General features: G+C 41.1%; 2 long non-coding RNA genes across 2 annotated transcripts in view; both read left to right on the forward strand.

The window, feature by feature from the left end:
- Positions 1-5,107, forward strand: part of LOC121643167 — a 19,424-nt gene extending 14,317 nt beyond the window's left edge. Inside the window, exon 3 of the long non-coding RNA XR_006011051.1 lies at positions 5,097-5,107. This is a non-coding gene — a long non-coding RNA (uncharacterized LOC121643167). The remainder of the gene's footprint in view (positions 1-5,096) is intronic.
- A 6,651-nt stretch (positions 5,108-11,758) lies between these two features.
- Positions 11,759-27,143, forward strand: LOC121643610. The gene is made up of 3 exons (XR_006011140.1): positions 11,759-11,769; positions 17,572-17,573; positions 27,056-27,143. It is a non-coding gene; the product is annotated as an uncharacterized LOC121643610 (long non-coding RNA).
- Positions 27,144-72,089: the final 44,946 nt, after the last annotated feature.

Genomic DNA, 72,089 nt, shown 5'->3' on the forward strand with positions numbered 1-72,089 from the left:
CAGTTGCTACAGACTGGTTTATACTGGGATTAAAAGCTTCAGCTGCTACAGACTGGTTTATACTGGGATTAAAGCTTCAGCTGCTACAGACTGGGTTATACTGGGATTAAAAGGGTTGAATTAGATTTGTTCAATAAAAATAAACATATTTAAACAAGAGAAGAAGTACTGGATTAATACAAAATGAAGACGCACCAACACTGAGCATGTGATGATGGTATCAGAGCCACTGAGGAGACATGTCTCCGTGGAAAAGGTCCTGAGTGGCTCCCTCACAGCAGGAGTGGCCACCATGACCTGAGGTATTATGGCCTGCTGTGACCGTCTCTGCCTTCTGCTGTCACTGGATACTGATTGACTCAAAATGTGCAGTCATGCAGGCAACACACTTTTCAGAGGGTTGCTGTTTTTAGATTTCAGTCCAACATATTTTCGTTCTGCCTTCAGCTCCCTGAAGTGTCATGCCCAGGGCCTGAACTATGAATAGGATTCAGGGCTTATCCAGGCAACTTAAGCTCAATTCAACAATGTTTAGCATCTAATCTAAAGCTAACCATGTGTAGGTCAGAGTGAAATGGGGAAGTGACTTTCAACCCTTTACCCTCTTACAAGGCACTTACATGGGCAGGGATTTGCTGCGTCCAGGGTTGTCAAAAAGTTCCTAACTTGTACATTCAAGATTCGTTTTTCCATTCTTTCCATTTAACAATGGTCACTTTTCATTTCAGCGTGAGAGTGTGAAAGGTTTTAAAGAGAAAACTCGACAGGGTAAAACTGTAGTTTTCTTTTTTTCTGCTTATTAAATCAAGAGATGAAGAAGAGCCCGAAATTCCGCCATAATGAATCTGTGATGGAAAGCTTTGCACCAGGGTATGAATGAATGAAATGTACTTTATATATCCCAGAGGGACATGAGAATGTATTAGTAGTTTATCATTTACAGTTACGTTTTTATTCCAGAGGCTGACGTCTGCTGATCTCCTGAACCGTAGTGTGTTCCAGCAGACCTGAAGAAGCTTCTGTCTGAACACAGCTGTTTCCTCATTGTGTTGTGTAGAGCGTAGCTCTCTGTACTCAGCTTCCTCTCCATCACAGATACTCCCCACCGCTGCAGAGTAATCAGAGTATTTCTGCAGATGACATGACTCAGAGTTGTGTTGGAAGTTTGAGGTGAACAGGATCAGACCCTACCTGACAGAACACACAGCACAGCTCCTGGTCCACGTGTAGTGGAGTGGGATATTTTTGGTTGTTATATTCAGCTACGTTTACACTGGTTATTTGTGGAATTATGTAGAGACATGTAAAGCTAGCTTCGGTAGCTTACATCTGCATGTCGGTACGTTAGCGTCATTTTGCTCTGGTTGACTTGATGTATAGTTTCCATGACGATGTATAAATTTTCATGAATTCCTAATATATAGCTGTTAGCAGGCTTTATTTTGCTCTTTTATTGGTGTGTTTATTGTTGTCATGGTACTGGTGAGGTTATTCCTACTTACAGTATTACAGCACCAGTACTCAGCCAGACTGAGGACTAAAACGGACTACAGGCAACACAGTGAACTGTTCTCTATGTAATTACAGTGAATGGAAACCAGTGAAATCTTGGTGTACCTGAGTAACCGGCTTCATTTAGAGTGGAAAAGCACCTTTCTCTTATTCAGCCATAGGAAGATTCAAGCATGTGCCATGTACAGCTGAGGATGCTCCAGGGTAAGAAACAGAGGCAGTAACAGTCTGACAAACATCCAAACTGAACTTAACAAATGTTTTCTCCTGTGATGCAGCTCGGGATGTTCTCTGACCACACCCTGACCAACAGGAATTTTGCTTCCCAGAGGTCTAGAGATCTGCTGATGTCCAGCTTGTGAGTTGATAGTAGTATCTGACATCCTACTCCAAAGTGATAGTTAGCTTCAATATTTGTTATGCCCTCTTTGTTCTTTGTTTTTTTTTGTTTTTTTTTTTGTTTCTTCTCAGATTGGAATGAAACATGGTGGAGTACCTAATGCAACAGAAGAGGATCCATGTTCCTCATGTTGACAGAGAAGCGCTGGGCTATCCAAGTATATCTGGTAATAGATGAGACAACCATTGAACAAACATCTCTTATAAGTGCAGCTGATGGGTGTTTCAGAATATTTTTGTCTTGTATATCAGCTACACAAAACCAGATATGAAATAATTAACTTTAATAATCATTTGTTTGTTTGTTTGGTTTTTTTATATAATTTTTCATTTTAGTAACACACATTCACACATCTTTGCACATTTTTACAAATTAAGATGCTTTGCCCTTTTGTCAATAATAGACTGAAACATGATGTGTTTTATGTTTATTTGCCATTTATAAATGCTGATTTAGGATAAAATGTATTGGGCCATTTTCACCCAATTGCTAGTAGTTTAATAACCCAAATTTTGGGTTTTCTATTTAATCCACTTTCAGGTAGCTTTAACTACACAACTGGGTCATTTTAAACCATTGTTAGGTCAACCCCATAACCTAACCGTGCTGGGTTAGGATAACCCATGGCTGGGTCGGTCCATATTTGACCCAACAGCTGGGTTGCAAAACCCAAACTGGGGGATTTTTAACCCAGCAATTTTAAGTGTGTAGGTGTTAGAACAAAGCAAGATGTTTTCCACAGCAAGTGAACTCTTTTCTGACTCAGGCTGGAGAATACTGCTGAAGAATCAAACAAAGCTGTTCTGAGCAGGTTTTCAGAACAAATCCATCCATCCATCCATCCATCCATCCATCCACCCATCCACCCATCCATCCATCCACCCATCCATCCATTTTCTATACTTAATCCAATTAAGGGTTGCAGGAAAGTTGGAGTCTATTCCAGCAATTAACAAGTGAGAGGCAGATACACCCGGGACAGGTCACCGTCCATCGCAGATATGATGACAAACAACCACTCCTAGGGAGAATTTAGAGTGACAAATTAACCTAACATTCATGTCTTTGGATGATGGAGTACCCATAGAGAACCTATGCATACATGGGAAGAACATGCAAAAACATGCACAGAGAAAGGCCACTGTTCGAACCTCCCTCCAGCCAAGGCGAACCAGCAACCTTCTTACTGTGAGGCCACAGTGCTAACCACCATACCACCGTGCAACCATGCAGTTTTCAGAACCCTGGAGCTGAAACCATCTGGACCGGCAGCCTTGCACCAGTTTCTCCAATTGCTATTTCATCTGCCTGCAGGACACAAAAACACAATGCAATTTAAATTCTTAACAAAGCTTTTCATGAACTAATTAAAGTAAAAAGGAGGGATGTCAAAATCATCCAGAAACTTTCAGGATTTTAGCTCAGTTTGAATAAACAGCTCAGTAAACACTTAAAGCCACAAAGGTCCTTACAAACATGCCTAGTTCAGACCGTGGGTGAAAGGAAGTCCTGAAATCCCAAACTTGTGTTAATGGTTGTCTAAATGAAGCTGATTCTACCACCTAATGATGTCTCTGCGATGATCAGTTAGTGCAGAGCCAGTCGGACCTATAAATGGTAATATCCATTGAACGGAGCATTAACTGTTAAGTGAACTTAATAAGTCTACCCCAGGATTAAGTTAATGTACAACTCTTTAACCAATGAGAGAGTAAGGAAGAGAGCGAGCTCAAGATAGAGTGAGAATCAAATGAATTAACAACAGACGCGAAGGATGGAGAGAGCTTGATGATAACAATCGTTAAGTTTTTATACCATTACATGGTGGAGGGCCAATTTGACCATACACAGGCTCTTATTAAAGCCTCCCGATTAGCTGCTATGGACACAATTAAGGTCTAAAGTTAAAGAGACTATTAGATGGAGAGGGCTGTTTAAGTTAAAGCTGGAAGCACTTAGCTGATAAGAGTTAATGGTGTGTTGGATTTTAGGACAATACTGACTGGGTCTGCTGGGAGAAGCTGAGTTACATGCAAGTGTGAGGATTTTTATGTCTTTTCAGTGTTGATAATTAGAACTGTATGGTTTTAAGATGGAAATGATTAGATATCAGCACATTAAAATGTGTTAGGCTTGAGAGAGATGCTCTGATTTCAGGGGTTGATTAAAGAGGGAGATATGCATTCAGGCTGGAAAACTTTTTTTCTGACGTCACTCTTAGTGGTGTGAACTAGCTATATCAATCCATGCTTCTTCTCTAACAGCCTGATGGAGTCCAAACCTCACCAAAAAGTGTTGCTTATTGCACACACACACACACACATATATATGTATATATATATATATATATATATATATATATATATATATATATATATATATATATATATATATCCCGAGGCGTTCCCAGGCCAGCTGAGAGATGTTGTCCATCCAGCGTGTCCTGGGTCTTCCCCGGGGCCTCCTCCCTGTTGGATGTGCTCGGAACACCTCACCAGGGAGGCGTCCAGGAGGCATTCTGACCAGATGCCCGAGCCACCTCATCTGGCTGCTCTCGATGTGGAGGAGCAGCGACTCTAGTCTGAGCCCCTCCCCGATCACCGAGCTTTTCACCCTATCTCTAAGGGAGAGCCCGGCCACTGTGCGGAGACCATAGGTGAGGGTAGGAACATAGTTCGACCGGTAAATCGAGAGCTTTGCCTTTTGGCTCAGCTCCTTCTTCACCACGACAGACCGATGCAGAGTCCCCATCACTGCATACGTTGCACTGATCCACCTGTCGATCTCCCGCTTCATCCTTCCCTCACTCGTGAACAAAACCCTGAGATAAGTTAACTACTCCACCTGGGGCAGGACCTCATTCCTGACCTGGAGAAAGCACTCCACCCTTTTCCGGCTGAAGACCACGGTCTCGTATTTGGAGGTGCTGATTCCCATACCAGCCGCCTCACACTCAGCTGCGAATCGCTCCAGTGAGAGCTGAGGATCACGGCCCGATGAAGCCAACAGAACCACATCATCCACAAAGAGCAGAGACCCAATCCTGAGACCACTAAACCAGATCCCCTCAACACCTTGGCTGCACCTAGAAATTCTGTCCATAAAAGTTATGAACAGAATCGGTGACAAAGGGCAGCCTTGGCAGAGTTTAACCCTCACTGGAAACGACTTTGACCAAGCTCAGGGACCAGACAGCTCGTACAAGGGAGTCCGGCACTCCATGCTCCTGGAGTACCCCCACAGGAGTTCCCGGAGGACATGGTTGAACGCCTTCTCCAAGTCCACAAGGCACATGTAGACTTGTTGAGCAAACTCCCATGCCCCCTCCAAGACCATGAAGAGCGTGTAGAGCTGGTCCACTGTTCCACAACCGAGACGAAAACCACACTGCTCCTCCTCAATCCGAGGTTCGACTATCCGGTGGCCCCTCCTCTCCAGCACCCCTGAATAAACCTTACCAGGGAGGCTGATGAGTGTAATCCCCCTGTAGTTGGAGCACACCCTCCGGTTCCCCTTTTTGGAGAGACGACCACCACCTTGGCGTGTCAGCCAAGACAGCCCTACAGCATCCAGAGCCTTAAGGAACTCTGGGCAGACCTCATCTACGTCCGGGCCCTGCCACTGAGGAGCTTTTTAACCACCTCAGCAACCTCAGCCCCAGAGATAGGAGAGCCAACACCAGGGTCCCCAGACTCTGCCTCCTTATCAAAAGATGTGTTGATGGAATTGAGGAGGTCTTCGAATTATTCCCTCCACCGCCTTATAATGTCCGGAGTTCAGGTCAGCAGCCACCAGCCACCAGGCCAAAAACACCTGATAGTACTCCTTCAGCTTGATGGCATCCCTTACTGCTGATGTCCACCAACGAATTCTATTTCCATGTTTCCACTTTTTCCTCATTTCCAGTTATTCCTGCTACTATTTACCTGCTATCCTCACTAAACCAACTCCAGCTCAGCTGCTTTGTGGCGCCACCGTGCATCAGAAACGTCTTCTTGGCTTTATTCCAGCCATAGAGGAGCATTATTGTTCTTCTTTTCACACACACATAGAACTTTCTGCTCACTGGTTGATCTTTGGCTGCTCCTGATCGGACATTACCGTCAATCTAAGCTCTCTGATTAGTGGAAAGTCTGACAAGAAGTGGCTTCATCATCATGTCCAGGTATAAATAGAGGTCTCTTAGCAACATAGTAGTGATTGTGATCTTTTTATGATGAAAATGTAATAAATAATGCTATTATCATGGATCATTGTGGATTTACCAGATAGTTTCTGAATAAACACTACATTTATTGGCTGGATTGTAAACCACAGGATATAAATACCTGGGAAGCGTCCGTAGATCACCTAAAGGGTAACTTTCATCACAGTTTACCTCACAGAATTACACACCACCGTTGCTGAGACTCTGATGAGGACATAAGTGATAGCTCTCTATTGGATGTTTTGTTGTTGAAAGCCACAGGCCAAGAAGAAAGAACACAACCTTCTGGATGTCCACCATTCTCATCCTTTGTTTTCTGGGTTGCCTTCTTCTTTGTTCGAATTAAAGGAAGGCGTTGTGTCATCATTATGCTATTACATACCTGACACATCTATCTGGACTGTACCCTGCCTATTAGGTAGGGGTACGGTTGCTGTGGAAACACAACCAAGATCAGGGTTTAATAACCTGTCTCGTCCCGTCTTGAGACGTACCTCTTGGTGGAAACAGGTCCACCAAGAGGTCTTCCCTGGCCTCATACCTCCTTTCATCTTTTCAGTTGTCCATTCCAACCCTCATCACCCGTTTTCATCCCTCCATCTCTCAGTTTCACACTTTGCACAGCCACGTTGTTTCCTTCTTTCACATTCTTCTCTTTCGTCCCTCTTTCGTTTCCCCATCTCCATCCACATTTCTCCTTCTTTTCCTTTCCCATCTTTCTCTATTCACTCCATCTTCCCATTCTCCCCCATTTGCCCTTATCTGGCTACATCAGTCTCCCTCTTTTACCCCCCCCCCCCCCCAAATCTCTCCCTCCTCTCTAATAGTGCAGTGACAGCGGCAGTGTTTCTAATCAGAGGTGAGGAGAGGGAATGAGCAGCCGTCCGATCCTCTCTGCTCTCTCATCAATCGGCTTTAACTGAATGGGAGCAAATCTCAGCCGGGACAAAATTAATATGTAGCAGATCTGCGGTGCGGTCGCCTGCCCTGGAATTGGAAATGGCTTCCGTGCCGCCTGACCCGTATCCCTCCGCTCGTGTGTGCGTGTGTCCAGAGACTGTGGCGGCAGATTATTGGAGAGACAATTGGCTGTACAGCAGTAATCAGAGGAACACTGAGGTGTGTCTATCTTATGACAACCCCTTATACACACTCACACACATGTATGCACCATCCAATTCAATCAGACACTCCATCCGCCCTGCAGAGCAATGTGGCACTGCCCCGTGCATGACAGTATCAATTCAATTACCCAGGAAATGGATCCATATTCAACCCATATAAACTCATACACAGAGCCAGGAGGGGCTGCTGCTGCCGCCGAGACAAAGAAATGCGCATTTACCCTGTAATAACTTTCATTTGGCGCGGCTTTGAAAACCATTCTCAGCAAGGCATTTGTCGCTGTCACATCGCGTTATCCACAAATCAGGTTTACAAAATATCAATTCAATTTCTGCCGTAGTGTGAAACACACACACACACTCAGAGATGGAGAGGGAGCGTGAGGGCTGCTGAGGGGCCCCTTGTGGTTTGGGTAGATTTCCAGTCAGAACTAATCAAAAGCAGAGCAGACCATGCTAATCTCTTCAATTTCATCCTGTAGACTGCTGTCTTTCTTCAGGTTGAAAACACACCTATACACACAAGCAAACATATGTGTGTGCACACACACAAACATAAAAATGCTGTAAAAACAAACATAATACAGACATAAACCCAATAAACACACAGTAAACAACTTTTTAGGCTCTTAGGAAGACCGTAATAAAGCTTTAACTGAGAGGAATCAATGGGGTGTTGGGGGAGGGGTTCAGGTGCTCTAGGTGTAGTTTGAGAGGCAGGGATCAAAATGAACTTTTCCAATCAGCAGCCAATGATCCTGGAAGTTATCAGCCAATCAGAGTTTCCACTAGCCAAATGTTCAGTTTCCATGTTGCTGAAACGGTAGGTTTTAGAGAGTTTTTCACATCGATATTTCAGTGACGTCCCGGGGGAGGGGGGAATTCAGTTATTGGTCATCTTCTCCAGATTGTTCATCTTCACGAGAAGAAAGGTACACCCACCTTCACAGCTCTGGAGAGGATTGATGTAAAATAAATGAAGGGGTTTGTAAAAAGTGCTTGATTAATTCCTGCTCTTGTGGACTCACATAATAAAATAGATTAGCCTGAAAATATATAATTAGCCTGGTTTTTCATGAAAATGTAAAATATTAACTTCCTTTCAAAATTCTGTTTTCCAGCAGGAACAAATAAACTTACTAACCAGTTATTAACTAGCCTAGTTATTCCCAATATCCAACCACCACATTTCTATATTTCCTTCTACACATCACTTCTTTTAATTTTCTCCCCTAATTCTCCTCTTAACTCCAAATTCATTTACCAGCTGGTCGAAGGACACCACACAGCCGATGGATGGACGATACGTCACTGATCAGAATTTAGTCATTTGTTTCATTCATCACAGTGATGAAGGTGGAGGGCCAATTTACCTTACACAGGCTCCTATCACTGTTTCCCAATTAGCGACTAGATATGCACATAATTAAAGCCTAAAGTTAAAGAGATTATTAGATGGAGAGGGCTGTTTACGTGGAAGCTGGGAGCACATAGCTGGTCAGAGTAAGATTCAGCTCTCTTTGAAGAACCAGCTCTTATGGCTCCCAAATGGTTCTTCATTCACTGTCTATGAGTTTTAATTTTAGCCTAATTTAGTATTTGTGAATGGTTTCTGTGTTGGTAAGCAATTTTGAATTCAGTTTTTTTTATATAAATATAAATAGATTTTTGTGGATTTTTTTCTTTTTCTTTTTCTTTTTTTTGTCTATGTCTGTTTCTCGTGTATTTTCAGTGAATTCATCATCAAACCACATCAGCGTCTTTCATATAGACAGAGCGATAACTTCTAACTTAAACATGTCAAGCTCCTCATATTTGTTATCTTCATTTTCCAAAACAAGCTACACGGTCACAACAATGTGGTCATGTTGGGTGAAAAACCTGCAGATCAGCTGATGAACATTATTGCAGTGACTCAAAGTATTTGTTTTACTGCTTAGGGCCTTTTTAGGATAATTTCAGAGAGGCAGAAGCCCCTTTTCGACCGAGCTGGTTCCAGTACTGCTTCGGAGCCAGAGCCTGCCTAAGCACCCGTTTTTTGACTTTCCACCACTCAAGCACCGGCTCCTGGCTTTTTGTTGAGCCAGATCTAAGAACCGTTTTACACAGGTTGTGTCAGCTGTGGCGGCGGAGTTACCTGGCCAACAGAAAAGCACTGAAACACTGAACCCCCATATTCAAATCAGAGAAGCCTTGGATTGTTAAAACAAAGAAAGTTGGTCCAAAGAGGAGACCCACTGTAGTCTGAAATTCAGCATAAACTGGAGAGGGCCAATCGAACAAAGGCTGCTTTCGGACACCTACACAAGGAAATGCTGCAGCAGGCTACGGAAAAACCATTGACCAGCTAGTGAATCGGAGACCATAAAATGGAGCTGGAATGTAGCAGTAACGGGCAACCCCCTTCTAAAAAACAACCTGCATTTTGAATGACTAAATTCTGTCCTCAAAGATCGCCCTGCAAACCAATCAACCAGGGCTTTGAACTCTACCACAGCTACGTCCATCCTCCTCCACCTGGTGGACGAGTCCACAGTAGAAGTTGGGAACACCACTGAATTGGGAAAGTGTAGGGGCTTTCTAGATAGATATGTTATGGATCAAGTTTTAATCTTTTTAAAACTGATCTCTATGCTAACCTGCTAATGCTGCTAACAATAGCCAAACACACATATCATATGACTTGTGTTGTCCTGTAAATAACTAAACTTTTCCATGTAAGTGCAGCTCTTTTGTTATATACTGTGGGGTGAATACAAACTAAGATTCCTTTTTGTTTTCTTTTTTGTTGAGTTAAAGTCCCTGGAAACTAAGGAAACACTAATGCTTGTTGTGTTCACTTCACTTTCCCCTGGCATCCAGTTCTCTTTGTCCTCCTCTTTTGCTCAATATAACAGACGAGGTAGAAATGTGAATATCATTGAAGCAGTTGTCAGTTAAAGCTGTTACGTACCACACTGAAGTGTTGTGGGTACCAAACATATTGTGTGGACACCTTCAGTGTCTATACACTCAGGTGAGAAACCCAGTCTCTCAGGCGGAAAGATGGACAGAGGATCATCAATCTTAGACTGAGGTTAAAGCTCTACCCTGTAAAGAAAAAGCCAGATGTGAACATGATCCAGAACCAGCGTCATCTTCACTGGACAAAATCTAATTTAAAATAATCTGAGGCAAAGTGGAAACCTGGATGAAAATGTGGACTAGTTTCTGGAAAGAATGGACGGCGTGTCCTGCAGACTAAAGAGGAGAGGGAGCATCCAGCTTGTTATCAGTGGACAGGTGAAAAGCTGCATCTCTGATAGGATGGGGCTGCATTAGTGCCTATGGCATGGGCAGCTTCCATATCTGTGAAGCTCCATCAATGCTGAAAAGTACATGGAGGTTTTAGAGCAACATCTGCTCCCATCCTGACAACGTCTCTTTCAGGGAAGACCTTGCAGATTTCAGCAAAACAAAGCTGAACCACATCCTGCATCCTTCACAGCAGGAGAAGAGTCAGGGTGCTGAACTGGCCCATGACTACGCCATTACACCACTTTAACCCCGGGCTACACCATGTTAACCCAGGACTACAACACTTTAACCCAGGACTATAACACTTTAACCCAGGGCTACACCACTTTAACCCCAGGCTACATCAGTTTAACCCAGGACTATACCACTTTAACCCAGGACTATAACACTTTAACCCAGGGCTACACCACTTTAACCCAGGACTACACCACTTTAACCCAGGACTACACCACTTTAACCCAGGACTACACCACTTTAACCCAGGACTATAACACTTTAACCCAGGACTACACCACTTTAACCCAGGACTATACCACTTTAACCCAGGGTCACACCACTTTAAACCAGGACTATACCACTTTAACCCAGGGTCACACCACTTTAAACCAGGGCTATACCACATTAACCCAGGGCTACACCACTTTAACCCATAAGCATCAGCATTGGCTCCCCTCAGGGCTGTGTGCTGATGCTCTATACCCTCTACACATCTGACTGTACCTCTGCACACCACAGTAACGCCATCGTCAATTTCGCTGACAACACTCCAGTTGTGGGGCTCATCTCTGGAGGGATGAGTCCACATACGGGGCTGAGGTGGAGCAGCTGACTGGGTGGTGCAGACAGATTAACCTGCTGATTAACATATTAAAGACCAAGGAGCTAATCATAGACTTTAGGAGGAAAAAAACAGACATGCCACCACTGTTTATCAGCGTAGACTGTGTGGAGCGGGTGGATGACTTCTGGTTTTTGGGAGTTCATATCAAGGAGTACCTGACCTGGACTGTGAACACCTCTGAGCTACTGAAGAAGGCCCAACAGAGACTGCACTTCCTCAGGATGCCAAGGAAGAATAACATAACCCAGAGGCTGTTGGTATCCTTCTACAGGTGCACTATGGATAGCATCTTGGTGATCTGCATGTGTGTGTTGTACACTGGCTGCATGTGTGAGTGGCTGTTACCATCAGGCAGGGGGTACAAATCAATCACTGCAAGGACAAACCGGTTCAGAGACAGTTTTTACCTGACAGCAGTAAGAGCCCTGAACAAATAGTTAATGAGTACTGAATAAGTCCAACTCATGTGTCTTAGTAAGCTACTTCATCTGTCCGTTATATTGCACTAAACACTTGTGCCTTACCTAAAATAAGGGGGAGTTGCAATAATTATATTATGTATTATATATTATACATTATACTCTGGCAGCTATTTTTAATTTTATTTGATCTTGTTTACTATGTTGTAACTACGTTGTATTTTGTCTTATTTATGTTGTTGCAATTATTCTATTTTATTCAGTTTTAGTATTCTGTTTTGCACTGACTGGAGAGCTTTGTAATTTTGTTGCAATGACAAGTTCTATTCTATTCTTTAAACCAAGATGACACCATTTTAACTCATAGCTACACCACTTTAAACCAGAACTACACCACCTTAAACTAGGACTACACCACTTCAACCCAGAACTACAAACTATGCATAAAATGTCTCCTGAGCAATTAAACATATTTATTGTACACTTTTTCAAGTACAGTATATCATTCTTCTACATCTAATTTGTAAAATCTCCTTATCTTGTGCATATACATTCATATCAGAGGAGTGAAGTGGGAAGTTGAGGTGAGTTGAGAGGAGATGCTGGCAGCTGTAATGCGTGGAGTAAATTCCTAATGAAACACTCTCTCCCTCAATATTCAGACACATGGTGCTTCCTTCATCTGGAAACTGTTAGCAACACAAACACCCGGCTCTTCATGAAATTATCCACAGACACACTCTGATGCCGACACACACATAACACATGCTCAGATACAGCGTCAGCTCTCGCAGTAATTACACAGTTGCAGCGAACGCCGGGGCTCAAAACGCTGTTTAACAAATCAATTTGAGAATGCTTACCTTGTAAAGCTGTATCTATTTGTGTGTATTTGTGTGTGGACACTTCACTGAGCTGATCCATTAAGGCGTTAACAAAGAGCTGTGCTCGGCTGCGCTGCTGGAAATGTGTAATTGGAAGGATAGCTAAGGACCGACACACACAAATACACTTTATTGATCGGCAGCATCTCCCTTATAGTGCCTCCAGCTAACACTCACATATGGCCTCAGCAAGGGTTTCTACTGACTTTACTCCCATACTGTTGCCACCAGTGACAATTTACTAAGCAATCAATAGTCTTTCATTTTCTCATATCTTTAAATGGACGAATATCCTGAATATGATTTTTACGACAACAGGGAGGAATGTGATGGAAAAGAAGGGAGGGATGCAGTGGGGTTGGGGGAGGAAATGGAGGGGAAGGTGGAGGGGAAATAAGGTAGACAAGAAGGAAAGAGAAGAAGCTTTCAGGAGGTAAGAAAGGGGAAAGAAAAGGTGAAGGAAAAAGAAGGGCTGGAGATGTTGGACCATCGCCAGCAGGCAGAAGCTGCCGGTTGACCTGAGCACCATTTGCATGTTAAGTGGTGTCAATCCGCATTGATTCCTGGCCAAATGAAATGCACTGGGCTTCAATAGAGCCTGTGCTTTACAAGGGCCTCCCAGCTGCTACATTCAGCCTATTGGATTCAGATTAACAGGCTCAGTACGGGCCAACACTGAGCAACTTATCTTTAATTAAAATCACTTCCTTCTCTGGACTCTCCTGAAATGGGCTGAGTCCTGCTGCTTTAGGGGTGTTGGACTGGATGGGATCTCTTTCAGAACTGGACAAGGCTGAAACAGTACAATGACTTCACTGAACTGACTTTACGTACCCTTGAACTTTAATTTTAGGCAAATGGTAATATTATAGTAGTCTGTTTTCTTTCAATTATGAATAATTAATATTTAATTTACACACTGAGGTTATCCATACCATGTATAGTTTATGTTTGTATCCATCAATAACAAGACCCTCTCGAATCACACGAAATAGCTTAACTTTAATTGACAATATATTTACCAACGTTATTCAAAGTGAATAAGTGAATATTAAGTGGAATTTTGATTACTGACATATCTGACCACCTACCAGTTTTTACAGTAATAAAAAGGGAGATCAAATCAGCAAAATGAAACAAAACCATTGTAGTGATGAGGTGTGCAACTCAAAAAGCTATTCATGCATTTAAAAGAGAATTAATGGAACAAAATTGGGATGATGTTTATGTGGATAGCATAAATATGGCTTATGAAACATTCCTGAACATTTTTACCATTCTTTATGAAAAACATTGTCCTCTTGTTTGTAAAAAGCCTTGGCTAACAAGGGGTATTCAAACAGCGTGCAAGAAAATGAGTAAATTGTACAGAGATTTCCTAAATAAAAGGACAAAAGAGACTGAGCATATTTGTAAAACATATAGGAATAGACTAAAAAGTATTATCAGATCAAGTAAAATAAATTATTTTAATGCTGCTTTTGAAAAAAATAGAAATAATATTAAAAGCACATAGAATGTACTAAATAAATTAATCAAAAAGGTAAATCAAACTGTTGACATTCTAACTCAATTTAAAAAAAAAATCAAAGGAATAATCAACCTAAGGAAACAGCAAATCAATTTAACGATTATTTTACTTATATAGGACCAAAATTGGCAAAAGAAATAGTGAACTCCTGTCAAGCTGATGATGCTTTGGGTAAAATACCAAATTTTGATAAAACTATATTTATTCAAACAACTGATGAAAATGAAATACTTACTATTGTAAGAAAATGCAGGTCAAGAAAGTCTGCTAACTGGAATGGACTGGACATGACAATGTTATAAGAAATTGTCGAAAGTATTGTCAAACCAATCACCTGTATTTTCAACTCAGGACACTTTTACCCAGGACTAAACCACTTTAACCAAAAATAAACCACTATGACCCAGTATTATCCCACTTCAACTCAAGACTTAACCACTTTAGCCCAGAATTAAACCACATTAATCCTCAACTATACCACTTTGACCCTGGACTAAACCTCTTTACACCAGGATTAAACCACTTTAACCCAGGATAATACCATTTTAACCCTCAGCTTTACCATTTTAAGAAAGTACTTTTTTAAAATAAAAATCTGAGCATTTTTCCTCATAATCCATTTTAATACAACTGTATAAAATCACAACGGACTGGCAAAGAAGAAATGAAACAATAGACTTAAATACACAGAAGAACTAACTAGGCACAGGTGAGGTGAAGGAGCTAATCAACCCAGGTGAACTAATGAGCAGAATGAGCAGGAAACAGACAGCAACACAGGACTAACATATTCCTAAAACAAGAAACCATTAACATAACAGAATCCAAGAACATGAAACAAGTACATTAACTGTGATCACAACACACATGAATAACTAACTATTCCTGGCTGCTGCATGCAAACTCATAGTCACTCTCTCTCTCATTTTCTCTTTCTCCTGGCTGTTCCTCTTTAAAAAACCCACCCACCTTTAACCTGGTAGGTCATTAGTCTGACCTCCTGTTGAACACTAATTGGCTGATACTGATTGACACAAAAATCAACCAATAACCTAGGGCAATAGTATCGGAATAGCTCAAAGACTGATAAATCGTAGAAAATCCCATATTACAAACTCATTTTAGAGAATGAAACATACTGTGGGTCATACTACACTAGTTTCTTGCTTCACATAATAAAAAACAACAGTTTTTTTTTTATCTTAAAAGCATCTTAAATACCTCAGTTGTCCCACACCAAAGTTTAGCATAAAAACAAATCAAAACACAAGCACACATAAACATGTTCTCTTGCACACACACGCACACACACACACAAAGATTAAATGGACATAGAACCCCTTCCCCCTCTAAAACAAGCTGTCTCAAAAAATAACCATATAAGCGGACATGTCTTGGCACCAGGTGAGGAAACGATATCCTTCCACAACAAGAGCCAGCCCACCCATGACCACAGAGGCTGTCACCACAGGAAACCACCCAGACCCAGGCAGACCATGCCCACACCACAACCATAAGGTTGCACTGCAAGGCCCCGTTCACCCAGACAGGGACAGTCACCATGGCAACGACCCTGTAGTCAGAGCAGGGGTAACTCTCAACGTGGAGGCCCCCCAAAAAATAAAAAGCAGAAATATAAAATCTACATATACAGGCTGCAGTAAGAGAATAAAATAATTAAATTAGTTAGTAAATAAATAAATACAAAAATTTAATAAGTAAAGATAAAAGTAGATAAATTTAACAAGAATTAAACTTAATTATAAGCTAAACCAGGGGTCTCCAACTCTGGTTCCCGTGAGCTACTGTCCTCAGGTTTTAGATGTCTCCTACTACAACACACCTATGCACAGGCCTGTTAATGACCCAGTAATTTAAGTCAGGTGTGTTGCATCAGGATAGAATCCGAAACCTGTAGGACAGTAGCTCACGAGTACAGGAGCTGGAGATCCCTGAGCTTAACTAAAAAAGTAGGTCTGGGGCCTCTTTTTAAAAACATCAACAGTTTCTGTGGACCTGAGGCCGCAGAAATATATCACTCTAGCACACGACCACACCACACTAACCCACTATTATACTACTCTAACCCACTATTACACCACTCTAACCCACTGTTACACCACTATAAACCCACTATTTTATTACTCTAACACACGACTATACTACTATAACCCACTATTATACCACTCTAACACACGACTATACTACTCTAAACCACTATTATACCACTCTAAGACACTGTTACACCACTATGAACCCACTATGTTACCACTCTAACACACGACTATACTACTATAACCCACTATTATACCGCTCTAACACACGACTATACTACTCTAAACCACTATTATACCACTCTAAGACACTGTTACACCACTATGAACCCACTATGTTACCACTCTAACACACGACTATACTACTATAACCCACTATTATACCACTCTAACACAAGACTATACTACTCTAACCCACTATTACACCACTGTAACCCACTGTTACACCACTATGAACCCACTATGTTACCACTCTAACACACGACTATACTACTATAACCCACTATTATACCACTCTAAGACACGACTATACTACTCTAAACAACTATTATACCACTCTAACCCACTATTATACTACTCTAACCCACTATTACACCTCTGTAACCCACTATTGCACCACTCTAACCCACTATTACACCACTGTAACCCACTATTATACCACTCTAACACATGACTACACCACTCTAACCCACTATTATACCACTCTAACACACCACTATACCACTCTAAACCACTATTACACCACTCCAACCCACTGTTACACCACTGTAACCCTCTATTAAACCACTCTAAATCACTATTATATCACTCTAACCCACTATTATACCACTCTAACCCACTATTACACCACTGCAACCCACATCTATCCATCCATCCTAGTCATCCATTATGTAAAAATATATGGTGTCCCCAGTCAGCTCATGAAGTCTTTTAGAGTTTTTAGCCTTGACATGAACGCCAGAGGCAACATACACCAGTGAAGACACACACCAGAGAAGACACACACCAGAGATGAAACACACCAGGGGTGACACACACCAGAGACGACACACACCACAGTGTGTGTCTTGTGTGTGTGTGTGTGTTTGTTCCTGTTTGTTTCATGTGTGGGGTGCTGTGGAGGGGACTAGTTCCTGGAAAGGAAAATGAGTCTGTCTAATTACTTGCTCTTGTGATTGAGGAAAGATAATTAATGACGAGGGATCCATGGCCGTGATCGTTGTGTTGAGGTGTGTGTGGATGAATGAGTTATATCAGAAATTCCTTGATCCCACCATCACACATACACACACACACACAGAGACGTGGACATACATGAATCTCCCACCTCTGGTCATGCATTGAAAAGACGTAATGAGCAGCATCTGATTACTGCCACTAATTAACAAACTGCACACACACTAATAACACACAGTGTTCTTCTCCTCATCATTCTGTCGTGGAGCTCATGGCTGCATGATCTCTGTCATCAGAAAGGTTAATGGTTCCACTGAAATACGACGCTTCCCTTTAGGGAACATTTCAGCTTTAATTATCAACTTCTACACAAACAGTGTAAATGATGAGAACAGCAGCCATCTATGAACTGGTAAATAGATGGAAAATACCAGGGGTGGACTGGAACAAAAATTCAACCCTGGCATTTTCTGTCCAGACCAGCCCACTGCATTATTAGCGGACACTTCATAGAACTTCCACAAACCTCTCAGCACCTTTCTCATGCATACTACAAAGGAGAGTCATATTCCTTGATAGCAGTTAAATAAAACACGTAACTATGAACTTAAGGACTAAAACTGACAGCTATAGAAATCAGTAAATCATTTTTTATTCATTATAGTGTCAAATCACATCAGAAGTTATGTCATGACTAGGCGTGGGATGAGACTAAGGGGAAGAATCGTCATGCTACCCTTTCAGGTTTTAGTCTGTGACTGTGAAAATCTTTTGGTGTAAGCCCAGCATTAGTTAAAACCAGACTCAAATGATAAAAACAAAATATCCTAACAAAAAATCTAAATAGAAACATCTTACAGACAGTAGCAGCATTAGAGCTGAAACTCATTTATTTTTACGGTGACTCAGTCATTATGAAACCATAAATAGAGAATAGAAAAAGAAAAAAAATCTACAGCTGTGTGAAAAAGTCTAAGACATGAATTAAAGGTCTGAATAGATATGCATTCTCATATACATGTATGTGCACACGTATATATTGCCCTACTTCCTCGTCCGCAGCCAGCCAGCTCCACTCCTCCCCAAATGCATGACCTGCAAGAAAAGCAAACAGAACTTGTACTCAGTATCTGTGTACTGACAATGATATGTAGCCATGTAGCCTTTTTGTGATGTAGTGAGACTTAGTGAACAAATTTATCTGTCATGAAGGAAGACTTAAGTCTCAAAAGAGCCCTAAGGCCTACCTACATAGCTTAGGGCTACTCGATTATGGGAAAAATGATAATCACGATTATTTTGTTTGAAATTGAGATCTCGATTATTTAAGCCAATTTCTGTCCAGACCAGCCCACTACATTATTAGCAGACACATCACAAATCTCACAGAGATTAGAGAAAGACAAAGAGAGATTTTGTCTGTGTGTGTGTGTGTGTGTGTGTGGCAGTGTGACATTTGAAGCGTTGTCTGTGGTAATACAGACTAGTTTCTTTCCACCCAGGTCCCAGTATTATTTGTTTCAGACCAGCAGCTATGTTCTGCCTGGTGTGATCTGGAAAAAATTAGTCTGGACATTTCCTTTTCATGTTGAAATCCGCGTCATATAAGTCTCTATGGTGTGACTTGACCACAGGTCCGTAGCGGTGGCGAAACATTGGACTGTAGCCACGTCCTTCACACCACCCTCACGACACTCATCTTACAGAGAGAGACATGTTGACAAGATGGCAGTGATGCCATTTGTCCAAAGTGTTGATGAGATTCTTAAATTCAGGGTTGAAAAAAACAGGATCGGATTATATCGGACTGCATCAAAACTCTCAGATATAAGCAGTCGATTCCACTCTGAATTCCGTCTCAGCAATTCCTTCCAATAATAATAATAATAATAAGTTTTTTCCTCATGCTTACTGTTGCTGATTATTGTTCTCTGTTTGAGTAATATCACTTGATCAAGCCTTTCACACATTCAAAACTACAAAATGGGTAAAAGTCATTTTATCACACATATAGTATGTTTTTTTAGCATAAACCTATAAATATACACATATTGCATTCGTCTCACCACATGAAATAAGTGACCCAGTGAATGATGAGGAGGAGACAAAGCAGGTCCTCGAAAGGGGACAGAGGGGAACAACTCTCTTATATATCAGGTAGTCAACCTAAAAGAGACATGGAAATATTATTAAGTCATCACCACAAATCAAGTATGTATTCATATAACATTATAAGGCATATGACATACTCCACAAATCAGAGAGGTCTCAGTAGCCAGAAAGTGGTGAAGTGAAGGCAATAAGAGAGCAAGTCCTTGAAAATGGATGGAGGGGGGACGCCTCAGGCTCTCACATGCACAGTGGTCAACCTGAGAGGGTACTAGACACATTATTATGAAAACTTTTTGGATGTGTGTTTCTTTGATGCCTCATTTTCTGACCTACTGTATGCAAGCCCCCCTCTTACCAAGAACCTTGATGACGTGATCAGGTTGTGAAAAAAAATCTGTTATTTGACTGGCACACTTGTGGCGCTCTACAGCCTTTTCCCTCTCAGGTGATCCTGTCTTTGGGCTGCCTGCATTCGTCTGGCTCTCTCCCTGAACTGACCAGATGGACTTGCCCTGAATCTGTCTGGGCTGGACATAGTGAAAGCATTTATCATTGGATAGGTAAATAACTCAAAACCATAGAATAATTTACAAGATAAAAGACTAGTTGATAATGAAATAAACTTTCACGATGGTAACAACACTAATGGCTTTGTCATGTTTTCATTATGACACTTACTAGTGTTTTCCAATTCAAAAATTATCTCATCTCAAAGTATCTCATCTGTGTTTACAATACAGCTTGATTCTGCATCTCTATTATGTTACAAGTATTCAGTTATTTAGGTCACATCACATTCAATGTAAAAACGTTTTCTGCTTTGTTTTGGACAAGTCTCAAAATGTAGCCTAGCCAACCCCAGGCTAAAGTTACTGACATACTGAAACTTCTTTTAAAGCAGTATCCTGTGGAGACCGTCAATGAGTTTTCCCATGGAAGGGGAGAGCTAGTGCGGGCTACCCATAACACAAAAATTAAGGCCATCAGACAAGACGTGCAGCCTCCTCTTGCACAACCTTAACATTACATGAAGCTAGAGGGCACATTTATTCACACACACCACATCTACAACAGAATGCAATCAACATCATCAACACACAAGATGCAGCCCATCCCAGCACAACTGGTGAGAACACAGGGCTCCTATACCCCAGCCCTTTTCAGTGATGATAAAAAAATGCTGTAGTCCTTCCTAATGTTCAAGCATTAAGTTTGAAATGTAAAATGTCAAGTGTTCACAACTGTTTATAAATAGGTTTGCACCAAAAATTCTCATGAGGTCATTCAATTAAATGTAGGGTGTTTTAAAGTTGTGAAAGAGAAACACAGCAGTTTTATTTGCAGTAACGGCCTCTTTATTATTTAAGTTTTGTGGTTTTATTTTTATCTGTATAGATGTCAAGATGTCAGATGTTTAGTAACAAGCACAGTGTTTCTTATTCTTGTACTAATAAATGCGTGCACTATAAATGTGTGCACTATAAAAATATGTAAACATTAACCAAGAACAATTTATATAATGGTGTCACTTAACAATGTTGTGTGTGGCTTTAGTATAACATGTGATTGCCCTACATTAGTATTCTCCCTCTCCCGACAAAATTGTCCCTTTTATGGGTCCAGGTACTGGGTGAGGAATCTCCTGACCCGCTACCCTTCAACTGTCAAGCCGTCACCTCTGACGTCTGGTTCTGAGGGTTCTGAGCTGGTTGTCTTTGTCATGCTGAATGGCTTCAATAACATGGTTGTTATCTATTGTGTCTTTAGATGCTTCACAGTAAATATGCAGCACGAAACATGCATAAATGACAAATGGCAGTTCCTGCAGATTGATGTCCATGGCTCTCCTCAAAGCTCCAAAACGGGCCTTTAGCCTTTCAAATGCACACTCGATTATCATGCGTGCTCTGCACAAAAAAAGTCCAAAATACAGCTTTTGAGCAGTGCTTCCCCTGTTAGCATATTCTTTCATTAGATACGGTAGAAAGGAGTAGGCATGGTCCCCCAAAATATAAACTTGGATGTGTGCTTTGTTGTCAACAATCTGGAAGGAGGGATTTTTCCACTTTTGAAAAACTCTTTGATAGCCGAGTTGCCGAAAACACGGGTGTCATGTACGCTTCCTGGCCATTTTACCACCATGTCCATGAAACAGTATTTGTAGTCACAAGCGGCCTGAAAAGTCAGGGTAAATTTCCCCTTTTGATTCAGATAATCAGTGGAATTGGCCGATGGTTGCTTTATTTTCCACATGTGTGCCATCCACAGCACCTAGACACTGAATGGGGCCATGTATCTGTTCAAATTTCTCCACAAGTGAATTCACCGCACCTTCAGTGGTTGGCAGCTGTATGTATTGGGGTCCCAAGCGCACCATTATGGCTTTACGCACCTGCCGAACAATTTTTGATACAACCTGCCTTGACAATCCAAATGCATTTGAAGTTTTGAGTAATCTACCCTCGTCAGCTAAATAGTACAGTGTGCAGGCAACTTGTTTTTACAAGACTGACATGACAGTAGACTGCCCTTTTATGTGAGGACATAAGGACCGTGACATGCAGAAATTTTCACGCCATTCCTCCGGGAGGACGATTTCTTGCTCAAAGTTCTCCCACTAGCTGGCAGTGTGTCCCAAAACCAGCGTGGGCGCCTTTGACGGAGAACATGACTTGAACGTGAAATGGCTAGGTGGTAGAAAATAACTGTCCATAATCTCGTCCTTCGCCAGGGTTGCCTATGTGGAGCAGTATTTGAGCTTGTAAAAACAAACACAAAGCGCTTGGACAATGGATGACAGCAACACAGTTTTGAGGACGTTGATTCTGTTGTAAACAATGGTCGCACATGTGACGTCAGAATATTTTTGTCGCAGACAGTGACGTTCCCAAACCTAAAACCACACACAGATGTGCAAACTGAGTATTTGCAAATCTTCACTTTGGTTGGAGGTTTTTAAAAGAATTGTTTTTAATGACATAAATCTGCGTTTTCATGTGGATGACAGGCCAAATCATAGAAAAATGTCATCGTTTTGTGAGATTCCCTGCTACGTGTGGACAAGTCACAGTTTTTCAGCGCCACCCAGGCGTTTCTTATGCTTATCTATTTTCAGATCAGCAGCAACCCATCCCGGGACTCTGGCCCATACCATGAGGTCCCACCCACCCTGGTTTGTTTTGTAAATGATAGCACTGTCAGGGCTCTCTGAGCCTGTCAGACCATGATTGATTGACAATGACAAACATAGACCAATATTATGTGTTGATGCTATCAACACACTGCTCACCCTCTGTAGCCAATTGGCTGGCCCAATTGGAGGGAATTTAGAGAAAGAAAATAAAACAAAAAATATAGCGGACTGGACCTGCCCACATTGGGTCAACAGCCCACCGGGAGAGGTTAGTCACTGAAATGTCCTGTCAGACTTTCCACCAATCAGCGAGCTTAGATTGACAGTAACGTCCAATCAGGAGCAGCCAAAGATCAATTAGTGAGCAGAAAGTTTTATGTGTGTGTGAAAAGAAGAAAAGTAATGCTCCTCTATGGCTGGAATAAAGCCAAGAAGACGTTTCTGATGCACGGTGGCGCCACAAAGCAGCTGAGCTGGAGTTGGTTTAGTGAGGATAGCAGGTAAATAGTAGCAGGAATAACTGGAAATGAGGAAAAAGTGGAAACATGGAAATAGTTTCTGTTGTGTGTTTGTTTCAATAATAATATTTTTTCTCCTGAAAGCAAGACTTGAGAGAATAATGTGCAGATGAGAAACGGCTTGGTCACTGTTGATCTGTGTGTTATTTCTACAAAGTTCTTTCTTCTTCTGGTTGGCCTTTATGTTGCTATATCTATTCATACATTCATTTTACATCATTTTAACCTCATAATCTGACAGCTGCTACAGACTGGTTTATACTGGGAATAAAAGCTCCAGCTGCTACAGACTGGTTTATACTGGGAATAAAAGCTCCAGCTGCTACAGACTGGTTTATACTGGGAATAAAAGCTTCAGCTTCTACATACTGGTTTATACTGGGATTTTTCTCAGCTTTGTCAGGTTTATTTTGACACACACTCCAGCTGCTGTGTTCATTGTGGTAATGATGTAGTAAAAGGTCTGTGTGTGTCTGTGTGTGTCTTGTTGATGTGAATTGTTTTAAGGAAAATGTCCTCAAATGTTTATGAGCAGAGGTGTATTTACATGTTCCACCAGCACGTGTGTGTGTCTCTGTGTGTGTGTGTGCCTGTCCTCTCTATAATAGCCATGCTGCTATCAGCCATAGCTTCTCACAGCTACTGGGGGACAGCCAATTCCCTTTATCAGGCTACTGATAACAGGCTTTAGCTCTGCTCTACCATCCCACATACACACCATCCCACAGCCCACTAAATAACTAATTAGCTTCTCCCGGGGGTTTGGGGGGGGATGCGGTGTGACCCGACGCTCTGACAAAGGCACGCAGTGTTTTAATGTAAAAAAAAAATGAAATCAATAAAAGCGTTGGGCGTTGGGCAACTAGCAAGCGGCCTCCTCTTAACATTAACAATTATAGTGATTAACAGTGATACCCAGAGCTCATTATTCACAGGCAGCAGCCAGAGAGAGAGCAGGGAGATAAGCTTGTTTATTGGAGAAGGCCCTTTTCACAAGCTGCAGTCGTTCATCATTTGGTCCGAGGTGGTGGTGGGGGTGGCTTTGGTGCTGTTGGGGACGGAGGGGCACCACAATTAAAAACACACTGTGACCTTGTGGCTGGAAGGACCTATGGAGTCGAAAAATTCAGCAACAAGGAGAAGCGTCAGGATGGAGACACAGTTGCCATCCAGATGTTTCCTGATTCCTCCAACAGCCACGAACATCTTCAGAGCTTCAGGTAGGGATCAATAAAACCACAATTTGTTTTTATGCAGCTGGAATCTGGTCTTGTTTCCTCAACATCACTGCTAAAAATGTAACGATGATCTGAGCACCAATAATCTACCTGAAGACCTCCTCCTTCTAAACACAGACAGACGGAGGTTGTTGTCTTTGGACCCAAGAACGTCAGGAAGAGTCTGTCTAGCTGTGGCATTACTCTGGATGGTGTTACTTGGCTTCCAGTGAGGAACCATGGAGTTATTCTAGACCAGGTTTCTAAGACCCCCTGCCTCCACCGACATAATATTCCCTGAATGAGGAGCATCCTGTTTCAGCGTGATGCAGGAAAACTAGATTAGATTAGATTAGATTAGATTAGATTCAACTTTTTTGTCATAACACATATACAAGTACAAGGTAACGAAATGTAGTTTGGCATCTAACCAGAAGTGCAACAGCAGCAATTGCAAGATTTACAGTTAGTACAAAGTATGTATATATATATATATATATATATACATACATGTGTGAGTTGTTGTAGGCATGAATACAATACAACTGGTTTGTACATAACATAATGTACAGATTATTGAGATGCTTTAGGCAGATTTAACTAAACTAGTCCATGGATTTGCTAATTTCAGGTTCCAGATTATTGTTCTGTCCCAGACATGTTCTGAAACTTCTCTATCTGATCCAAAATGCTGCGAAATAATAATTATCATCAGAGATCATTTCTCCAGTTTTCTCCTGGCTCTTAAAGATTTTAAAGAGCATTTCACCATGAGACTGCTGGGTTTTTCTATTAAACAAAATTAGTACAACATCTTATAGATGTGAAACAAAACGGACAGTAAGGAAATTAAAAGGAACATATATCCCAGTTGGGTCCTATTGGTCACCGCCATGCCTCAAGAGAACCGTCCCACAAGTGTCAGACACATTCTCCTAAAATATCGGATCCGTAAGCAGAAACAAAACACAGGACTCCACATAGAATGTAAAGCAAGTAAAGAAAATGGAGCAAGTATTTAAATCAAAAGAAATTTATGTAGATTTGAGGTTATTCTTTAGGCACATTCAGATTTGAGATGTCTCAGCGATGAGTAAAAGATGAAGACATGGTGGAGTCTTATGTCATATTTAGCAAACAAGAGGACAACATTCTCTGCATCAGATGTTGAATTGTCAACATTGGTAATATAGTACAAGAAACAGTTAAAAGTAGTATCTTGAGAGTCTTCATGGTCTCTTAATGTCATTTTGTCACAGATTTTAAAATGAGTCTGTTTGACCCCGGGTGAAACTGGCCATTTAATGTGTTTAGAGTAGCTTCTTCTGCTGCTGCCAGCTCTACTGCTGCTCACGTCCTTCCGTTACTCACCAAACTCTTTAGATTTGTTGCACCTATCAGTTAAGTAGCAGTCTCCTATTATTAAATGGGTAAAGTTAAAGTGACATTAGTGCATTTTCTAAGATTAATCAGGCCAACAGGAATAGCTTTACATATTGTATTTTCCGACATTCTCGATGAACACAGTCCAGATTAAATTTATCAACAAATTCTTCATGACCTAACAAAGCAGCACGGCTAACAGATTACCTCCTACCAGTTCCTCGTACCATTCCATTTTATTAACTCGTATTACAACCCTGTTGTTCCACAACAAGGAACCATGTTAAAAATTTTAAGGTAAAGTTATAAGTGAACATTATTTTCCACAAATGCAAAACTTGTTTGCAAGACTGCAGGTCTACTGGTGGTTCCTAGAGGTTCTAGAAGTAGAATGGGAGGCAGAACCTTCAGTTTTCGGACCCTCCTCTGCAGAACCGGCTTCCAGGCATCAGACTCTCTCGCGACCTTCCTGATAAATCTTATAGTAGGTCTGGCTTGGTGACCCAGATCCATCCCTTTAGTCCTGCTGCTACGGACCATTCTCACGTTTTGTCACTGATCACGTGAAGATTAAAAAGCAGGCGTACTGTTACGTGGCTCAGGTCTACAGCTAGCTTTTCGTTTAAGAAAATGATGGTACACCCATGTTGTGCCTTTGGATGTTCCAGTCAACCTTTCTAAGAACGGGATTGTGTTTTCCAGACGGCTGCTGACCCTGAATGACGGCTAAACGTGTTGCTACCATCAGACCAGATAACTGGAAACTGTCTCTCAGCTGTGTAGCAGCACTTTTTTGGTGGGAAGTTTATAGAAAATTTTGTTTTGTAGGCTTTCCAACTACTGATGGTGAGCCGCTCTAATTTTGAACATATTTATTTATGAAAAATGAAGGCAATGCGTTTCTAAAATGCAGCAAACTGCAGTGGTTTAACTTTACTAACTTCTCGTTGGTCTGTTGTTAACGGACATGTAATTGAAGCTAACTGTGTCTTCCCCTGGGTAAAAGACAACCTGTTGTCCCAGCCTATGTCCCCTCTACCTTCCTGTCTGCACTCCTGAGAAAAGAAGCCAAAAGGATGATCTGGAAAAGTTTAAAAGACGACAGCAAGCAGAAAAGAGAAGAGAACAAATTAAAGTTTTTAAAAATGGTCTTGTTTATTAGTTATTTATTAGATGTTCTTGTTCATGCAACAAGAAATGAAAACAGAAACGTTGTTCATGTGTAACCGGGAGGACAGTCGGATAAGAAGTTTATATGCAAGTCATGTTTTATGTGAAGCAGCAAAGGAACAAAACATTCTCCAGTTTCTCCCAGTGGAAATGCGACTGCGGTGAAACTGGCTGGACGTCCCACTAATCCAACCTCCACCGCGGATCACCACGGCGACGGCAGTTTTCAGTGTTAATGAAAAGCTGGACATGGATTTTCCTTTGTGGTCTCAATAAACCAAACAGTCTTTAAACAGCAATGTTTTCTCCCAGTAACTGTTAGTAACGTTAACTCCTAAACATATCACCGGGACATCCCTAATCTTTACATCGCGTTAACTTTATCTGCTTCTGGTTTCTACTCAGCTTTGACATGAAGAGGAAATACTTTGTTTGGGGAACTTTCCATAGCTGAAGATCTGATTTCCATCCTGCCACAAATTATTTATAAGCGTCTAATCTGACTTTATACTTTTAATTCTGCTCCTGTGAGGTTAGGCGACTGTCCATTGACCATAGGTGTAAATGTCAAGGTAAGGTAAATCAGGTAGCAATATTTCCGTCAGTTGCAGTTTATTTAACCAGGAATTTGGAAAATCATACAGTTTTGTTTCAAAATATCCCTGTTTGACCACATAAGTGCTGAAATGGTTTGGAAAGTGTTCAGTCTGCTAGCACCATCCCTAATGAGGAACAGTTAATAGTCACTATAGCAGGAGCAGGTCCAGCTTTCAGCCTCCCAATGTGGCGGCGTAAACAAACAGTGTGACGTCAGTGAAAATGGTCCATAGGCTGAGGCTGCTGAGGGACGTCCCATGATGCACTGGGCTCCTCTTTGCTCTCTTTAATCTCTATGTAAAAATATCTGACTAAGAGATCTTTTTTCTTTTTTTTCTGTGAATTTGTATCTGGTTGTGTTTGTGACATGTTTGTCTTTTTGATTTGATCATTATTTAAGAACTCTTGATCACTAGCAGCTCCGTTTTTCTGTTAAAGCTGTAGGAAACTTTCTGGTGTGTTCATGTACAAGTGATGATGGTGGTGATAGTTTGGATTGAAGGTTGTTGCCTTTTATCTGTGGTGTTTTTGTCTCCTCTTTCTTCTTTCTTCTTTTCCTTTTGCTTCTTTTTGCTGTCATCCTTCTTTTTCTGTCCCCTTTGGGCGGGTCCAGCAAGATTACATAGATTCCATGATTCAAACTAAATTAATTAATTGATTAATCAGATTATCAAGAGGAGCCTTATACCCATAAGCCTCCCCTTGGCAAAGCAAATTTGCCCAGCATGATACAGCAACCAGACTATCATTTTGCTTGCTATGATGCTGTACAGGACAGGTTAAAAAAAAGTAAAGAAATATCTGACATTGTTGTTGTCACTCATTTTTGTTCTCTTCTTCTTTCTCTGCAGAAATCCCTGCTGCTGGTTGACCCCTCTTTTCTGTCCTCTCCACTCCCAACCGGTCCAGGAAGATGCCGTCCTTCCCGCGTCTGAGGAGGTTTTCCGTCATGTTAAACAGGAATTTGAATCAGACTGTCCGTAAATGTGCCTTAAGATGACGTTGTTGTTTATTGGTCCAGTGAAAATAAAGCTGAACTGAAATTAAACTGAAAAATAAGGTATCAACCATCAAGTGAAACATGAATGATAAAAAATATCAACCAATTAAATTATATTTCAAACTTCTAAAGAAATGAGTAGTGCTCTCTGCTCTGTTTATATCTACATGAATATGTCACCAACGTTCTCCTAAAATATCTGATCCACATGGCAATGTGTGGATAAGAAAAGAAGATTCTGCCCCCATGACAGTCAGGAGCAGAACAAAAAGGTGGCAATCTAACCCCGCCTCCAAAGACATATTGGCCAATCAGAAGGCTCCCCTCAAAAACATGCAACCCCTTCGTTTTTCAGTACAGTCAGTGACTAATTGGATTTTAATGCAAAAACATGTATAAAAAAAAAGTCCTGTTAATGAGCTTAGAATCAGCACCATGTTGGCTTTGGCTGCTGTTGCCATGGAAACATAGGAGGTAATTGCACATATTGTGACAAAAGTTAATGAAATGGAGGTGCACAATCTAATGCTGCGAGCCAAAAATGGCGCTTAACAGATGGACCAGGTAAGACTGCTGACATAAGACACAAGCATCTTTGTTGGGAATAGATTTTTAACATCAGCGGATACGACAATAAATCCACATTAAACTCCTGACAGTCCACGTTGTGTGCCATGTGTACAGACATAATTGCTGCTAATTAAACATAGATTTTCATTAGTGTAAATACTGTATGTTTGCAGGGGGAGGTTCTCACTTCCTGGAGCAGCTCAGTTTTCCTTTCCTCCTTCCATCAATCCTTCCTCCGCCCCTCTGCTTCTGCGTCCATGCTCCTCTGCTATAGATGCTTAATGAGCCGTAAAATATAATTCAGAAATGATAGTCGCCTGAAAGAGATGGAGAGGGAAAGAAAGAACGCTGGAGACAAGAGAGGACAATGACAGTTTACTGTCAGCAGTGTTTCTAGATCAGCAAATTCCTTTTGCTTCATATCAGAGATCAAACCTCCGTGTGTGTGTGTGTGTGTGTATACCATTATTTCTTTTATAGAAATAATGGTATACTAGAGAAATGTCATGTGACAACTCCATCAGAGAGCAAAGTTAAATTATTTCCCAAATGATGATTTTATTAAATAGTTTTAATTACAGGAGTAGACGATAATTCTGTCAGAGAACAGGAATGCTTTGGTCTTCATATTTGGTGTAGAAGTTAAAATAGGACCTTTAAGATAAAACTGTTTACAGTTATTTTAACTTCAGTTTTATTCGTATGTGTGCAGGTCTTTGCCCTGTGTCTGGTCTCGGAGGCACTGGAGGTCGGAATAAAAAAGCTGGGATAAAAACAAGCTAACTTGTGTTTTTATTCTGTACGGAAGCGTGGAGCTATAACCCAAATAAAAAAATAAAAAAATTGGGATCATATTACCTTATAACGTAAAGTTTATTGTAAAAACGTGAAATGTATCACATTTGTAAGGCTCCTCGGAGACGATGGCAGGTTAATGATCTTTTATTAAACACCAGGAACTTAGAGGAATTATCTTACTGTGACAACGGAGGACGCGACTGGAGGTACGGGAAGCCAGGAATGTAGAGGGAGTGAGTCCTTCATGTGCGTAGGATAAGGTCTGACAGGGAGTGAATGTGGTGCTGGGGTATATAAGGGCTGGTGAGCAAATGGGAGACAGGTGTGACTGGTTAGGGATCTGGGGAGTGCTTGGCTGTAGTGCAGGACTGGAGGGTGAGATGATCAGGGACAGGTGTGCATGATCAGGGGAGTGATTCAGGTTGGTGGCTGTGGTGCCAGGCTGGACCAGGTGGGGGCGTGACACAGACAGGAGCTGAGTAACTAGGGGGTTCTCTCATTCTCCCATTATGGCGAGCTTTAGCATAAGAGGCACAATCTCCTCATGAGCGTTGACCACAGGCGGGGAGGAGTTGCCATCTCCTTGGCAGGGCAGACCACAGGTGACAGAAGAGGAACGTCTCAACCAGACACCCCCTCAGAACCAGGAACCACCAGAGGCGGCGTTGACCTGGGAGCTGGCATCGGACGTAGAGCAACTGGGCAGAGTGGGGCAACCCGGCAGGGTGGAGCAATCTGACAGAGTGGAAACTGAACAGAGTGGAGAAACCGATCCGTCTTATATCTGTTGTGTCCTTTATGTTCTTTTTCTAGAGGAATCTTTTTTAAAATCAAACCTAAATATTGTCTTTGTTTTTGTAGGAGGACAGTGATAGAGTAAACTGTTGGAAAGTGATCTTATGGATCTTATTTTGACTCACAGAGGGGATTTTCCCAAACTGCGTTTACGTGGATAAATATTTCAGAAATCAGCCGACATGTGTAACATGGATGCTGGATGAAAGGATGTGTGTTTATGTCATGGAGAGCTTTAGTATGATTGGAAGAGTTTAAACACAGTGTGTTCTGATTTGGAAGAAGGAAAAAAGAACAAAAAGATTTGATCAATCATCTGCTTGGGTGGAGTTTCTTGGAGATGCTCAGTAATCTGTAACTTTCAGAGTTTCCAACTAAAACGTTCTTCCCTCCACAGTTCCATGTTGCTGACGCCATTTTTTAAGTCTTAGCTGAAACTCATGTGACCTAACCCCCACCTGGTTCAAGTATGAGCAGAAACAACATCCACCACAGAAACCATCACAATGAGCTCAGATTTAGGCAGCTGCTACCACACCAAGACTTCCTGACCTCCTGATTCCTAAATCACTACAGTCCTGCTGTGTTTCGGTTCATTTCATTTAGAAGTCAACCATCAGAAAAACTCATCCTCCACCATGTTTGCCAATCATTCCTTTTGATGTTATTATCTGAATTTGTTTGGGAAATTTTAATGTTTCTGGACGTTAACTGTTTCATGTTTTAAGTTGTTCTTAGTTTGACCAGGTTTCTGTATTTTAGTGCATTTGCTCTCAGATATTTTGTGTTTGGACCCATAATCTCTGGTTGCTAAATTCTCTGTGCACAGATTAATTTACATTCATCGCCATTGATGCTGGTGATGATACCAATATGCTTGATTTATGGCAAGAACTTAGGAAACAATAAATATGTCATTAAAAGGCATTTCCACAACAAAATATCAAACGGGATGAGAGACAAAACGCGATTCAGAACCTCTGTAGAAAGTTGTGATGAGATGTTGAAACTGAGCAGACGGCACCGTTGTGTTGGTTTGTGAACTCTGGTGATGCTCAGGTGACACATAACAAACAATAAATTACTGACAGTTTTGTTTATTGCAAGTTTCTTCAGTCAGATTTTGTGGCTCTAAGCATCATTTTGGTGGAACAGCTGGTAAAAATGGCTCTTTGGTTAATGAGACCCCTGATTTAGACCCACCAACATGAATTTACCCAGCAGGCTGGAGGAGACCTGATGATGCCTGACTTCATTTCGCATTCCATACAAGTGAAGAGCAACACTAGTATTGATGATTATTGATATTTCACAACAAACAAATGAATATCTTAATCTTTTTTTAGACTGATATGTACGGTGAGCTACATTCACATAAAAACAATGCTCAGATGTCAAACTCTGGCCCTCGATAGCCAGAGTCCTTCAGGTTTTAGATGTTTTCCTGCAGCAACACACCTGACTCAGATTAATGTGTCACTGTGCAGGACTTGACATTTGAATTAGCAGGGGAACATCCAAAACCTGCACGGTGGCCGAGGAGGACCAGAGCTTGAGCTCCGTGGCCTGTTAGCAAATAGAAACATTAACTAGTCTATTAGTGATAAGAGCTAATTAAACTGATGACGATCAGCCTCTGAATGTGTGTGTTCACTGATGTAGCATTTAGCCTGAGGGTTCAGCTCTTTGACCTGTGCTAAACCCAGTTAAATCCCCCTCCCATCCTGGTCCCCTCAACCTACTCCTCTTCTTTTTTCACCATTTCATCATCAGAGACAAACAAGGAGGAAGCAAAGGGTCGACCCTCCTGAACATACACGCCATCTGCCACATTTTTACACAACTAGCATAATAAAAGTCACCAAACTGCAAAGCTCAAGATGCTGACGTGGTCCAGTTCAAGTCCAGACCAGAAGAGTGGGCCAGAATTCCTCCAAAACCATGAAAGCAACTGAAAACATCATCCAGAAAACCATGACTGCAACTTCCTGCTGCCGGAGGAGCTTCTACAAGCTGCTGGATGGTGCAGTTCATCGCTAGGTTAAACTTACATCTCATACAGGTTGTCTTTTCAATTTTATTTGCCACATCATGTAAAGTTCCGTTTCCATCGAGGGGTCCGGTTCAGGATGGCTGGTTTGATAAACCCTGATCTCTATTGCGTTTCCACAGCAACAGTACTCTTGTTTGGTAGTTGGGGTATCAGCTGGATAGTGATGCATGTGTCAGCTAGATAACAGTTTGATGTCATAACGAAGAATGTGACTCAGAAACAGAGTAGAATGATGGACATCCAGGGGTTCGTGTTCTTTCTTCCTGTCATGTGGCTTTAAACAACATCCACCGTTTAATTAAACACGTACTGCTTTGTTCTTATTGGCAACTCACACAGGAAGTGATGATTCTTTCCACCAATCAATGGATTACAGTGTGTCATGTTCCACCCTTTCAGGGTCAGTGTCTGATCTCTGATCTCTGCAAGGCCCAAGCCATCAGTTTCAGGACCCCATGGTCTACCTCTGGCTGATTATAATGGCTTTCTATAACTCTTTGTGGGGGTTTTCTCTCGCTGCAGAACAGATTTGGAATGATCTGGCTCCTTGCTGATAGTCCTGACTGATGTAATCCACAGAAAACTAAAATACCAGGCTAAAATCTACTGAAATATAAGAAAGTAAAACAAAGACTGTGTGTGTGTGTCATCAATCATATCATCCCAGATCGCTTCTTCTTTTCAACAGCTGCAGTCAACTGAGAGACATGGGCCTTCCACATTATAGCAGCTCTTCTGCTCTCCGACCCGTCTGTCTGAAAGGCCAGTTTGAGCACAAAGCCGGCTGTGGTAGGTAGTTATAGAGCTCCATTGTCACACAGCCTCTCTCTATCTGCTCCATCTTAATAAGAGCAGTCATCATTTAGAGTCTAAGTCGCTCTCAGCCTCCTCGCTTTAATTATGACATATCGATCGTCTCGTTAAGTCTAGTTTGGCTTAATGAAATCTATTGTAACCTCTAATTCTGTCTTCCATTGTCCCGCCCTGCAGCGCTGGCTGTGTGAGGTGGACCTGGGCTTCTTTGTGCAGCCTAATCTGACTCTGTGTGTAAGTGTGTGTGGGTCATTCATGTCTGTTTCTAGATGTTTGTGCCTCAGTTTATCTGTGTTTGTGTCTGTAGGTGTGTTTTTTTCACTGTGTGTGTGAGTTTGCTTTGATGCTGTATACCTGTGTGTGTGTGTGTGTGTGTGTGTGTGTGTGTGTGTGTGTGTGTGTGTGTGTGTGTGTGTGTGTGTGTGTGTGTAGTTGTGTGCGCCTTTACATCAACGGGTCCCCACTCTAAAAGGCGCTGCTGTCACCGTTTATCTGCTGCTTCCTGATTCCCTTCCATCGACTCTCAGCCAATCAATTCACTAAATGATGCAATTATACGCCCTCCCTCTCCTCACCCCCACATTTAAAGTTGAGAGGTTTATTTTGGATCAATCCAGACCACTTTGTGTGCAAATTACACAATTGCATTGCCTTCAGATTCTTTAGGCAGCCCAATTGGAGCGAGCCCTGGGTGTGAATGCCTAATGAGAGACCCTGTCCTTCAAAAAGACTCTGTCGAACACAAGCAGACAATTAGAGAGGTGGCAGCAGGAGAAAAACTCCATGGCTGTTTCTTTAGAGTTGCTGTTACGCCATTGGTCTAAAACAATACTTCTGCTCTGATACTTTTATTTTTTAGTCTTTTCTTTGGTCTACACCAGACAAAACATGCAGGAAACAGTTTTCTGTTCAGGTTTTGTTTCTGTCCCCATGGCTGAGATGCTTGTAGTTTTAATAAACACACATCATTCTACTTTTCCAAACATTCCTCTGACTCCGAATTTAACAACACATGTTGTGACTCATCTACTCTTAAGGAAAGTAGCACTATGTAAATTTCTGACATTAAAACTCTGGGTTTCTGATGCCTGTGACATTTATTACATACATTGTTCCTCAGTAAAGAAATTAACTATTAGCTGTTCTAAAAGTTGATAAATGAGGTCACCATCTAATTTTGCATAATCACCATGGTAATTGTAATGGATGCTGTAGGAAGAATAACCAGGGGCGTAGCTAGAGGTGGCAAGGGTGGCATTGACCCCCATCTGAGCTCTGATTGGACACCCCAGGTGCCACCTCCCCAGACCTGCATGGATCACCAGTATCACTAAACCAGTAAGTTTCAAAGTAGTTTTAGTTTTATAATAATAATAATAATAATAATAACAGATTAGATTTATACAGCGCTTTATCAAGGCACCTTGATCTTGATGATTGGGGATGAGACTGCATTTCGGGACAAGATGGAGCATCTGTCAGTGTGGTGTGAATAGAACAACTTGATCTTGAGATTATTATGGACCACAGAAAGAAGAAGACAGACATTGAGCCACAGCTCATTTATGGGTCTCTGGTGAGAGGGTTTTGAATGTTTGCTTCTTGCACATTCAGGCTGGCCTGGCCTACAGCGCAAACACAGCAGACACTGTGAAGCAGGCACAGCAGAGACTGCAATGCCTGAGGGTCGTGAGGAGCAAAAACCTGTCGCAAAAACTGCTGATTTGACTGCTGCTCCATAGAGAGTATTCTCACTTACTGTATGTTAGTTTGGTTTGCCAACCTCATAATAGACAGGAAAACTCTCCAGAGTCGTCTGTGTGGCCCAGAAAATCACCAGTTGTCCTCTAACTTCCCTTGATGAACTGTTCCACTCTTGCAACCTCAGCATGGTACAAAATATAATGAGAGACCCCTTCCACCCTGGACATCACCTTCTTGAAGTTCTGCCATCAGACAGACGTTACAGGGAATTAAAAATGGAAATGGACTCAGAAACAATTTCTATGCAAACACTGTTTATGTACTAAACTCAGGACAGGTACATAATTCTAGTGTTTAATCTTTTATCGAATGGTTTTATGAATTTGACGTTTAACATGGATTTTTTAATTTAATTATATTTTTGGTATTACATGTCCACTTTAAGGACAGCACTTTCAGTTCTGTTGTTTTCATACAATGAAAATAAAGGCATTCTGATTCTGATCTGTGGCTGTTTGAGGGATTCAAACCTCCAATATGTCCCCTAAGCTGCTGCCTTTCCCTGGGTGAATGGCACACAGACTGACTGCTCAGCTGCAGCATTCAGGCTTTAAAGGAGTCATTCACCCACATCCCTGTCTGACCCGGGCCCTTCTCTCCATCTTACATCTCATATGTGCTTAGTTCAGGTCCTAACATCAGTCAGCTAGAAAACCCTCTGATCCCCAGCCATGAGAGAAAGAGAGAAATCTATTCCCAGCAGCAGTCCTGACCAGTCAAACATGGCTGGCAGAGCTGGTTGACTGCAGGGATGATGGATGGAGGCTTGGTTAGCTCAGCATCATGTTCTGAACATTAAAAGTGCACATGGTCGGCTGTGGTTTCACCGTCACCAACCAGAAGCTACCGCTTGATGGTGAGATACTGCAGCATCCCTTCAATGTTCGCCCTCTACAAAACAAACACATGCAAAGCAGAGAAAGCAGGATTGGTTTGTTTCCAGAGGAAGGAATGTTGATTTTTTCCTGTCTTGAACTGGCCAGCTCCCAGCAGATCAGTGATACAGACTGAGGCTGAAAGGGGCAGCTCCCGGTAGGCCGGGTTAGATTAGGTCTCTGCTGGTCAGTGTTCCATTAAGTTGGAGTTGGTGTATTTACAAAGGTTAAGTTGACATTAAAGATTAAAGAGATACTGTGGTTACAACTGTGAGCTAATACGAACCACTAACTGAATCACAATAAAAACAATTCCTCAAGTATGACTCCATAATTAACCTTAGACCAGCTAAAATTGTCTCCTGGAGGATGTCTGTCCTCCCAGATCTCCATCTGTGAGAATCTGACAGCAGCTAACCCCCCCAATAATCATTGTAAACACAAATAATAAGAGTTTGATGTTATTGGATTTTTCTAGAATGTATTTCCTTTATATAGTGCTGCAGATAAGTAAAAAAATGTTCAAATAGTGAAACATGCATGAAATTTAGTACATGTAGTCTTCAGAGCCACCTCTATCAAACAATACTGGTGGCCACACAAAAAAATCCAAAATGGTGACCCCAAAATCCAAGATGTCTGCCCAAAAATGTATTTATTTTTTTATTTTTTTCTGAATAATTCCACCGGTGTTGATTTTATGCCTCAATAATGTATGAAAGTTGAATATAAAGTTGGGTATTACGGACAATTAGGTAGCAGTTGCATGTGTGTATCTATTATGATTCTTGAGATATAACACATAGAGAGCAAATAAATCAGTATAGGAGCCACAACTTTAAAGAATAAGAATTTTTTAATACATGTATGAATTATATTCAAATATGAACATGACTATTGTTGACATTTTGGTACTGATAGCATGTCTGTAATTGTAGTAATTCTTAGGATTCACTATTCACATACCTCTGAATGTTTGCATGTGATAATGAAAAGTGGCTATATCAATCAGAACTGTCACAATACTCTTTCGGAGATATGACAAGTTCAGGGAATGGTGCATGCCCTTTTTGGCAACAAAGTGTGGCACAGAGTGGGGAATTACACCTCACATTTGCAATTGTACAGAGCAGTACACCCAAGACCCAATCTGTAGAGCTTGCACCTGTTACAGACAGATTTACAGCCACATTTGGTGAGCTGTTGGCAACTCTTGGCAATTGGAGAATTCGCCTCACCTATCATTTGCCATCCCCAGTCTGCAGGGTCCTCTGACTTTGGGTTGCCTGGGCCCACACACAGCTGGCCTGTAGGCAGCACGTCTGGTGTGTTGGAGTAGAGCTGCTTTGGTTGGTGGGATTGACTCTTCAAACCTCTGTTTTCTGTCGAACATGTCAAGCCTAGCCTCATCCACAGTCACAACCGTGCTAGATCTGTCATACATCTGCATGACAAATTTTTCCAGGATCTCCAGGTCACAGTACTCCACAGTGGTAGGGCAGACACTCAGTTTAGAGAATACAGATGAGGCCACTGGGCATAGTCCCCATGTCTGCCACGTAGTTTACTTGCCCTTTTTGCAGGTCGAAACAGCATCACATCCTGTAAAGGCGTGAAAGAATAGCAAGCCTTTGACCTTATCCTGGCCAACATCATGGAATAGGTCAAGCGTACTAATCCAGTGGAGGTTCTGGCCTTGCCCAAATGATACCCACATGTGCTGTAGCTCAGGCTCTTGAAGGCTGGAGAAGACACTTGGAGCCAAGACAACAACATCTGTGTCATCTGCCTTAATCATGATGGAATGGTTCCCATGTTCTGCAGCATGTTTGGCATGTACAAAAATACGGCTGTCAGCCTCCTCGTGAGAGCATCCATCCAGCTCATCAAGATCAGTTTCACCAGTGCTCAAGACAGCTGATCCCTTTGTAACAATCACCAAGTTTGGAGCAGACATTTGGACAACCTTGTCAGCAAGAAAGTGGCACAAATCAGTTTTATTGTCACTGTGTCTCAGGAAGTTACGCCAGTTAGATGCAATTGCATTCTTGTTTGTTATTTTGCATCTTCCTCCCGGACCACGTTTGGACCTGGTTTCAGCTTTAAGACTTGCTGGGCTGTACACATCAAAGACAAGATGTGTCGTCGTGTACTTGCTGCTGTCCATATGTGTTACTGGTAGGAAGTCGAGAGCTGCATTATCCTCACATGTCTTAGCTCTTTTGGGAGGCAGCACATGGACCAAAGCTGAGCCGTCTATAATGAGAACATTGGCCTCAGGTTCTTGGTCAACTGATATGGGCATAAGTCTCAATGATAAAGGTCGACTTCTGGCAAGTGTACAGTCTTCCTCCATTGCTCAGTCCAGTGGGGAAGGACTGATTTTCATGTTAAAAGAACTCCTGCAAATCACATTCTCTGGTCTGACAAGAAGTGAACAGCTTAAAGAACAGCTGACAGTCCTCTTTGATGACAAGTTTCTGCTTTGAGGGTTTAGCAGAACAGTCAGACTGGTTTGGTCAGAAATGCACATTGACGTATGGGATACAACTAGGGTCGGGAACCCTACACCTAGCCCGATCATTCATCCAGTGCTATTTAATTCCCGTGTGATCTGTAAACCTTCCGGGTAAGTACATGAATAAGTTATGTATAGTCCCCTTACCCTTGGCTCGTCTCTACAGCGTTGGCACACCCTGTCAATTCAGGTGTGGCTTTCTAACTAAATCTACCAACTAATTTCTACCAGCTGATTGATATGAGACTATAGGCGCTTTCCGACTGTAGGAACCTTTTGCAGTTCCTATAACCTTTTCAGGAACCAGGCCGTTTTTTCGCGCATTCCGACATATAGGAACTAGGGACCAAGGCCCCCAGTTCCTATAACCATTTTAGCTCCTACTCCGAGGCAGGGTCTGAGCGGGGTTCTATAGGAACCCTCATGACGTAGGTGACTGGTAGCTACGCCCCTTGCCAGATTTCCGCATTTTGTGTCCCCGCCACATTTAAAAAACACGGTTGCACATACGGACAAAAACAACAATAGAGCAAGCGATAAATGGACCGACGAGGAGGTCGAAGCTCTTCTGACCGTCTACGCCACAGAGGATTTTCAGAGATGTTTTGAAGGTTTGCAGCGAAATATAAAAATATTCCTGACGATCAGTTCTCAGTCAGAGAACGCGGGATAACGCGAAGCAGCGCACGTAGAAAACTCACACAAGACTACAAATAAATTAAGGACCACGACAACCGGAGCGGGACGAACCGAACAAACAGTAAATTCAACAGCTTGTACCACCGACATGTTTACTCGGTCAACGCCGCAGCAAATGACTCCTGCGTGCGGCAGGAAAAGCCGGTGTGATATGCAGAGCATATACACACATGTAAATAGTTATTTTTGCTCTGCTGTATTCACTATAAAAAAATAAATGACTTTGTAAAGAGTCTGAAGTATTCAGTTTGTGTCTGTTAGATGTGCTTTGGCCACATCTATAAAATATTAGCTAATAAAAATATTGAGTAGTTATTAACTTATCACAGCTATGAAATATTAAATAATCCATCTTTGGTAGCTACATTTTAAGTCTTATCCCTGGGTGTAAATTACATTAGTTTATCAACTTTATAATATGCTCCATATCACAGAACGAAGTTTATCATGTTTAACCAAGATCTGACACAAATTACACACCTGTAAACATTTCACCACCCTTTTTATATTTTTACCTTCATATACACTAAATCTGTGTGTGTCCTCATAATTCTAAACCATAACTCAGTCACAACCAACCCTTCAGTGACGGATTACTCCTTCACCTTTCTACTGATGATTCCATAAAACACACAAAGCTCAATAGCAGATGATGAGATCTTTATTTTGCACATAACACAAAAAAAAAATTAAATGAAATGATGCTTTTTCTATGGAACATTTTCTCTTTAAATGTGTACGTCATGTATACATGTATGTTCTGTCTGTCGAACTTCCAGAACATGATGCTTATTATGAAGAGGTGTGTAGTGATTAGCTGGAAGGCAGGAGGTAAAGCATTTAGGCTGTTCTCCATCTCCTTCAGTATCTGCAGCAGGTGGTTGTGTCCATCCTCTCCAGTGCAGCTTCAGGCAGCCACAGATGTATTGAAATGTCTCCCTGGACATACAGAAATTCTCTGTCCACTGCTCATCGGTAAAATTGAGAACAATCTTTTCCCACTAGTTATCAGCTTTGCTCCGGACCAGCTGGACGGTGAGGAGGTTCAATGAGCTGCAGCAACGTCTGAAACGCAGAACACGAGTTACAATAAACCCGCCGTCTGAAATATCTACTCATAAGACACGTATACAATCGGCGCATGTTTAATAAGTTAAACTTACACGTTGTCTCCTTTGTCTGCGGCGGATCTCCTGCCGCTGGATTTTTCATCTTCTGACTTTCAGGAGCCTTCCAGCCTCGACGTGAGACGCCTGATTTTATAGTCCATCTGTAACACCTCCATCAAGCAGAGCATCAACACTACGATCTCTTCGTTCTCCATATTAGCTTGCCGTGTTGTTTTGTTTTTAGCGGGTTTTGGTTTGTTGTTATGTGGCGCTAAAGTCACACGCCACTGTCGCAGACGTATGCGTCACATCGGTCCCGCTACCGCCCCCAACTCATGTGCGAATGCAACATGAAACAGTTCCCCTGGAGAAGGGCCGTTCTTAGAACTAGAACAGTTATTAGAACTGCGTTCTTAGAACTTCTCTGTCGGAATGCACCTTATTAGACAACATTTGGGAAACTAAACTAAGCGACACTGCAACTAGTACTAGTCTTCAATTTCAAGTTAGTAAAAGGTAAGCACAGCATATAGTTACAGCAAGATTAGCTAACACTGAACCCCATGCTGAGTTTAACAGTAGTGAAGTCACCAGTGTGCCCTGGTAGTGCACTGACATTCACTCTTTTAAACTGAAAATAAACACCACCACCTAGAAAATAAATGTAAATAAACCTACAAACTAATAGTTTCGAAGATATCCATGGCAATGAACAATGCTATATTCCCACTTCCCACTGATCCTGAAACAAAATCATTTGAAGTTTATTTCCACCATATTGGACACCATCTTAGTTTGTATATACTATAGGGAATGTTGAACAGAAATGCACATTACCTTAGTGGCCATTAGGGAACATATCTACCAGATTTGATGCTTGTTTCATTAAGTAAAGTATTTTAGTGTAAAATTTAAATTATCTGCTGCACTAATAGTTGTGGAACTTATCCTGAACTTCAGTGTCTTTGCTACTTTGAAGAACCAGGCTATGGAGTCTTCATGAATGAAATTATTTTGGCTCTTCAGTGAATGGTAAATTCAGCAGGTTTCAACAGGAGAAACATGATCAATGTCCTTCAATCAACGGGAGATAAATGCTTCACCATAAGTAAAGAAGGGAACTGCATCTAATTCTAAAACACAACTGTATTTCAGACAACAGATTAGCTATACATGATGCAGTAATAAAGAGGATCTGAATGCATTTATATTAAATTCCTCAAGACAGCACAAAAATATTGGCAGATTAGCAGCTGAAATTACTTTAAGTGCAAATAAAATTAAAGGCCACTCATTTAACAATAAACTTTACAGAACCAAGTGACTGACAGCAAAAAGACAGATAACATGAATAAGTTCAACCTTCACATTTTACTGTTTGTTATTGCTCAAGAGGAAACTTTTTATTGTAACATCAGAGAATTAGGGGACCCCAGAAGTAGTTTGTCACATAAAGACTAAACAGAAAGATGATGTGAAGGTTAAACCTGATTTAAATCCAGCTGAAATGCAAAAGACATGAAACAGCCAGATTTACACTAAACGAGTTTTTGAAGCTTTTTTCTATCATGTTAAACTTTTTGGGAGACTATTGTAGAAGGTGGAGAACATCATTTCTTTGAATTACTACATATAAAATCTATTAAATGACCCTGAACAAACATGAACACTAACAAACATTCACATAAAAACACATCAATGGAAAGTTTACCATGAAAAATACCATCCTCAGTGAATGGATTGTCTGTGGCATTCAGAGCCAGAGATGTTAGTACATCTAAATATCAGAGGATCTGGGGTCAGAAATTAGAAAATGTGGCTGCATTTTCTTTGCAATGAAGTTATTTTTCAACAATACTATTATAGCTCTACAGCTTTCATCATTATGACAAAGTTTCTATTGAGAAGAATCATGACCTGATCTCACCTTATTGCTTCACACTGCTGGTGAAGCTCTGGAGGCCATTTCTGATGAAACTGCATCAATGTCCTTCTTCTGCGGTTTCTGGTACAACATGTCTACATGAGGAAGGATATTGTGAAAGAGCTGCAGAAAAAACTGGAACTCCTCATCCTGCATCTTCATCAGGAAGCCAGATGCCTCGCTCAGGGTGTTGCTGTGGAAAGAACCTGATGCCGTGATGGTCTCAGAACATTAAATTGAACTCATTTATATATATATCAGTGTTTCCCAATCCAAGTGCTCATGACCCCCTGCCCTGCATGTTTTAGAAGTAACCCTACATACAACAGGCTGCAAAAAACTTGATGAGGAAGTTCATTCATTTGAATGAGATATTTATCATATATAACTCATATAGACTGCATATATATATATATAAAATGTGAGGGGTGTACTCACATTTTTTACTGTGTTTTTTATTTTATTATGTCTTTTCATGGGTCAACACTACAGAAGTGAAACTTTGACATACAGAATATTAAAGTTTAGTTTCTATAGTTTGGTGTTCTGTATATAAAAGTTTTATTTGTATAGTGTTTTCCCAAGAAAAGATATAATAAAATTTTTGCAAAAATCTGAGGGGTGTACTCACTTCTGTGAGATACTATATATACACTGCTCCAAAAAAATTAATGGAACACTTCTTAGGACCACTTAGGAAGCAACACTGATTGACAATCAGTTTTACATGCTGTTTTGTAAATGGAACAGACAACAAGTAGAAATTATAGGCAACTAGCAAGACACCTCCAATAAAGGAGGTTCTGCAGGTGGTGACCACAGACCACTTCTCAGTTCCTGCTTTCTGGCTGATGTTTTGGTCACTTTTGAATGCTGGGAGTTCCTTCACTCTAGTGGTAGCATGAGACGGAGTCTACAACCCACACGAGTGGTTCTGGTAGTGCAGCTCATCCTGGATGGCACATCAATCCTAGCTGTGGCAAGAAGGTTTGCTGTGTCTGTCAGTGTAGTGTCCAGAGCATGGAGGCGCTACCAGGAGACAGGCTAGTACATCAGGAGACGTGGAGGAGGCCGTAGGAGGCAACAACCCAGCAGCAGGACTGCTAGGAACAGGAGGAACACTGCCAGAGCCCTGCAAAAAGACCTCCAGCAGGCCACAAATGTGCATGTGTCTGCTCAAAAGGTCAGAAACAGACTCCATGAGGGCCCGATGTCCACAGGTGGGGTTGTGCTTACAGCCCAATACCATTCAGGATGTTTGGCATTTGCCAGAAAACACCAAGATTGGCAACTGCACCACTGGTGCCCTGTGCTCTTCACAGAAGAAAGCAGGTTCACACTGAGTACATGTGACAGACGTGTTGAGTCTGGAGACGCCGTGGAGAATGTTCTGCTTCCTGCAACGTCCTCCAGCATGACCGGTTTTCCAGTGGGTCAGTAATGGTGTGGGGTGGCATTTCTTTGGGGGGGGGCACAGCCCTCCATGTGCTCTCCAAAGGTCACCTCACTGCCAGTAACCACCGAGATGAGATCCCCAGACCCCTTGTGAGACCATATGCTGGTGTGGTTGGCCCTGGGTTCCTCCTAATGGAAGACAATGCTAGACCTCATGTGGCTCGAGTGGGTCAGCAGTTCCTGCAAGACGAAGGCATTGATGCTATGGACTGGCCCGCTCCACGCAAGATCTCACCCCACGGGAAAGATCTGTCTGTCTGGAAGATTCTTCACTATGGGGAGATCATTTTGCCATTAGAACCTCTAACTCAGGCTTGGCAGAGGTCTGCGCTCTCTGAGTGCTTCTAGTTTTATTTATTTATTTTTCATAACAGGCATTGAATGATTCATGATGCTGATGAGGAGATTTCATTTTCAGACCAGACATAAATTTAGTAAATTTGCCACAAGGAAAACAAAGTTCAATAACTGCCTCCTAATGCAGTACCACAGAATGTCTGATTGTTGAATAATAAAAGTAATAAAGACATCTCTGCCTTTCTTTTGACTCTACTGTCATACCTCATCTCCCCATCACAGTCTGATGCACCCTTGGCTAAAGAAAGTGAAGTAAAGGTGACGGTGGGGCATAAAGTAGTAAGGTAAAGAGTAAAGTTGCATGCAGGAAAAAAAGAGGACATGGGTATGAATATTCTGGGAGAAAGACAGTGGAGAAAAGAGAAGGATGAGGAGAGAAGGATGGGAGGAAGAAAGCAGGGCATGCAAACCCTAAAGGCAGCTCTGTGCTGGGAGAGGAGGGGAAGGAGGAGGAGGCCCAGTAAATCAGCCGGCCTCTTGTCAACACCTCCTACCAGCTCCCCCCGAGGGGCTTCTGAAGCCACTGAGCTGAGAATAACAAATGGCCGTCATTGGCCAGGCAAAAAGCTGTGATTATAATTATCACATCCCACACTGACCTTGCATAAACCTTAATCCTTCTCCAATGGAGCATTTAAATAGGCTGCCAACAGCGACAGAGATGAGGAGGGAGGGAGGGAGGGGAGGTGATGTGGCAAGGCAGGATGCAGGGAAAAGAGTAGGAAGGGAGCCCCAACGAATGGAGAGATCAGGCGGTGGACGGAAAAAGGAGCCAAGAGGCTGGAAGTACAGGATGAAGGAGGCAGAGAACGGGAGAGGTGAAGCAGGAAGTTAGTGAAGAGTGCAGCGAGCGCAGTGGTTCACATGGAGGTTCGGCGAATAACAAAGAAAATGACTTTAAGAACATAAAATACAATTAAATATTAAACGAATTAATAGCTATAAATAAATAAAAATTTATGCATTTAACATCTGACCAAACATATGAAGTCCAGCTAAAAACAAAGGAACAAATCTATCTCACCAGGTAACTGGTTGTAAATGAAGTTTGGAAGAGATTTCCTCACTGCATGGCGCTCCCATCCCAGCATGCAACACGGTGTGACGTTTCTCGTCTTTACAGCTGGAGAAATACATTTATAAGTCATAAACAGTACAGAAAATAAAAACCCCGTCATGTTAAAAGAAAAGTTTTCACAGCCCTGTTCTGTGGGAGCTTGACATGATGGACCAACGTGTGACTGTTTCTGCATCACATTTCATTCTTTTACAGGACAGAAGTCATGAAGGGATGAATGAAAGGCGGAAGGACGGACCCACGCCAGCTCCTGCTCTCCCAGGGTGGATGAGAGACGGCGAGGTCAGAGGTCAAGTGGTCTGACCCTGAGGTCAGCTGAGTGGTGCTGCCTTCCGTCCTGCAGCATTTCACACACAGACATCATATTAATGGGATGTGAAGAGCTGAAAATGTGTTGATGAAACCGCTGCGGTCCGATCCTCATTCTTTATCTTCGCCTCATCATCACAATTATTCTGACTTTATTATTTCAGCATTTATAAACTCAAACAGGAGCAAAGAACGCACAAAAACCTGATAACAACTTAAAAATACACAAATATACTGTAGATGTGCCTTTTAAATGTCTTTTTCTAAGACGCTTCTTCAGTGTTTTTTATAGAAATATCATTTTCTGCAACAAAACAAATATAGCTAGTTTACATGTCTTTGATCAAAGAGTCATTATGACCACTTTATGTAGGTTAGTTGAACATGAACACATCACCACTTTTTTTTTTTTTTATCTTGTCCTGTCCAGCATCGTGACAGCAGGACGAGGGTCTGCCTGTTTGGGAGGAGCTTTATGGATATAAGGCTCCTCCTGGCAGTTGAGTATTATTCCTTATGTTAGATGTGTTTATTGTTTATTGCTAAATAATCCATATTAATGCTGGACCAGACAGGGGAATCAAAGAAAGGAGAGAAGGAACAGGAGATAAAAGGAGAGTGAAGAGAGGAAAAGGAGACAAAGACAGAAAACAAACAAACAGCTGCTACACCTGTAAAGAAATAAAAAACCTCTACAGCCTCTAAAAGAAAACACACCAGACAATCATCAGGAGCACCTGCAGGATGACAAATAAAGCACAACCTAAAAACAAGTGGTGGGACTTCATAAAAAAAATAGTCTAATTAAATACAGGCTTTGTAATTAATTAATCTCAATTAATTACATTTTAATCTCATAATAATGTTTGCCTCAAAAAGCAAAATTTTTTCATTTAAATGGATTTTAGTGGACAACTGAATCAAATAATCAATACAGACATTTATATTGTAAATTCAGCTCTAAATGTATTCAGTTGCATTTCAATTCCAAGCAACAGAAAGAGAAATAGAAAATATCGCTGGCCCAAAATTAACAGACTTAAAGTTCAAGTGTCATTTTAAGTCCTTTAACCAGCAGCTCCAGCTGTTTTCTGATTAAGAGTCTATAACATGTTACAGAATTTTAACTTTCTACATGTTTTCCTCCACACGCTTCATTAGCAGGCATTGATATGTGACAGTAAGCCAGGATGGGATCAGCCTGTGGCTACCGAACATCTCCTGCTATGGAAGGATCTGGGATCTGCTTGAGGACCGAGCCTCTTGTGTTCTTCTGGACAGAGGAGGGGCCTACAGCAGCACCCACAGCTCACTGAGGACAAGTAAACTATTCGTGCTTCTTGTCACTCTCTGGAAACTAGATTCACTCCTAGTCGCTTATTTGAAAATAGAGTTGTCAGAGGGGTCTGAAAACTCGCTAATATAGCATCAAAGTGGCTGTGTTGTGTACCAGAAACTTGTGCACTGACAAACGTTCCGCATTGTCCCGAATTCAAACTGCAATTAAATGTGTAAAAATTTTTAATGCGTTCATTTTTTAGAATGAATTAATCCATCATGACTGCCGCATATTTATCTATATTCTTTTTTTCTATTTCAACCTTTATTTTTGGGACTGAAAAGCATTTTTACACAAAAACTTGTCAGTTATACTGATATCACCCGCAGTATCTGACCGTCTCACTGATCTCCATCAACCAGCATTTCTACAGCATCATCTCACCATCGCCAACATGGGTCATAACGTCTGCCTGTCCACAGTTTACATTTGATGAGGAGAATGTAAACATAAAACCACCGGATGTGATGACTGTGTAAACTTAACTGGCTGATAAAATGTGTGATTAGGCGTAAAGTTTTTCTTTGATGATGTTAATTTGGCATGGATTTATTTATATGCGCCTGTTCGCCAGTTCAGATAGTCTTTGGTTCACTCCTGAGCTGGTCGGCCTCTTGCACAAGAGGAAAAAGTTGTGGGCAGTTGTAAGAAAGTCTGGTTTGGAGAATGACTGCCTGCATTTTCCCCAGATTCTGAATAATTTTACTGCTTTCATTAAAAAAATGCAGCGTGATCATTTTTTATCAAACGCTACAGATTTTTTCAACAAACTCGAGGAAATTCTGCTTATCTATAAAATCTCCTTCTGGAAACTCCTGGACATCAGAATTACCTCCTCATCTAATTGTCAACTCTGTGACAAATAAAACTGAGATGCTCAATTGTTGCCTCCAGGTCCCAGCAGGCTTCTAGTAACCACACCTTCTCATTTACTCAGTTCTCTGTCTGTGAAGCTTCCGAGGCTTCAAAAGAGCTTCATCCTAAGACTAGGATGAAGGGAGGGTTCTTGAAAAGCTGGTGAATTACCGGCTTACTTGTTTTGTTCTAACATTCCTTCTCCCTATTCAGTCAGGCTTTAGGAAACAGCACGTCATGGTAATTTCCACCAGGAAAATTTTAAATGATTTTGTGGAAGCCTTTTATACCAAAGAGTACTGTGCTGTACATCTCAAAGACCTCTCGAAATCATGTAGATCATTAAATCCTGCGTCCAAACTTGCAGACATTGGCCTCTCGGAGCATGCTGCAGGCTGGTTTATAAGCGACTTCTCTGGTCGTAATGTGTGTTTAAGAGCAGTCTCTGAACCACTTCAGCATCTCTAAAGGTGTGTCTCAAGGCTCAGCTTTAGGACCCATTCTGTTCATTACTTCCATCAGTGATGTGGGTCAGAACCTTACTGATCCATCTTTGTGGTGATGACAGTTGTGTATTCTCCTGTAAACAGCTGTCACTCTGAACGGACTCTGAATGTCTGCAGTCTTCATTTGATACGATTCAGTCTCGGCTGTCTCATCTAAATACAGATAAAATAAGGATCATGCTTTTCTCAAACAAAAAGAAGCTGCTCTCCCTTCTGTAACGTCTGTACAAGGAGCATCCACTGATTTTGTGGCCTCTTACTAATATCTGGCCAGTGTGACAGATGAGGCTCTTTCTTTAAAATATATTTTTTTAAACTGAAATTAAAACTAGGAATTTTCTTCCTTAATAAATACTGTTTTACTTTCATTGCCAGGAAGAAGCTTGTTTCTTCCACTTTTTTTTAACCTTCACGTGCATATGGAAACATCATCCACGTGAACGTCTCTGCCAGCTCACTACAGGTGTTGGACGCTGTTTTTCATGTAGCTGACTGTAAACTCCTCACTCATCATTGCACATTGTACTTGTTGGTCAGCTGGTCATCACTATCCATCCACAGACTCTTGCACTGGTTCATCTTCCATCTTTGGTCCGCTGCCATCATATCTATCCTCCTGGCTGCTAGAACAGACACAGCCTACGCTTCCAGGATTTTAGTTCTGTCGGTGTTCCCTCAGTTTGTACTGAGCTTGGAAAAAGTAATTCTCTTACTCTGCTCCTACAATTGGTAGCAGGACACAGCTGGATCTATGACCCACCTCCATCCCATCAGGGGAATTTAAAGTTATTCTCTGGAGAAAGCATCTTTGCATTGCTCTAGTTTCTAATGTGTTTTTTATTTATTTATTTTAGATGTAGCCAGCTTTTGCCTTTTAAATGGACTCTAATTTATATTTTGTGTTGTAGGATCTGTCTGTAACTGGAGCTAAACGTTTGTCTACAGGTCTCTCTTGTAAATGAGACTGCCTGTCTCAATGGGACCACTAAATAAAGGTTAAACAAATAAAAATAAATAAATAAATAAAATACTTGCTTATGAAAAAATATCATTAGGTGTTTCCTTTTACAAAATTAGCTTTATATTTTACATCAAATGACCACTTTAGCTCTAATAATCACTTAATTATTATTTCCAAATAATAAATAAAATAAATAATTTTCCATGTATTTATGTTTAACTACTCAAACCAAAGATCATGAAAGTTTATTGCTGTAGATCACATGATGCAGCACTAAGCTTTGTTATTATTATTATTATTATTATTAATAATAATAATAATAATAATAAGAAGAAGAAGAAGAAGAAGAAACGTCTTTTCATTATTGTTATTTTATTGAAATGGCTGTAGTAGATGGGCTGTGTGGACATGAGTCATTTTCATGTTGCATTCTAAAAGAATAAAATTGATTTATTGCTTCCGATTTAAGTTAGATGGTGTAAAACTGGATTAAATTAACTAACTGCTAACACTGTTCACACACACAAACAATGGACATTACATTCTGTTACGTATGTGCTTACAGTACTCTAATGCATTTTCCCTCTCTCTCTCTCTCTCTCTCTCTCTCTCTCTCTCTCTCTCTCTCTCTCTCTCGCTCTCTCTCTCTCTCTCTCTCTCGCTCTCTCTCTCACTCTCTCTCTCTCTCTCTCTCTCTCTCTCTCTCTCTCTCTCTCTCTCTCTCTCAGGCCACCGATGCTGTGCTCCAAATCCATAAATCATAATGTTTCAGCAACAGCAGAATTTCATTTCCCTACCGGCGTCTTATCGGGCTAAGGAGGGATATACAGCCCATCACCATGCTCGTTTATTATCTCTGTGAATAGGCTGTGGCAGGGATGAGGCTATAACCTGGCGAGAGCAGGCAGAGACTGGATTAGACGATTAACTGAAATAGCATATCAGGGCTAAGTATATTACCTAAAGCACCAGTATCATGCTCCCCTCCAGATATTCACTATCCAGATGCAGCCATGGTCACACTGGGAACTTCCTTTCATTTGCTCCATTATTATCTATTCTCTCTCTATTGATTTGCACGGTTGAGCGAACTGGTGTCCCAGTGAACCCACTCTGGCCTTGACCTGAAGCCCTGCCTTGTTAAAATGCTACAGTACCAGCTTGTCAGGCCGGACGGCAGTGGTTTGGAGGCTTCCTATGATTAACAGGTACTTTAATGTAAATCTTCACTGGCCTCGTTTAGAAATCTGGAAAGACTGGCAGAGCAAGAAAAGTGTTTGATTTGGTGCACAGGAGCGTCATGACAGCATGCTCAGGTTATTCAGAACACACTTTGACCTGATTGACACGACCAACCAAGACTTAATACCCTAACTGTGATTCAGGTCAGTTCAGCTTTAAAGTCATCTAAAGTCACTTTAGAGACAATCAGTTTAAGCCCGATCAAAACAAATCCAACGAAGCCTTCTTTTAAAGGAAAAGGACATTTTGCATGTAACAATATGGTTAGAAAGAAGGCCTACTGCAATACGAATAAAATGCAGTAAATTTTGGTTTACAAACACTAAATCAGAGGTCTTCAACCTGTGGCTCTTTTATTTTTTTATGGAATAATTTAATTGAATTTCCACAACATAATGACATTAAAAGTACTTTAATATTTTTTGTTCTATTTTTCTTGTCATTAGGTTGGAAACTATGGGCTTTCTTTTCTTTTTCTACATCATCATCAAAAAAGTCTATCCTCCTTTTGGAAAAGTTTTATTTTTTTCATTATTTTAAAACCTAAAAATAGAAACACAAAATGTGGTTGGTCAAAAATGACAAATTTCCTATAGTAGATATTTATCAAAAATGATAATTCAGTCGTAACATCTGCGTCTCTAAAGGAGTTTTATTTAGCTGGCTGAGGGAAAAATGTCTCTTTGGATTGGAAAGGCTGCAGACCCCTGCACTAAACACATAAACAGGTTTAGCTGCAGTTTTCTCTTTAAACAGCAACGGTTAAAATATTTCTTCATATACATTTATAAAACAAAATATTTATGAGAAAGAAGGATGAAATGTTCAGGATTTACTAACTAAAAGGTAAAAAGTCAGCAGGATGAATTTAAAGCTGTGAAGCTGCTTCCTTCTAAACACAGAAGGAACAATATGTGATGAAAAGCGACTCCTCTACTGAAAGCTCCATCTCACAGATTCCACAGCTGTAAGTTTCATCTCGCTATGACCAAGATTCACCGAACCAGAGACAAAAGAAGGCCGATTTATGCTTCAGGTTTGTAAAACATAGTCATAAAATGTCTTATCTTTGCTGTCTTGCCTCAAAACTCATATCCACCCATTTAGTTACAAAGAAAAACTGCTTTTCTCGTCATCTTTTGGGAGCAGTTTCACGTCCAAAAATCACAATTTTCTGCCCATTTGCGTGGGTTTTGAAGGACAAAGAAAAATGTTGGTTCTTTTTCTTCGTTCTTAAGTGCCAGACAGAAAACGTCTCTCATGTCAATAAAGCTGCTCTCTCCTGATTCCATCAGATGTCCCACTGCAGCAGGACCAGACATGGAGGACACATTGCCATGTCTCCTGATGACCTGGAGCCAGTTAATGATCTTTTAAGCTGTATTTTAGATATTAACACATTGATGGCAGAGAACTTCTTACAACTTAACCAGGACAAATTATCGGCCTCGAGGGCAAGAAAGAGATCATTTAATCAAGATGACAACATTTTAATCCTTCTTTAAAAAGGCAGGAACCCAGGTGCAGGCTGTGCAAAGAGGCCCCTGAAACAATCCAGCACTCATAGCAGGGTGCAAGATACTGGCAGGCAAAGAATACATGGAACCCCATAACCCAGTAGCTGGCATAGTGTACAGAAACATCTGTGCAGAATATGGACTGCCACCTCATAATTTCATAGAAATAGTCATATAAAGACATTTTCCCCCCCTAAATTCTAATGTCTGATCCAGTCAATCCACTGTACCACCAACCAAAGTACCACCACTTACCTCTATTTGCAAACTTACATTTTCTTTTTCTTATCATTCTCCATATTCTTCTGCTACTTCTTTTTCTTGTACTTGAGCTTTTTCTTTCTTTCTCTGATCATCAGAAGATGAGGAAGATGAGGAGGAAGATGATGTAGGGGAGTAAGATCCTGCTTACTTGAATGACTGTTGAGTTAGAGAAGTCTGAGTCATGTAAGTCAGTTAAAACATCTAACCCAGCACTACTGTTCTTCTTGTCTAAAGCAAAAGAGAGAGAGATAGAAATTAGTACAGAGACACTTAAAATGTTTACCAGTAAAACATGGAGAACAATCTAAAAAGTGATCCTTGTGTTTACTGTCAGTTTGTCATGTTTCCTTTGCTGGAACAGAGAGCTTTTCCCAGGTGTGTTAGGGCCAGAGTTTTGGTTTTTCATACAAACCCTTGAGAATGACATTCAATAATTTTTAGACAATGTAAGATGTTGTATTAAGAGTAAATACAAACAGTTAAACACAGATTACTTTTAGTAAAAAATCATTTCCCCTGTATTCTCAATATTATTTTATAGATCTTGTTTAGAACAATGTGTTTATATTTCATCAAATTCTGATGTGCATTACAATGCATTTTAAAATATATGTTCCTGTTTACATCCCAGCCCCAGCACTTATTCTGCAAGGTAATTTACCAAAGAAGACAAAAATGATTGAGGTTTTTTTATACGTTTTTCTTTTGCATGTTTAGCGTTTAGCTAATATAATAGCAAATGTCTTACATTCTGACAACTGTTTCAGTAGGAACTCTCTTTCTTCTGTCAACTCAGCAGTTTTCATTAATTGAAGGGCTTTTTCTCCTTTGCCTTACTGAGTTGTGCGGGACATTTCTTAGCAACCAACTCAGCTGTTGGGGATTGTGTCACTCCTAAAATGGTACAGAAAGTTGTTTACATGATGTGTTTGTGTTGATTTTTGATCAAATATTCATTAAGTAAGTTATACTGTCTTCAATAAATAAGAATGTAATTACATCAGTACCTTTTTTAGTAGCTTTAGTAGCTTAGTTTAGCAAGACTCTGAGACTGGTTTCACACCTATCAGGTAATTATGCTAAAGTACACCTCACCTGACCTACATGTTTAATTTATATTTCAGCATTGAATGTGGGCTCATAGTGACCCTAAATGTAATATTTGTTTACACACATTATTAAAATATTGTATTTCTGGTCCTGAAACATATCTATTAATTCACTTAATATTTATTTAGAATTGACACATTAAGTTTTTGTGTGTGCTTTTTCTACTGATGGACAAACCGAAGCGGTTGGTGTGAGTCAACCTCAACTTCATTAGCTAAGTACAGTGTTTGCAGTTAGCTGAACTAGGACAAGTGTTAGAAAGTGTGAGGTAGTTTAAATTTAAATACTTATCCATACTGACGCCCATTTCAATTTATTCTCCTTGCTTGGCGGATATTTTTGTTTGAACTGTTTTCTCAAACGTGGTGAAAGCTTTCAGGAAGTGTCACGAGTTGGAGGTGCTGCCATTTCTACCGCTCGTTGTGACGCTCACAGTGGCACAAGCAGTCCTCAGAGCCAATTAGCTCTCACTACTCGCACTGACAGGACAGCATTTCCCATCATTTGTAGTCCATAGCTGTGTCCCATTCATAAGGTGTATCCCAATTCAGGGTCTGCACACTTCAAAGTGCAGATCCATCGGTGCGCGACGTACTGTCCCAATTCACAGAATCTGAGGGGCCTCCGAATCCACCCTTCAAATCCGCACTTCGTTTGGCCCCAAACAAAAGCTGCTGGTGATGCATCTTTCGCAGCCTCTTTTCTCCCAGAATTCATTGCACACAAGCTGGTGGCGAATCAGCAACCGAGCCATTACCAGCTCAAAGGCTTTCTTATAAAAACTAACAAACATTGTTGGTTATTTATGCAGCAAAAATCATTTCTATTAATTACATCAAGAGAAATGTTTACATCTCCATAACAACTAAAATTTGAGACTGTTGGATTAAAGAAATCAATGACTTGTCATCTTCTTGTGCAACATTTGAGCCAAATGTGTATGATGATACACCTTCCAAACAAAATGAAGTATTGAGCAAGCATGTAAAATCTTTGAGCAGCACTCCACCAGGCTGGGATGATATTATATGGAGAGAATGAATTACCTTCAAAACAATTTGTTCATTCTTTCCACATTTCACCTCCTGCAGTGTTTGACATTAGTTAGACATCAGTACATTGAGATGGAAGCCAGCGGGCAGCTAATGGGACATTTTCACCAGGCAGAACATGCTTTTATCTTTTAATAATAAAATTCTGGATATTTTCACCTTTTTTTCTTATTTTAGTGAAACCATAAATCAAATTAAGTATTTATCTGTCTCTTTCCCCTCCCCTGTAGCATATTTGGTCTGACAGTACATTTTAATAGTTTTTATTTCATCTTATAATGTTTACCTTTTTATCTCATCTGTTAATGTTAAATCCATATCGTGCTTTGGGAGATTCAGCAGTAAAACCAAACCCCCATAAAAACAGATTTTATGGGAAAGAGTGAATCCTTACTGTTGATATCTCCTCAAAGCACTCACATTAAATAAGAAAAGAAAGTGGCAAAAGCTGAGATAATTTTAGAAATAAACCTTGATATGTTCAATCTTACTCCCAATCCTACTGAAATGGAGAAAAAGCCCAACAGAACCGGAACACAGGGTAACATAACAGGGTTGGACCAATCTATTACAACAGTCCATGAAAACAGCTCTTAGCCTAAAGTCCACACCACTTTCTGTTCACAAAAAAAGTCAGAAATATCTCCACATCTCTTCATTCTTATATCTTATATCTGCTAAATCAGACCTGTTACAGGATATGTTTCCCCACATTTTCATGCTGTAGCTACTTTAAAACTGACTAGCATCCTTGCTAGCCTCCTGTCCTGGACCCCGCTGTGCAGCTGGAGCGGCTAACATGCTACCGAGCCAAAGAGGCTATAGAGGGAAATCCCGCGGTGGCAGAGTATGTGTTTACATCAACGACGCTTGGAGTCAGGACTCTGTGGTGGTATGTAGACACTGGTCAGTGGTTTTCGATCATAAAGTGCCATCCATTCTACTTGCCGAGGGAATTTGCCGTAATTCTGCTGACCGCGGTTTATGTTCTCCTCACCACTAACGCTGATAGCTCCAATATGAAAATCTTGATGAACTGACTGTATGTGTAGTTCCTAAATACACTCACTGAATACTAAATATTACATGGTTTCCCCACATTATCATAAAACAAATCTAGTGCTAGCATAGAACTAGATTAGCACTGCTACATAGCTTCATGCTAACATCAGATTGATAGCCTTACATGACATCAGTAGTTGTACCTCACAGGAACAAAACGTCTTCTAGAAATTTGCAGCCACATGTCAATATTTTTAAAGGATGAATAATAAGAAAACTACTTTAAAATTGACTTCAAACTGGTGTAATGATACTGGTGATACATGCAGGTCTGGAGAGATGTTTCAAACCTACTACTATAACCTGTCAATCACCTGGGGTGTCCAGTCAGATTTCAGAGATGTCCCTCTAGTTCCGCCTCTGCATCTAGCATCAATAAACATTCACTTTGTGATTAGGACTGGGATTAAGAAAGACCATGTTTGGTGTCAGTGTTGCCAGATCAACATATTAAAGATGTGCTACACAACTTCCCAACCTTAAAACTCCACATTCCTGGATATTTTCCTTTTTTTTTCCATTTTTATTTGATTACAAAAATCTGCTCTTTTGTTCAAGCCTCCATCCTGAGCTGCACAAGGACTGACACAAAGAGAAAGTTTGGTCCAATCTGCTGGTTTCTTTAGCTCGGTCATTATTATTATAAACTGGTTTATATTAACACATTTATTATAAACTGGACTGATGAGGATTTGTTTTAATTGGATAACAGTGAGTTGGGTTAAAATAATTGTAAAGTGACTCGAGATCACTTTGTTGTGAATTGGCTCTGTACAAATAAAAATGAATTGAAATAATGTCCTGTCTGAACCTGAATGATCATACCAAGCAAAGGATCATCTAAATGTCTTCAGACATGGAAAACGATGTGACTTGTATCCACATCTGCAGATGAGCTGTGATGGAGTTGTGACGTCTCTGCTGAGCCAAGCTGACTGACCAGCTGATCGTCAGCCTAAGAGGAGGAGACGTCTGCGGCTCTGACAGCTGATTGGCTGTCTGAGGCTCCTCGGGATGCAGCCATGCGTTGGATTGGCTGCACGCCTCTCAGACAAAGTGACATGCTAATATCATTGAAGTAGACAGTGATAATGTCATTGCAGGTAGATAATGTATTCTGACTAGACCGGGACAGCAGGATTATTGCCATGATAATGAATCAGGACAATGAAAGAGTAGTTCAAGGAGATGATCAACAATGACAACTCACCAATGAATAACTTTATTATTTTCTATTTTTATTAAACATTTTCCTCTAATTTGTCTTATGTAATCTAACTTTTATTACAGCAGGCAGCCATTTAACTATGAATTTGGATGCAGGATGACACAGAGGCATAGAGCTGCGGGAGCACCACCTGGATCATACTGGTGTTTTATGGGAATACTGTGTAAAGGAAGTGAAACTATAGTAGTCAAACCATAATTATTTATCTGCATGTCCTTTAATGAACAACAACTATTAGTGAAGTAGATTATCTGTCAAAGAGAAAACAAGGTTCATGTTCTTTAGAACTTCTTCTTTTCCTGTTTTGTCTAAGTTGGAATGCTGAACCAAATCCAAATAAAACCAGAATCAAACATATTTTATTCCCAGTAGAACATAGACAAGATCACTGATCATGAAACTCAGAAATTTTACCATTTGACAGAAAATATGAGCTGATAGTGAATCTGACGGCAACACGTCTGGAAAAAGTAGTTCCAGGGTGATGTTCAGCATCATGTAGCAACCCCTCTTCTTCTAACAACTGTCTGGAAATGTCTGGGAAGTAAGGAGGCCAGTTGCTGGAGTTTTAGGAGAGGAATGTTGGTCCCATTATGGTCTGATTGTCATAGTTCACGGTGTTGGGTCATTCGTTTTTTGTCTATGTTTTGGTTTGTCTCATGTTTTCATCTTGGTTTATAGTTCTGGTTTTTGTCCTGTTTAGTTTCTGTTATGATTGTGATGATGTTTTTGGTTTTGTCATGTTCAATTTTCCATTTTCCCTCGTGCTCTGTGTTTGTGTTACCTGGTTTGATTTCTTATTCACTTTACCTGCTCCCTCTGTGTATTTACCCCATGGTTTTCACTTGTCTTTGTCAGATCCTTAAGGTTTATTCCCTGTTGTGTGTGGATTTTGTGTTCCTGAGTTCCAGCACCGTTCTGCCTCCTGCCTCATTTGCCTGTGTTTGGGTCCTCACCTCTGCCACTCATATCTGACCAGATATGGACCCAGCAAGCAGAAAGAACTGGCCTAGCACAGACCCAGCGGGCCCTCCCTACATTCCTTCGATGGTACTGGAGAAATGGCTACGGGGGAGTTATCCCTGGATGGATGATTCCCCTGACATGGACTGGCCTCATTCAAATGAGGTGGAAGTGGTGAGCTGGCTTGCGTGGCGTACCTCCCAGACAGAGGATTCACCTGAGAGGTCCCCATTCTTAGAGTCCAGACTGGCGATCTGGACATCTTTAGGCAGACCTACGCCACAGGGGAGGCGAGACTATAGACAACCTTGCTGCACACTGTCGCCGCCGGCTCCATGGTCCACATCTCCAGTGTCGCCACCTGCTCCACGCCTCTCGTCTCCAGAGTCGCCACCGGCTCCACGCCTCTCGTCTCCAGAGTCTCGGCTGGCTCCACAGTCCACGTCCCCTGCATCGCCACCGCCGGCTCTACACCTCTCGTCTCAACATCTCTCGTCTCCAGAGTCTCCACCAGTACCATGGTCCACATCCCTGGTGTCGCCACCAGCTTCTGGCTCCTGTCTCCGAGGAGGTCTATGGTCGGAACGCTCCTCTCCCGGTTCTGGTTCCTGTTTCTGGGGGGTTCCTGGTCTAGCTGCCTCTCTTTTGGTCCCTGTTCCTGAAGGGGTCTATGGTCGAGACTCTCCTCTCCAGCTTCTGGCTCCTGTTCCCAAGGGGGCTCCAGGCCACCCTCCAGAGATCCATTCTGCAAGGCCTCCTGGCCACCCTCCAGAGATCCAGTCTGCTTGGCTACCCGGCCAACCTCCTAAGCCAGGTCTGATGTCTGCGCAGCTTCCAGGCCACCCTCCTGACCTTTGTCACCTGGACTGTTTTGCTTGGGCCTGGGCTGCAGCTTCAGTGCTGCAGCATCCCATGCCGGTGCCCAGGTCCTGCCCAGTGCTGCCAAGTCCCCCACCTGTGCCCAGGTCCTGTCCAGCTCTTCAGTGTCTGACACCTGTGCCCTGGTCCTGTCCAGCTCTTTAGCATCCGAAGCCTGTGCCCAGATCCAGTCCAGCTGCTCAGTGTCCGACGCCTGCTCCAAGGTCCACACTGCCTCCTGAGGGTCCTGTTTACCATCTATGGTCGAGACGCTCCTCTACCTGCTTCTGGCTCCTGTCTCTGAGGAGGTCTATGGTCTGAACACTCCTCTCTCGGTTCTGGTTCCTTTTCCCGAGGGGGTTCCTGGTCAAGAAGCTTCTCTTTTGGTACCTGTTCCTGATCTAGTCTGCGTGTGTTCCAGATTTTTTGTATTGGTGAAAGGTCTGGACGGCAGGCAGGCCAGTTCAGCAGCTGGACTCTTATCCTGTGAAGCCATGCTGCTGTGATGGATGCAGGATGTGGTTCAGCATTGTCTTGCTGAAATCTGCAAGGCCTTCCCTGAAAGAGACGTTGTCTGGATGGGAGCAGATGTTGCTCTAAAACCTCCATGTACTTTTCAGCATTGATGGAGCTTCACAGCTGCCCACGCCATAGGCACTAATGCAGCCCCATCCCATCAGAGATGCAGCTTTTCACCTGTCCACTGATAACAAGCTGGATGCTCCCTCTCCTCTTTAGTCTGCAGGACACGCCGACCATGCTTTCCACAAACTAGTTCATATCTTCATCCAGGTTTCCACTTTGCCTCAGATCATTTTAAATTAGCTTTATTTTGGGAGTCCTTTATTTCCACCTCTGACTGCAGAGAGCTGCATGAGGAGGACCTGTTAACCTTTGGCAGGTGGTCATAGTGTTACTTCCCACCACAGCCAAGCTTTCTGTGGCCCCTCAGCTGATATGGACAGTGTGCGAGGCAAAGTTATTTCCACAGAGTTAGAGGTTGTATCTTTAATAGCTTCCACTATTATACACCTGTCCTGTGGAAGCTGAATCCTGCAGCCCTCTCTTATGTGCTGATTCAGTCCAGCAGCTGCTGGTGTTTGTGATGGGGCCCTGAAGGGCCTCAGCAAGAAGCTGCTTCCATTGAGATGCAGATCTGCACTAATTAATTCTCATGTTTAAGGGAATTAAACATTACTGTGGAGAAAAGAGAGCCGCTTTAATATGTAGGCCAGATAAAAGCCGGAGTGTGTTTCTCTGTGATGGACATGCATTTATTCACATTTTCCCTAACCAATTTCATTTCAATGTACAATAAGGATATGAGGTTAGAGAACGCGCAGAGCAGAGTTAGCTAATAGAAAACAATGAACGCTGTTTTATTCTCTGGAGGTTATTCTGCCGCTGTCAGCGCCCTCCCTCACCGGCCACACAAAGCCGGAGACAAAGACGGAGAGCAGCGGGGCCAAGTGCCTCTTCTAAAACACACAGCAGCTTATTAACCCCAACACACACCGAGCGCGGCGGAGGGCTGCAAAGCGATATCAGCCAGTAATATATTGAGGTTATATTCAGGTTGTAATGGTGTTATTAAAGCAACAAGCTCAGGCTGAATGGAGAGAAAATCCTATTAAAATAATTATAGGAACCTGGTGTAGCAGTATATGTGTGTGGGTGGGAGTGCAGTGTGCCAAGGTATATCCAAATACAATGGTGTGAATTTGTGTGTGTGTCCTTGACTTACTAATGTGTAGTAATTGACTCTACTAATAGTGATTGCCAGCTAATCTTATTGCTGTGTTTCTTTAGCCTCTGGCTTAATTAGAATGTATTGCTGCGACACTCGTTCCTGCTACGCCTCTTAAGAAATAATTATTACATGTAATTATGCAGTTATGCTATTTTAAAAGAGATCGTCCATATGAAGAGTCCTTCAAATGTAATAAATCTGATAGAAAAACATGTATTTTTATTGATAAAACACTTCAACCTCATCACACTCCCTTAGCTGCAACAGTTCAGAATTTCATATCTAAGAACTATAATTGTTGCAAGCAACATGTAAAGTATATAGACAAGATATCAGCAATGATATGAGACAGGGGTGTCAAACTCACAGTTCAGAGGCAACAAACAGCATTATTAGATAACAGGTCGGACCAGAAAAATAACAGCATAATAATCTATAAATAACAAAAACTTTTCCCTTTTTTAGTAAGTACATTGTCACGATGTTTACGTTTAATAAATTATCTTTTTAGAAGCATTATTCACGTTATTTAAGATATATTTATTTATAAATAAATCCAAATCAAATATATTTCTTTGTAGAATTTAAAAAAAAATCATTCTTCGTGTAAATGTTTTAAATTTAAGTATAAAACATATCGTACATTTTATATATTACATCATTTATTTATTTATTTATTTACATATTTTATTTATTTAATCATTTCCATGTGCATTCCAGCTTCCAGCTCAGTGGTGAGAGTAGGGATGTGATTTGGTCCCAATTTTCAGATTAATCTTCGTAAATAATTATTTTGAGCCGTCCAGTCTGAATCAAGCATCTGGACTAGTAAACATGTGACAGGCAGGGTTTCAGTCCACAACAACCTTTTCAATATGAATGTGTGATCTAAAAAGTAGAAAGAAACTGATATTATTTTTTTTATTGTACCTGGCACCAGTTTAAATGTTTCAATTCAAGACTCTTTCAGTAACTTATTCCAAAGATTATTTAATACATTTTATCACTTTGGTTTAATTTCAGTTGCTCTGGCATCTGCTCCAGTCCACAAAGCCATGTAGTACTGAAGTACGTTTGCTTTAGAGTCACATAGAGACTAGTGACAACTATGACAGTTATGATTTTAGAAATAATGTTTATGTGAACACCTCCTTTTGACATCACAGAATTATTATGATTAAAGCAGTTGTGTTATATATATAAATATATATAAAGTTTTCTTCCTTCCTCTTCATAGGGGGACATCTTTATTCTTTGCAGTGGGAACCTGTTTTTGGGAACGTGCTTCAGTTCAACTCACATAAAGTAAAACCAATTGTATTTACAGTCCTCATCACAACCAATGACATCACTGTCATCTGCATCAAACACACGCTGACATAAACAGATCATCTGTCGATTGGCTAGGTGCACTCAGTGTGTTTGAAATCTGCCAGAGTGGCTCATGAATTTGCTGTCTGGTGACCATTTTCCCAACCAACTCAGGCAGAAGAACACACTTAAAAGGTTAGTACCTTTATTGGCTTTGTCCTCCCAGAATTCGTTGTTAGGCTCAACCAACGTGTCCTTTTCTGTCCATGGTACAGAGTCACAAAATTTGTGATGCAGTGATGGGAAACAATGCCATGTGTAATGTTCTGCCTGGTCTCATTTTGTCCTTTCTGTTGTCTTGCATTGCACTCTTCCTTGGTTTTGGTGTTTTGTTAGATGAATTTTGGAAAGTTAAATGAGGGCTGAGAATATTATATTTTTATATATTATAACTAATGGTGACGGAAGTTTGCTCCCTCTGGACTTACATCCCCAGACCCGTCTTCTTTTCTACTCTTTAGAGAAAAGAATCTGCACCCCTGATTTAGTGTTTTTAAACCAAAATCTACTGCATTTTAGTCATATAGCAGTAAGCCTTCTTTTAAAGGAAAAGGATATTTTGCGTGTAACAATGTGATTATTATCAACATTTCATGCAATTAATTGCAATTAAAATTTTCATTTATTGCCCAGCACTAATATATATATGTATATATATATATGTGTGTGTGTGTGTGTGTGTGTGTGTGTGTGTGTGTGTGTGTGTGTGTGTGTGTGTGTGTGTGTGTGAAGTGAGATAAGTGAAGACAGACATTTAAACAAGTCACAGGCATGAAGAAGAAGAGTGATGAATCACATTAACAAGGACTTGTTTCCACTTAGATCTAATTTATTTCCGGCTGCTAATGTCGTCCTTGTCTGCTTCTCTGGCAGATCTGAAAGGAAAAAGATGCTTTCATGGTTTTGGTAAAGCATTCTTTTTCTGCTCTGGAAACATGTTACTAACAAACCAGCCAAGCCTGGGTTTTAATTCCAAGGACTTCCTGTTAATGAAATATTGTTATCTTAATATATTAGAGTGAAGCTAATCAGACAATTAAATCACGCCATAATCACTTTAAAGCTGCTTTAATGAAGTCCACAGGGGGAATTAGAGGGTCTGATGGTTATTGTTATCTGGAGAAAATATGTGGGCTCATTGAAAAGACACAAAAACATCATCTGCATTTTCCCACTGTTCTCAGTGTTTCAAAGACTATGTGCCTCCTTGTTCTTTCCCTTCATACACATTTCCATCTAAACAATCCCGTCTCATCCAGCATCTTTCAGCTTCACTAATCCTGAGAATACGCCGCTATGATCGTCACATTTCTCCTGCTCCATCTGCTCTCACTTCCACATGCTTTGTTCTTTGTTCGACTTTGTTTTAATTTAATTATTACATGTCATTTGATTATTTATAGACATTTTTTAATTATTTACCCCACTCATGCTGCTGTTGTTTTTTTTTTGTTTGTTTGTTTGTTTTTCTCAAAATCCTCCATTAGGACCACAAACAGGAAGGAAAACCTCCATCAGAGCCAGAACCAGGAAGGAAAACCTCCATCAGAACCAGAACCAGGAAGGAAAACCTCCATCAGAACCAGGAACAGGAAGGAAAACCTCCATCAGAACCAGGAAGCAAAACGTCCATCTGAACCAGGAACAGGAAGGAAAACTTCAATCAGAGCAAGAACCAGGAAGGAAAACCTCCATTATAACCAGAACCAGGAAGGAAAACTTCTATCAGAGCAAGAACCAGGAAGGAAAACCTCCATTATAACCAGAACCAGGAAGGACGGCCCCACCTTCCTGGACCGGGTGGGGATGTAGAGGACAGGAAAGAGGGGTCAACCAGCAACATAACTCTAATCCAGGTTCATTTAAAACACTTACAGAAATGCTTTTAGAAATGTAATTTTCATTTGATTTCACATGTTTTTGTCATGAAACATTGGGCCAGGGCTGAGTCCCATCACATAAACCAGGAAACTCATGCTTAACCCTAAAAACTCGACTAGCTCTTCAGCTGCCCAATTGCTATCGCTGATGTCCTTATCAGTGTCTCAGGAGCGGTGGTGTGTAGCTCTGTGGGGTAAACTGTGATGGATATTTTACCCTTTAGGTGATCTACGGACGTTTTCCAGACATTTCTATCCAGTCCAGATGGTTTACAATCCAGCCACTAAATGTAGTTTTATTTAGAGACTGTCTGGTAAATCCACAATGATCCATGTTAACGGCATTATTTATCACATTTCATCATAAAAAGATCACCACCACTATTATGTTGCTAAGAGACCTCTATTTAGACCTGAACATGATGATGAAGCCACTTCCTTAAATAATAGCAAAAGTAGCTTTAAATGACAAAAAAGTGGAAACTGGTGAACCAAAAATAATAAGTAATTCAGTCGATTAACAAATAATTCTTTAACAAATAACTAATATTTCTGAGGAAATGAGGTAAAACTGAAGTCGGTCTGTAGTTAGATAACACATAACCACCCAATCAGAAGTCAGGAGACATATAAGCAAAGTAAGCAAAGGAAGAAAAGAAACACAAGTAAATTAACTTAAAACTAACTTGATTTTTCTTCATAGACTTGAGTATTATTTTAGGAGCTGCCAGCCGACAGAATCAACCTCTAGTCTGTTTTACTGGATTCAGTCGACTAATGAAAACTTTTTTTTCTTTTCTCAGAGAATGCAGACAGCTTCTAATTAAGTGGGAATTGTAGAAAATGGTTCCTTTCCATTTTCTCTGCCTGCTGGTTGTAACGGTGTCTGTGTTTGGCCTCAGCGTGCTGCTGATGCTGAAGCTGAGAGAAAACAAATGTGTGTATTTAAGCAGCTCAAAATCTGGGTGAATGTGCACATGTGTGTGTGTGTGTGTGTGTGTGTGTGTGTGTGTGTGTGTGTGTGTGTGTGTGTGTGTGTGTGTGTGTGTGTGTGTGTGTGTGCATGCTGATAGACATCGGGGAGCTGGATGGCTGAAGGCTGAAGGCATTAAGAGAGGAGAGGAAGACATTAATCTAAAGAAAATTAAAATCTGGAACGGTGCATTTAGGATGGAGAGCGACCGCCACTTCTGATAAGAAGTGGTTAAGGAGAGCACAGATTTAGATAAATGGGCAGGGAAGGGGAGAGGGGGAAGAGAGACAAGGAGAGCCGGAGGGATGCAAAAGCGAAGGTAGAAGGTAGAGAGATGGAAAAGTATACTATGAGGATACTATATAAAGGGATGAAAGGAAGAGAAATAAATATGGGGACATCAGAGAAAAAAAAGAAAAGCTAAGAGGAAAGAAGACCAGAATAAAAGCAGGAAAAAAAAGATTACATGGAGAAATGAGGAGGAAAAAGAATGTGAAAGGAAAAGATATGAAGAGGAGAGTTAAAGCACATGTCCAAGTAAATCCTGTACATATGTGTGTGTGTGTGTGTGTGTGTGTGTGTGTGTGTGTGTGTGTGTGTGTGTGTGTGTGTGTGTGTGTGTGTGTGTGTGTGTGTGTGGTTTTATGCAGCACATGTAGATAGCAGTGACTCTGTGGTCTTGAACATCAATAACATCAGATTATCTAAAGAATGGTCTGGTAGCACACACACACAATGAGTGATAGTAGTGCCACAGAGGTGGCTGTCTGGGGTTAGCAAAGCCGTGCTCAACAGAATGTTCTAGATTTCAGGCTGTGGTCAATAGACAAGATATGGAACATATTTAGCTGCAGCCTGCAGCCTCTGCTGTCCACTCTACAACCGTAAACTCAACAACTGTACACTCTGCAACCGTTCACTGTACAATCATTTAATATACAATTGTTCACTCTGCAACCACTTAATCTACAGTCATTCACTCTGCAACCGTTTACTCTACAATCTGTCACTCTACAGTCATTAACCTACAACCATTCACACAACAACTGTACACTCAACAACCATTCACTCTACAAAATTTTCCTCTACAAGAATTCACTGTTTCAGCTCAATGTTCAACTGATCACTCTAGAATAATTCACTGTACAACCGTTCACTTTCATCATTTTATTTTAAACACTGAAGCCAAATTTTCTTCCGTTTATTAAAACTAAAGCAGTAGTTTGGCATGTCTACAGTAAACATTCTGTCCATCACTTAATGATGTAAAGAGGGATTTATATATTAACACGCTGAGCTGAATGATTTTGGTTGCTGTATTTTTAATTTTCTCCTTGTTACGACTGCCTGTCATTTTTTCAAATGACTCTCTCGTTTTGTATGTATGTGCCTGTGTGCTCTCACCCACCGGAGATTGGCTCTGTTCAACACACCTTGTTTCCTGTCTGCTGAGGATTGGCTCCATGCGCCACACCTTTGCCTTCTACCAGCTGATTGGATAATTGCCTGGCCAATCAGCAAGATTGCAGCTGCACTCTGAAGAAAAAAAAGCCAGCTGCAGCGATGGACTCGTCAACTTTTTGCACCAACAGTCTGCCCTTGACTTGCAAACTTGGATTGTGACTTTGTGCTTTGAGTGGTGGTGTTTTGTATTGTAAGATTAGGGTTCTTTGGTTTTCCAACATTGTTAAAACAGTGCGGCTTTGTGTTATATCCCTTTTTGTATAGCTGACTTATAGCCTTGTTTTCTTTCTTTGTTTGGTAATGACTTAAAGCCCTTTTGGCTTCTCCTTTAATTATATTTAGTTAGTTTATTGGTAAAAGTAGAATGTGTGTTGGGCTAGTTTAGGTTTGTAGTTGTATATAATATTTTGGTTAAACTTTAGCTATTGGAACAACAAATGAGATGCCTCACATGAGCTACGTCTTTCACAACAACACTAGTCATAATTACATTTGAGATATCTTTCATTTTCATTCCGCCTAGTCAAAAATGAATTACAGATATCTGTTATTGTCATTTAGGATGTGTGACGAGTCGTGTGTCAGTTAAAGTGACGTCATTTCAGTTATCTGCAATTCTTTTGTGCCTAGTAAAAAATGAATTACAGACATTTCTAAGTGTATTTTTGACTAGTCAGAATGAAATTGTAGATATCCTTAATTAAAATTCTTACTAATTATAATATAATTACAACTAGTCAAAATTAAATTATGGATATCTATAATGTTAATTCTGGATAGTCACGTTTAGATATTAAATGTTAAAATATGTATATGTGAAGATGCCTCACTACACGCTGGAGCATGATGCAGAGTTGCCGTCATATTGGATGGGTTTCTGCATTCCAGGCTAGCTTCAGAAATAACCGGAGTCGCGACAGTTCCAGTAACTATGCCCGTATTTTGTGCAGCCTACGGTTGCAATAACCTGCGAGTTATTAAAAGCCGATCACCTGGCATTACCTTTCACTGTCAGTTCTTTCTGTTTGCCTAGAAATTATTGATTTATTGTGTATTAAATATAATATAATATAATATAATATAATATAATATAATATAATATAATATAATATAATATAATGCATTGGAGGTGCATGAGACACCCATCCAAGATGGCGGCCGCGTTGATCGTCAGCTCCAATAGGCAGCGCCAGTCTAAGAGGCATCTGTGTATATATGTCTATGGGCGTAGCAGTGAGCTCAGTCTGCGCTTTGTTGTCTGAGAGAAACTACGGTTTGTTTTTCTGCTCATAATTAAATGAGCATTTCTAACTATTCTGAAGCACTTAACATGCAGTTTTGTGCTGTTTGGTTGTATAAGATTGCAGCAGTCCCATGTACTGTACAGCTACACAGTTTTCTTAAGTTTTCGCTAACAGGAGGCTGATAACCAAACTGTGTGAAGCAAGCGGCACATCACAGCTCATTTCTTTTTTATTTGTACATGTATGTCTGTTTTTTGTTTTTTTTTTTTAATACAATTAAGCATTTATTTCTGGTTGTATCTGATACACATTCATATGTAACTGCTGTCAGTTAGATGAGTGTTCATTTGTTTATTTTCTCTTTATTTTCAAACAAGTAAATGTAATTGTTGTCGTACAAAAAGTTGTATTAGGCATATTAAACAGCCCTCTCTTTGCTGTCTGAGAGAAGGAGGCTGATGACCAACCTGTGTGAAGCAAGCTGCATGTCACCAGACTGTTATTTAAAAAAGCAACCAGCAACATGGTCCAGCGTGGTCTTATTCAACATCACGTAAATTAACACAACCCAGATTACACAGAGATTCACAGGTGTGGACTCGGTCAGGAACAGTACGAGAGGACTGTGGACACACCCGTTACACAACACACATCCAGAATAAAACTATTTCCACAACCAAATTTACATAAGCAGTTCGGTCAGCAGCTAACTCGCAAAGTGGGGAGTAATTGTGCACATTTCACTCACCCTACTTGAATAGGAAGGCCATTCTTCTTTCATGGACGTAAAGTGGTCAATAACCATGTCGTAAAATGTCCCTCTGGCTTTAAGTTCTTCCACAACAACCGTGAGTCAATGGATATTTTGGCTAAGTTCACAAGTCTGTCCTGTCCACACGTATTTCTCAAATACGTTTAAATCCTTTTAAGACAGGAAGAGGAGCGTTCTGCTGATGAGCTGGTCGCTGGTGGTTAGCATAAGCTGAAGCAACTTGTCGACGTCAGACAGTGTGCTCTCTAGGTCATCCTCAATAAGTAGATGTAAAAGCTCTCCTGGTGGCTTGTGAAACATTTTGTTGCAGTAAAGCGTCTGCAGCTCATTCTTTAGTTTCTGCTCCACAAAGAAAGAATATGTATTCATCAGCTGTGTTGACTTGCTGCTAGGAAAAGCAGTGGCCTTGCAAAAAGATGCAAATGATGTGTGATCCAATATCCAAAAGAAGTTCAGGTGCTTCATGTCTGCAAATCCTTGGGTCATTTGTAGTATTATACTGTCAACAATCTGAGAGTCAAGACGTCGGTAAGATGTGTGCGTTTCCTCACATCCTTCTTGGTGTTGGATCAGTCCATGCTCTAGGTCCTCGGAGATGTAGCGACGAAGTTTACGTCGGGGCACAGGTTCCCCGACTGCCTGGACAGTTTCATCATAAATGACACTGAACTTCTTGACAGCAAAGAGAGTACTTTTAATCCGCTCCTGGCATATTTTAATGTCCACAGTTTTACTTTGCAAAACCTGGAAGAGCGGTTCTGTCAGGCCGAAAATGGACTGGAATACGTCAAGGTGGAAGATAAAGTCAAAATCTTCAAGTTTTTGCTTCAAGGCTCTTTTGTCCTATCCTGGATCTTTGATTATCTTTTTGAAAACCAGACAGAGAAACTTCACGGATGGCATGTACTGTGCGGCTTTTGAAGTTCCACCTCACAGCAGATCCACTTGGCACACACACAGCTACATCAGCTTCATGTAGTAATGCTGATCTCTTACATGAGCGTGAGAAAAAGTTGTGAAAGGCATTGATACTGGCAGAAAACAGTTTGCATGTCTGAATGTTATTTGTACCTTGGCTGATCATTCAGTTTTTTGTTTTTGTTTTTTTTTTCTATGGATGCCAACCTGGTCCGGCCTACTTGCCCACCTCACTGCTTTAGTATAAAGTGTATCACCACCAATTTTAAGCTGTTTCAATTTGAAGAGACGGCGATATGGCGAACGGCAAATAGAAATCCTCTTTGTATTTATTCTAAAATGAAATGCTTCAGAACAATGACAGTCATGGTCTTAGAAAAATGTATAAATGTCTGAATGGACATAAACAAAAAATAAGTAGAGGAGGCCCAGCTTCCCTTGGCCTCTGGGAGAAAACACCACTGTAAAGGCCAAATTCCAAGGATTAAACCAACCAAAATAGACTCAGAGCCCTCAGTGTTATCAGGACTTTGTTGAGGGGTTCCTCTTGAGTTGTAGGTCAAGTTCTGGTGATAAACCCCTTCACAATGCTAGCTGCCATGACTCTATAACAAATAATATTTTCATCTGGAACCAACCTGCCTTACTCTGGTCTGATGGAAAAATTTAGGTCTGATCCACTGGATTTTAAAATCAGTCATAAAGGTGGTACCTGGAGAAGTTGATACATCCTGAGGTGGTACCTGACGTAAATGTTTGATAACTGTTGTCTTAAGTAATCTCTACTCTCAGTGGTTTAGTACTGTCCCCCTATGAAATATTTTCCATCTGAGTCTCTGACCAGGACAAAATATTTGTAACAAAAGACAATCATCCCAAACATGACATGATTAACATTGAAATCAGACACGCTTGATCCAGGTTCTGCCCAAGCATGTTGACCCATCAACCACGTTCAGGTACTGCAGCAGGAAACATCCACAACCTGCAGGTCAGCGGCCCTCAAGGACCGACTTTGGACACCCACAGAAAGAACATTGCACTGTTTTAACATATATGCATATCTGGACTTTACATTATAATTTAGATACTCTATAGCAGGGGTCTCCAGCTCCAGTCCTCATGCACTACTGTCCTGCAGGTTTAAGATGTCTCCTACTGCAGCACACCTCTGCACAAGCCTGTTAATGACCCAGTGATTTGAGTCAGGTGTGTTGCATCAGGATAGAATTGAAAAACTGCAGGACAGTAGCTCACGAAGACCGGAGTTGGACTGCTCTACAGTCTACTACTGTTTATAGTACTCCATCACCTTTCTTTATTAAAATTTTATTTTTGGCTCATCTTTGAATTAACATCCAGTCTGGGCTCAGCAGGGTGTCCTTAAAGGCTGGGAACACCCCTGGTTTAACAAATGTAGAAGACTGAAAGCTTGAACTTATAAAGGTGTGTACTGCATACATTTAGGGCACATTCACACCAGGATAGTCTGGGGGACTCGGGTCAGTTGGGCGGGAATCCAAAAAAAATCTAAAACCCTTACTCAAGCCTACCAAACCAGCTGGACAACATTTTTTCATTTTATTTTATTTAACCTTTATTTAACCAGGAAGTCCCATTGAGATTAAAAATCTCTTTTGCAAGGGAGTCCTGGCCAAAAGGCAGCAAAACGTATCAGTTACAACCAAAGTAACAATTACAACAATTAACAGTTAAAATGAACAATTAAAATTACTATTTCAAATTTAATCACAACTCCCTTGTGTTACACAGGACTCCTCGGAGACAAGGGCAGGTTCAACATCCTTTATTTAACGAACAGGATATGCATGAAGAGGTCTTAAGATGACAGAACTGAAGGAGTAGATCAGAGGGACAGAAACCATGGAATGGAGTAGGGGTGAGTCCGCTGTGTGTAGGTTAAGGTCCGACAGGGAATGACTGTGGTGCTGGTGTATATAAAGGACTGGGGAACAAAGGAAGACAGGTGTGGCAGGTTGGCTAGATTACTGATGAGTGGATCTGGGACTGGTGTGGAGGATCAGGGAAGTGAGGAGTGACTGGAGGAGCGGAAGAACAGGAGAGTGCTGGAGGAGTGGCAGGACAGACTGTAACACCTTGTTTAAAGCAGAGCAAACAGCACCAGTGTGAATGTACCCATAGTTTCTGAGAACGATTGCATCACTTTGTGGTCAAAACTTTACAACCATGTTGTATACTACATACTTGTCTCCTGCCCCCTGGTGGACACCTTTTGTAATACAATGAATTAGATAAAAAACTGAACAAATGCAATTTATTTATTTATTTATTTATACATTTTGTTTAAAGGCCAAATAAAGACTTTAAAAATGTGAATTTTCTGTCCATTATTTCTTGAGTCAGGCTTTAAAGGTTTACCAGTGCGAGTGAATCAACAGGAAGTAAAAGTGCTGCAGGACAGACTGATAGCCATATGCTGGGCCAGGTCACACTCCCTGTCAATTACAGTACCTGTAGGTGTGTATGATGAGCTGTGTCTAGCGGATATGTTGTGGTCTGCAGGTAATTCCCAGTGATAGGGTTAAGGTTGGCTAGCTTTCCATTAGCCTGGATAGCATTCAGTCACCTTCACTCTCACCCTTCCTCAGGCCATACATTAACATTCACTCCATTTTTGCTGTGTGTGTTTGTGAGAAAATGTGAGTAAGTATTAATCTCCTCAATATTGTCTCCATGAAATTGACATTTGACGGTAATTGTGTAGCAGCACTGATTCAGTCCTTTCTGTGGTCTGATTGGATGAGGATATTTTACACACACACACACCTGCTATAACTGGTCACACTTCCTGGTGGTTAAAGGCTCAAATATAACAGCAGAACAAATCCCCACAGCTTTACCTTGGATGGAGAGAGAATCAGAAAATATTTGTATTTTCTGAACAACATGAAGTTGCTTGCAGCTTACAAATACATAAGTACTATTTACTATAGTACAGTCTCATTTAAAAAGTCAGAATACAAGGATTTCCAAATCTCTTCATCCCATAAATAGTTTTTTAGTAGAAGATAAAAATCATATCAGAT

Source organism: Melanotaenia boesemani, chromosome 7 (assembly GCF_017639745.1).
Source record: "Melanotaenia boesemani isolate fMelBoe1 chromosome 7, fMelBoe1.pri, whole genome shotgun sequence".
Lineage (NCBI taxonomy): Eukaryota > Metazoa > Chordata > Actinopteri > Atheriniformes > Melanotaeniidae > Melanotaenia > Melanotaenia boesemani.